Source organism: Parasteatoda tepidariorum, chromosome 6 (assembly GCF_043381705.1).
Source record: "Parasteatoda tepidariorum isolate YZ-2023 chromosome 6, CAS_Ptep_4.0, whole genome shotgun sequence".
NCBI classification, from domain to species: Eukaryota; Metazoa; Arthropoda; class Arachnida; order Araneae; family Theridiidae; genus Parasteatoda; species Parasteatoda tepidariorum.
This window is the reverse complement of record NC_092209.1, coordinates 77,637,669-77,709,757: the sequence shown is the minus strand read 5'-3', so window position 1 is coordinate 77,709,757 and position 72,089 is coordinate 77,637,669. Positions and strand designations below refer to the sequence as shown.

Sequence of the window (72,089 nt, the reverse complement as noted above, 5' to 3'; positions counted from 1 at the left end):
AACGTAATCACGTAATTATGCAGACATAAAATACTTACACCTTTATAAAGTTTACAATATTCTTCTGCTTGATTTTTTCCCTTTTCTTCTAGTTCCTTAGCTTTAGCACGCAAAAGGAACAAAGGATTAAAAGAGGTATTCATATATTCTCCTATCTTCTTAAGCAGATACTGTTTAGCTTCCTATGGAGGAAAATTATTTTCAGTAACAAATGATTAAAGGACACTTAAAATAGATCTAAAAGCACAATATTTACAATTTGCTCTATAAATCTAGATACCTACAGAATTACTAAATAAATGCTGCTTAACGACACCAATACATTGATTAACTAACGAGATCCACCAAGAACTTATTGTTTTCTCCCCTTCCACCTTCTAAAAAAATTTCTCTGGCGAATATCTGGCAGTGGTGTCCTGGGAAAGAGCTGGCTCTTCTTGGTTTCAGTTTGTATTAGGTAGTTTCAATGAGGAAAAGTAAAAAATAGAGGTTTCTCCAATAAAGGAACAAGATTTTTTTTCCTTTTTAAGGGAGTAGAGAGGAGAAGAAGTGTTTTCAGTTTTATTTACTATTATAACAATTAGTTACTTTTGAATTATGCAGTCCACCATTTTCGCCAAACTCGAAATTATCGCCAAAAGGTAGCTTCTGTGCTAAAAACCACAAATTTTATGATATTTACTATGTAATCCTTGAGTCCTTTTGAGTAATTTTTCTTTAGTGTGTTTAAATATACTGTTTTTTTTTTTTTTTACTCTGTTGCAAAATGATTTAAATTTGAGACTGCACAAGGCTGCTTGTTTGTTAGTGCTTTAAAAGCTATGAAGGATTTTTAGTCGCCAAAATGATTTATATAATAATATATATGGTCAGATTTAAAAATAATTTAATGTCTAATAATAAAAAACAAAGGTTTTTACTTTGTTTTGATTAATTTCATTACACTTTTTTATTACGCATTTTTACACTTACATTTTTTGTTATTATTATTTTATTATTATTATTACTATTTGATAAATTTAATGTGCTTAGAATGCTTATTTTGGAAATTGCTTTTCCTTATGATGATGCCACAGAATTTGAGCATCTTTTCGAGTGTTGACAGGTCGAAAAGATAATCCCAAAGTATCAACAACTACAAGCTATTATAACCATTATCCAGATTTTAAACTCAGTCCCAATCAGCAAAGGCCAATAAAATTATTGTTTCTTTACTAAATTGACTTTAATTGGTATTATTGAATAGAGAGCCAATAAAATATTTGGCTTACTATTCTCTATAATTTAAATTACAATTTACATGGTTCATACCCAAAGACAAGAAGTTTTTTCCCTGACTTTTCTAGGTTTTCACAGTTAGGTTCTCAATTAACAAAAAAATTACAGTTAAAAAAATAATAAAAAAAAGAGCAAATTTTTGAGGAAATTTGTCGCTAAGGATAATGTAAATTATATTTAGTTTAAACTAAATAAATAAATTAAAATAATCTTTATGCAGTTTGGATAACTTTTAAAGGTTATAGACCATTTATTTAAAAAATAAAATGAAACACATATTCAATATGTACCGCAATGTCACTGATTTCAATTAAATCATTAAACATAGTGATTTAAATAGCCTGATTTTCTAAAAAATTAAATAATAGCCAATTTAAGACAAAGTAGAAGTCAATGATTAAGATAATTTATTATGCTTAAAATTTTGAGGGGGAAAAAAAACATTTCTACAGAGTTTTTAAACAATTTTATAAGGCATTTTCAAATATCTAGCAATTACTATAAAAGTGAGATTAAAATGCACAAAAACAGATGTGCAAAAATTCTGGACTCATAAGCTCAGAAAATCTCAGGTTTCCATTTTTCGCGATTTTCTGTATAAAGTGCCACTTCTTAATAAACATCACATTAAATGTCTTTAAATTAATTATAACAATAAAAATGGGGAAAAACTATAATAGTTTAAACTTAAATTTTTTTAAAGAAATAAAATTTAAATAATTCTGAAATTGCAATAATAAAAAAAGCAATAGAATATCTAAAAAAAATATATTTTAATAATTGTAAATATATGTAAAATATGTAAATATGTAAAAAATACAAATCTTGCAAATTTACTATAAGAATTTTAAAAAAATGTCTCTCGAATTTAAAAATCCAACATTTTATTAAAATTAGTAATTGGGTTCAATATTTCCTTAATCAAATAATTAAAAAAAGAAAACTTCAATAATCTTGGGAGGAAAACCACAATTTGAGAGAAACTAAACATTTTTGTCAAAGGTGCTTTAATGTATGGTTCTTCTTCTTCTTTGTCAGTGCAACAGCCCCTTGCAGGCCTTGGCTGCCTCAACAGCTGACAAATGCCAGCCCCTCGTATCCATGGCAACTCCCTTCCACTCTCTAGCTTAATATATGGTTCCTCCTCTCAATTCCTCATGTTGCTAATCATTGAATTCTGAATATAAATTCTTTTTAAACAAAATATTTAAAAAATTAATTAATCCCTTTGAAATGACAAATTCAAATCATCTAATATTTATTATTGCATATGCTTAAAATATTAGATAATTGAAGGATCATTAAATTCTTAATTAAACCACATTCGAGTTATAAATTTTTTTCATTAAATCATCTACATAAATTATATTTGAGAATCACAAATACAATAATATGTGCATTTAGTGGACGGTCCATTGGATTAACTTTGTTAATTTATGATTTTAATTCATCTTAATTTTATTTAATCAAGAAAAGGATATGAAAATTGTGAAAACATGAGGATTTGTTGTTGGCCATCCCAAAGCCAGGTGAAAGAACATGATTGGTAAACGAATTCCAAGTTCAAGCATTGATAATTGCATTATTTAGAGGAAAGCAGTTCTGTAAATGATATTCCATGGGTCTGAGATAACCAAAAAAAAAAAAAGAAGTAACCATGTAAATGGACAGTTTTTAATAGAAGTTGTTGAAATAAAAAGATTTAATATGAGTGCCGACTTCATTCAGTATTTAACTAAAATATCAAAAATATGTTATAATAAAAATCATAAAACTCAACAATTACAAATAAATAATTGAATCTTACATCGGCTGTTAAATGAATCATTTTTTCCCCATCATCTTTATTAGAAGCTCCAGCAGAAATGCGAACTACAAAAAGGGAGATAATTATAGGACACAATTTTAAAAAAAATCTAAATTGAAAGTCTATACTAATATAATAAAATAAAACAGATAACTAAGACAGATAAAAATAAAAAAATCTTTCTTCAAAGCTGTTATTCCAAAAATAAGCAATTTTTAGTTTAATGCATCACAGAAAATCCTACAGTAAACATTAAAATAAGAAAATTAAATATAAACTAAGAATTAATAGAAAATGCATATAAAATTTCACAAAAACATATTTTTTTAACGGTAACATTTACTGACCAATGAACAAACAATACAAACAAACCAAAAATAAATAGAGATAACTTTAATACACTGCACAGGCCAATTTCATCTTATTTTTAAACAAATCCTTTTAGGCGTCACTAATATTAGATTGAAATTCATTTGATTAACAAGACATTAAATGTTAATAAATTTTGAAACCACAGCACTTATCGCTTTATGAATTTCAAATGGAATCTTTTACAATAATTAATACACCTCTTTAAACTTATCGAACCTATTTGAGGGGTAGTATTAATCAATTTTTTGTATTAATCAAAATTCATATTAACATCATCAATTAGGATAATTTTAAAAAACAAATCACTAAGCCAAAGAATTTAAAAGATATCACGTAAAGATATTTCTCTGCAGATAAAAAATAGCAGACTATACCATAGCATTTTTTTGAACCTTGAAATTTAAGCATGCAAAATCATTGACACCAGCTATACATTGCTAATCATTGACAATAGCTACTGCTAAGAACATCACTTTTTTTGAAAAACAGCGCCAGTTGAAATAATGTTCTGGTTCCTAGCTTCTCCAATCATCTTAATAAGTAAGCTGTATAACATTTGTAAAGATTGAAATCTGAAAGTATTTTTTTACAAAAAAAAAATTTTTTTAGAAGAAATTATTTATTTTATTTTATGAAAAGAACATGTAATCTCCCTTAAAAATCAACTCATTTAGCTTGCAATGACTATTCCCAAATTCAATTTTTAGGAACATCACCTTAAGATAATCATAATTATCTTCTCTATTTGCAGCATTCTCATGCGTTTTCTTGTAGGCTCCATTTGATTGATTTCACAAGCCATTTCAATTTATTAATGCTTCTTAATAACAGCCAAAAAAGTTCACGCAATTATTCTGCACTTAACTGCAATTGTTGATTAAAAAAAAAATCATATCACTTATCACTGCATAAAATCTTTTGCTCAGTTTCCAAACAAAGAGGCTTTTTTTACACATATTTTCACAACAAGACTACAAATACAATCTGAATCAAAAACATATAACTGGAAAAAATTTTAAAATCCATCTGAAGAATTTCGCCATTAGTAGGAAAATATGAAATTCTTTCCACACCTAAGTTGGGGTCAATCACATCAAAGATCTACTCCCAGCAAGACTTTACACAAACCAAAATTAAAGTAAATTTTAAAGTTTTATAAATAATACTAAGCTATTTTCTAAACATTAAATATTTGGTTCATTTAAAATATTATTAGTATTCTTATTATTTAGCTGATTTTTGTGATTTTAACAATGTCTACTTAGCTTTATTTTAGCTTTTAAATTTATATTCTATATTTTACTATATATTCTGACTACTGGTATATGAAAATCATTATCAACTAGAAGTTTTAAAATGCTAAATAAGTGTATTACGAAACAAGTCTCACTTATTTCTTTTAGATCAGGCTCAGCGCTTCCACTACTTTCAGAAGAATCTTAAAGAAAAGAAAAAAATAACACAATTCAAATGAAAATATTACTCTTCAACAATTTATAACAAAATGAATATTACTTTTACAAATATAAAACTGGTATTAGTATACAGTATAAAAAGGTCCTTTTTAGGTTTACATTATTCAAAAAAACTAAAATTTAATAATTTTGGCAAAATCTGGTTTAAATTGCAGGAATAGACTAAATTTAAGAAATGAATTGCTAAGATCTTTATGTTCTTCTAATAATTAAGTTCAGCTGTATAACATTTGTAAATATTGAAATCCTAAAATACTTTTTTTACAAAATAAATTTTTAGAATTATTTATTTTATTTTCTAAAAATAACTCACAATCTCCCTTAAAAAGCAACTAATTTAGTTTGCAATGACAATTTCAAAATTCAGTTTTTAAGAATGCCATCTCACTTTCAAAAGAAAAATGAAATGTTTAGAAAAATTCAAATGTTTTATAGTTTCCAACTATTAGAACAGGGAACATAAAATCAAATAAAAAATCCACTCTAAAATTGAATTATTATAAAATTATATTAAACTTACACAGCAAACTTTAAAAATAACACCAAACAACAAATTGAAAGATATTATTTCAATGTGAAAGTAAAATAATAGTAAAAAATGAGGAGTTACCTTCATTTTTTTCATGATTCTGATCATTATGTGAATCTTTGATTTCGGGTGGCTCTTTTACATCCTGTTCTTCTGGCTCAGTTTTAATTTCAATGCCTAATCCTAAAACAAAAATATTAATGCTTATCAAATGAAAACATTGATTAGGAATTTCGATTAGGAACTATGATATATATATATATATATATATATACTCAGATATTGTGCGCCATTGTGGGCCCCCTAATTTGTCAATAATTAATTCCTTTTATATAGTACTATAGTATATTATAATACAATACCTAACCTGATTTGAATATTATAAATTAATATTAAGGAGCGTTACGGGGCGATTTGTACTTACAGCTTTTAAAGTACCGCGCCCCCTTTTTTCTATAATTATTTCGCGCGCTTCCTAATTTGTGTATAATTATATCCTTTGTTATGGTAGTATAGTGCGTTAAAATCTAATAGGCCGAGTTTGAATACTATAGGTTAATGTTAATGAGAGATATAGGGTATATAAGCAACAATTTCATTTTAACTGTATATTACGCACTTAGAAATGTATACATATATTCTTAAATATTGTGTAGCATTGTGATACCGAGATTTTAATTTATATTTAAAAGGAAATTTTTAATCCTCATTTATTTGCTGAAAAAAATATACGTTTAACTTAATCAAAATGTGAGATAATAATCAAACATTCGAATCGGACTTTTTCTCCGTTTCAATTTCTTTTACTTTAATTTTTCTTTTTTATTACTTTTAAAACAATAAAAACTATCTGTACAGAATTTGAAATCTGTCCTTATACATATTTGATAAGTATTAAGTCTTAGAAAAATAAACTAATTGAGATATTTATAAATAAATTTTTAAAAAACTATTGAAAATACACTCCTTATAAATTTCGGAAATATTTTAAACTTCTTTAAAAGTTATTGATAAATAACGCTGAAAATAAACTAAAATAATTAAATTTTTAGAATTCATAAATATTTAGTAAAAGGAAAATTATATATTTATTTTAAATCATAAAATGTATGTCTATTTTAAATAACAAAAAATTAAATCATCAGGAAATTTCAAAAAAAAAAGTTAAAATCAGGTTTCGATAAATAATTCTTTTAAAATAATAATGAAAAATATGGAAATTTTAAATTTAGAAATTTCTTAATTTTTAAAAAGCTAGTAGTACATAATGCTAAACAAAAACTAAACTATGTATTTATCTATTCAAAATAAGTTTTGAAGCATAATATGTACGATTACGTATTAAAAGTACAAATGTAATTACTTGAAAAAAATTAAAAATCTTGGGTAGTATATTTGTAAACGTTTNAATTCAAGAACTAAAAAGAAGAATTTAAAATTTGGCATTTCTTAAATATTAGAAATAAGCTAAACACAACTTTCAAAACTTGTAATTACTAACAAATTCTAAGTCAAGAGTGACTTGACATTCTTCAGTAATGTAATATGCCAAATAAAATTATGCTTGGAAATGTTGAAAATTTTGTTTAGTATCCTAATATTTTGATATAATCATGTTGGGAAAATGCAAGTATCTGTCCTTAAATATCTTTTAACAGCTTTTTTTCTAACTTTATTGCCCAAAAATGAATTAGTTTTAAATTATAAGCAGTTAAACTCAAATGAAAATACAGTTTTACCAAAACTATGGGTTTTTGACAAAGGGGTTTTTGACATGACGGTAAAAACCATGGTATAAACCGGTAAAAACCGTCATGTGTCAAAAACTTGCCAACCCTGTCTAAAATTACTAGCCACATAACCTTCTCTTTTTAAGATTGTAAAGAAAATTCTGAAGTTAGAAACATAATCAGTTTATTAAGAAAAAACCATTGAGAAAAAAATATTCAAGTTAACACAGGACATGAAATTTCCACTCACTGGATAACAGAGACTCTAGGTCTGCAATTGACAAATGACATTTTACTGCTAAAAGGTAATGATAAAAACATGAAGTGATTAAAGTATGATAACATTTCTGATATTTTCCTTTTTTCAATGACTATTATTAATAAGTGGATGATATTGGAACGATTGCAACCTCATTTTAAGATGGTATTATTATTATTATTTTGCAATAAATATGTTTCAATTTTCTACTGTCAACATTCTTTTATGGTTTTGGTTACCAAAAAGTTCTTCCTATGAACTACATTTTGTCACATTTTGAAATTTATCCAATTTTACGTGAAAGCAATGGTGAGCATAAATGGAATTATTGATAGTTTTTTAAGAACTGAAGTTTCATGCCCTATCTATTCAAATCTAAGATGGCAAGGAAAGTATCTTCTTAACTTCTTTCACTATTCACCATTTAAGGATAAAAGTTATGACAAATGATAATAAATATTAATAGTACTAATAAACTATTTTTGAATATTATCAATTACCAGTGTCGGTTAATTGAGAAGTCGCTTTGTTTTCTTTACTAACTTCTGACTCCTCAACTTCCATATTTGTAGACTTATCAGCTTCTATACTAGTAGACTTATCTGTCTCCTTACTTTCTTCATCAACAATTTCCATATTTTTAATTACATTTACATCCTTAATTTCCTTATCAACCTCCATCATTTCAGGTGCTGGGAAAAGTAACAACTAAACATAAAAAATAATGAAGTAGCAAAATTAAAAAGCACTAAAAATGTATTTAAAAACAAAATAAGTATGAAACATAGTTTTTAAAAATTTACTTCTAAACATACTTTTTAAAAAAAATTTTATTTTATTTTAATATCTTACAACAGTGCAAATTTAGAAATTTTAATGCGTTATTGAAGCCTTTCTTCTTTCTTTTTTTTAATTTTTCATAATTAACATGATTTTTAACTATTGTATTTTAGAGAAAGAATAAAACAGAGCATTTTAGATGATTAAATTTAAAATTTGCTAGAAGAATATAAATGAAAATAAAATGTTTCTAAAGCAATTTATTTTCATACATTTTATAAAAAGTTTTAATGAAGTATTTAATGCTTGAATTTAAATAAAATAATTTTGGTCTTTTAAAAAAAAATCTAATCCCTCCTCTTTTACAAGAACAAAAGTAGAAAATTTTAATATGGAAAACAATCTCCATTGTTTTTCATAGAACTAAAAATGAAATATTTTGCTTTTTTCAATATATTATTTTATATAAGGTAAAAATATTATTTGGTAAAATTACATTCCTACAACTACATTCCTACTACTCTATTTATACAAAGCATCAAAATAAGTTAGTTAAAGCAGCCTTCACTAGTCTGGAAAAAATTTTATCGCAATTACACCAATATTGAAATTAAGAATCTTCTCTTGCAAGGATAAGCAAGAAAATAAACAAAGGATGGAGGAAAAAGTTTAGGTTTAAATTTCTCCAGTTTCTTTAATTTACAATTCAAGTAACTAAAGTTCAGGGAAAATTTCCGTACTGGTACTTGGGTGAAAAAAGTCACCAAATTTTGTTAGTAACCAGCAGTCTCATGCTAAAAAATTTTTAAAAAAAACAGAAAGGGACTAATTTGAAAAGGAATCCCTACCACCTGTTTGTAAGCCACAACATATTTTTTATTATTTTCGTAAGAACAAAAACACTTTGACTCCTTTGCAATATGAGTTAATGAAAACAGATGCTGATGTGCAAATATCCCTTTTGGTTTCACAATCAAATTTAGAGTTATTTGAAAAAATTTTAAGTACTCAGAGCATCTAACATAATTTTTGAATAAACAAGAAGTTAGTTTTAAAGATCAGTTCTATATTACAAGTGCGACCTGTTATAATTCCGAATAAAACTTAAAATTGCGAATGGATAAACGAATATGCCAAGTTTATGTAAGCACACAGCATTTTCTATCCTATTCCTAGATTACTTTTACAAAACTCAGATTCACAAATATATTTCATTTTTCTAATCTAATCGTCAACACTGCTGCCCAAATTTATTCAACTAAAATTTTTTTCAAATATGCTTCATTCAACATTATTTTAAGAAAATAATTATTGCAATTTTCAAAATACATTTGTTACTGAAGTGGAGAAATTGAAGATTAATAATCAATTCAACGTATATGATAGATCTTACTTATTAGTTGGAGTGAAGTTTCAATAAACAGAGGATAAAATTTCTAATTTAGACGCTATAGGAAAATAAACACGAACTTACTGCGGTTTACAGTTAAAAACTTTTCGAAATCTCTTACAATGAAATTTCAAGAAATAAATAAGAAACGCTTTGCCTAGTTTCTTCAGCCAAACTTCAGAGATATTTCCACTGAAATCAACTTTTTAGCCAGAGAGCGTAAACCTGATTGGCGAGCTTTTCGATGGGATCAATAATTTCTATTAATTTTTTGTCTTATTCGCATTTAAAAGTGATTTTTAAACAAGCGAGAGGAAAAAAAAACGATTGGTAGGAAATAAATTAACCGCAAAAAACTCGCCAATCTTTCTCTCACGCTCGCAAAAAAATCATTAGTAGTGAGAATGGTTCTTATAGACGACGGACGTCAAGCATATGAGGGTGCGGTTTGGTGGATGACTACTATAAACAACCGGCGAAAGAACCGAGGGTGCGCAGAATCGATTCAGACATCAACTGATGAAAAGAAAATAGCTCAGAGCTAATTTCGAATAATTCAGGGTAACTACTTAAATCAGGTTTCAAATTCAGCAAAAGTATCAATTTCTTATTTAATTTTTTTTAAATATAACTTGAGTAGATGTGAATAAAATATGTTTACCTTGTAGAATATATTTCTTTTAATGACTAAAATATGTATTAAAGTGTTAGGTAGTATCAGAAAATGTACCTACTAGCAAATACAGAGTAAACAAAACAAAAAAATCTTGAATAAGTACTGTTTACTATATTTTCATTGAGCAAAAGGTCTTTTCATTTAGCAACCATGGGAGAATTTCATATAGCATTCTAGTTTGGCAGAGTAATGGAGAAAATTTTAATGCAAGCAAGGTATTGGTAAGTAGATATTTCAACTGTTTTACGATAAACTCCCGTCTAACTAAATTTGGTATGAAGGATAAAATAATTTAAATTATGAAAAATTTCCCTGACTTTTCCAGTATAAAAAAAATCCCGATAATTTCAGATGGGGGGCCACCCTTCATTTAATACTATGTAATTTAATGAGATTCAAAAAGTTTGCAGCTCATTAATTTAATGGAAAGTATTAAAATATTTTGCTTTAATCAATGCACCTTATTCCAGACGACAGTCCTCTGTATCATTAATAGGTGGCAATACAATTAGAAATACTCACATGCTCTGGATCATAAATATAATCTGCTCTGGATAAAAAAGCAGCGATTTACACCAACTAAGATGCTAAGACGTCAGGGGAGTCTTCTGGTTTGATTTTATTTTTTAGGATAATGGGTGAATAAGCAAATAAGTTTCATGCTTATGTTAGTTACATGCACGTATAAATAGATAGATAAAAATCTGACACTTCTGCGGAGCGAGAAAAATTATGCATGCTTCCCCTTCCAAATGTAGCTTCACAATTTATTTTAACAAAATTACTTAATAGCTCAACTGTACCTCAGAAATTTAAACAAAAAAGCATGAACGATTTTTGTTCAAAAAATGCACCATCTTCTGAGTTGAGGTTCAATAAAAAAAAAATTAAGACTCTTTTATAATTGCTCGCTTTCTACTTTCCATTTCTGCTAAACTCATTCGATTGTTTCATATTTCCATTGTGTATGTATGATGCTAACGTAATTTTTATATTTGTTTTTGTTGCCAATAAGAAAAAAATTCACTCGTTTTCAAGAATATAAGCATTGGTGTTATATATCGACGTTTCAGATGGTACTATATAAAAACTGAATATGGATATCTTTAGTAGGCAGTTTCTTCAGATGCATATTTGTTTTGTAATAAGCCGGTAATTTAAGCAGCATAAAAATGTAAATGCAATTAAAAAAGTTTGTTTACTTAAGAAAAACTATTTCATCAAAGACTGGGATGTTAAATACTTTAAGTCGTTCACATTTTCACTCTTGTATCTTAAAAAAAAAATTTTTACATTAAAAAATTCCAAATATATAATATAATTTTATTATATTTAAATGTTACAAATAAAAAATATTCATAGCTATATCTATTAAATAATTTACTACTTTATCTCAATTATATTAAAAAATTAAACTAATAAAATTTTTTAAGGAACTAAAATCCATTCAGGTCTTCATGGTCAAGCACCCACTATAACCATGTTTTATCAATAGTAATATTTTCAAATTCTCAAAAAATACCTTCACTAGTGCATATCCACCCTGTTCAGTTTATTATAAAATAAGGGGTGGCTTGTAACAATCTTTAGACCACAGAGGGTATCGTTTGTTCTATTTCAACTATTAGATGTCAGTATTATCGCCAGTTGAATGAGTAAAAGAAACAAAAAAGTGCAAAGAAAAAAACAGGAATTTTTTTATATATACACGACTAATTGGAATATAGGATGCTTTTCTACCGCTATGTAAATATTTAGGATTCATTGAAAATATAGTAGTTCTACACCTGCATTTACAATAAAAAACATTTAAATGCTATGAAACTATCACTCAATTTTTAGTTTGAAAAAATACAGCAGTGTCAACCTAGATCATTCTACGCTTTAAAGATCAATAGAGATACAACAAATAATTATTTGAAATTTTACTTTATTGCAAGATGGAAGAAATTAACTTGCTTATATGAGCCAAATTAATATTCCCCAGAAATGAGTGGAATGCTCAAATCATACTTTCCCTAACTGCAATAATCTTAAACGACCATTAAGAAAATTTTTTGGCAGATTTTGTAAACTTTGTCAAACATTTAATCTCCATATATTTACGAAACACCACAAGAATCAATGTGAGAAAAAGCAAAAGTAAGCAATGAAATCATGAAATTAATCTTAAGATAGAATGTACTTCCAGTTTTTAAATAACTTCTTTTTTTATTGAACAAATTATTAATTAGTAATGAGTTAACCCCCAAGAAAAAAAAAGAACCCTCACAATAACACTGCCACAAATATTATATATTCAAACAAGAAATAAAGCACAAAAAACACATTCAAATTTCAACTTTAATGAAAAAATCTTTACTATACATTGTAGCCATAGGATCGAAGAATTTGTTTTTGTGGTTCAATGGTTTTAGCTACTTTTTCCATTGCAACTTTCCTCAGTTTCTAAAAATACAAAAAGAAAGAAAATTCTTAATAACAATAAAGTTCAATACAAATTTAAACGAATGTAATAACAAAATACCAAAGAACAATAAAACACTTGAAATATCAATCATTTAAAAACTGCAAGTTTAACTGTCTTGAGTAAATTTAAACAAAAATTTCCTTGACAAGATCTATTAATTATTTGATATAAAACAATTCTTGTCATTAACATAGTCTTGTATTAACCAGGAGTCAATTGTAAATGAATAAACTGAGATGGAATTAAATTATAATAATATAGAAATAGCAAGGCGTTCCAAATGTGCCAGCAGATTCAGCACACAGGTACCGAAAACACCCATTTCAGCAAAAAACATTGAATTCAGTAAAAATACAGAGAAAAAAAATCACAGAAGAAGAGGTTAGAAGAGAAACAAGGATTTTTGAACAAAATTTCTTAGGCATTTTTAAATATCATAATTTTAAGTAAGAAAGACTTGAAAATAAAAAATATGCAGACAATTTTACCACATAAAAATTAAACTAGAAACTAATTTTTAAAAAAAAAGCATTGATTGTTCTACCTCAATGAAGCAGAAACCAATTGTGTAATAACAATACCATATTTTTTAACCGTGTACAATTACTTAGATACTGATATGATTCACTTAGCATAGCAATGCTTCAGAAGGTAGTGCATGTTTATTTCATCAACTTTAATATGCTTTAATAACTTTCATCAAAAGCAATCAGTAATTAAGAATAAAACAGCTATCAAAAACTTTACTTCAGAAGGTAGTGCATGTTTATTTCATCAAATAACATTATGCTTTTTTTAAGTATCATCACAGAGTAAAATTTTTTGAAATAAAAAAGTAAACTTTGAAAAAATGTACATGCAGATATCAAAGAAAAATTCAATATAGGCAATAAATAATGCTAACTATTAAAAAATAAAACTTGATCTCAGAAGGTAGTGCATGTTTATTTCATCAAAAAACATTATGCTAACTATAGTATCATCACAGGATTTATCTTATTTTATTTTGGTATCTAAGCAGTAATTGAACAAAAGAAAAACAAAAATGCTTAGATATCTCTAACTATTAAAATTGAAAAAGCCCACATTAACAAATTCCAGAAAGCAAAATATCCTCACTCAAAAGACAATTAACATTATCTACTCAAAAAGAAATTTCAGACTTGACTGTATGCAAAATTTCAGTTTTTTTCCCTTTTTTTTTAAATTCAACCAATTTTATATTTAATTAAAAATTAAACTAGAATCATAAATAAAATCCTAATTCTAAGAAAGCAGTAATAAATTATTTTTATTAAAAAAAAATGCAGTGATTCAAATTATGCCAGCTCTGATTAGAAATAAATTATCAGTACTATAAATGTGACTGAGAGGCAAACTAAGTCTAAGGGAATTTATTTAGCAATAAAAAAAAAATAAAAAAAATTTGGACAAACATCAAGTTATTGTAAAATAAGCATTCATACGACTACATAAAATATTGTCTTCTTTTAATAACAAACGCTTGATTAAATGTATGCCAGTAATAATATTATAAAAGAAAAATTCTTATTAATAAAAGCAGGAGATTTTTATTGAAAACAGATGCAATTCCACATCAGGTGAAATTTGGCAATGACACCACATCCGAGGAATTTATTCAATTAAAAGGTACTGTTTTTATAACAGATAACAAATAAACATAGCAGAAGATAGCAAAAACTTTATTCGTAATAATTAAATGCATTTTCTTAAATTATAAATTACTTTTTGCCTAACTCCCGATTTTGCTGGTACCATGTATCTCTAATGTTCCCACAAACAAGGAGACAATATTAAAGTATAATTAAATATTGTCACAATTAAATATATACACCGCAAAGTATTGACAATAACTTTTCGCTTGAATAAAATATTTGGGTATACTACAACACAATTAAAAAATTGTCAAAAAATTATGTTGAAGCAGGTACCAACATTGCTTAAGAAATAAATTTACATAGATTTATCAAAAAATTGTCTAAAATCAAGTATGCAAAAAAGTAATTACTTGAATATGAAAAATGTATCCTGAATATTACTGTAAAATAATAAATTATATGGTAAATTTAACCTTAACTAAATAAATTTAGGTGTTTAGAATTCAAATGATGCGGTGCTTAATATAATTATGTACAATAATCAGGGGTCTGTCAAGGTTTTTCTGAGGTACCTATTTTGAGAAAATTTAGCATAATTTCTGAATACTTAAAAATCATCTTATTTTTAATTTTCACAAATTATCAATTTCAAAAAATCAACACAAAAATAAAAACACACAATGGTAAAAATATGGATTTACTGTTTCTTATGAGGCACAAAAAATAAAATTTTAAGAAAAATTATTTTGTGAAACTACTGTTTTTCCTAAACTTGAATTTGTGAAGGTACCACTAAACGGTAGTAAATTTGGCTTGGACAGACACCTGATAATTGACATGCAACAATTGCAATATGGACATAAATTGTAATTGTACAGCTAAAACTTTTTACTTAAGCCTATCTACTATAGTGGACTACCAAATTTTAACCTTATGCTATAGAACAAAAAACCAGACCAAATAAAAGATTATTACGGTAGGAAAAAAATGTAAATGAAGATACAATACAATTCATACAAGATTCCATGAAAAATGCATAAAATTTCTACATGAAAATGTCTTAGAGACGATTATTCCAGTTTATTTTTAAAGCGAAGATATGCCTCAGAAGGTAGTGCATGTTTATTTCAGCATCTCAATTATGAAATAAAAATTATCATCAAAAGCATATCCACAGGAGAGAATATAAAAATTAATAAATCTAAACAAGTAGGTTTACCTTATACATTAGAAGGCACAATGATACACAATATGGAAAAAATAGCATCATTATCATAGCAACTAACTGCAATTTTAATACAACCGCAACATATGTTTCAAATATAAATCTTAAATTTAATTTAAACTTTGAATTGCCTTCAGAGATCTTAACTAAATAACTAATTCACTTATACGTGATATAAATGAAATAGCAATATAAAAAAGTATTAATGTTACCTCATCCCTCCTCTTTTTTCCATAGTATGCAGCAGATTTAGCTTTTCTTTTAGCTTCTAGTGTCTCTATAACAGTTTGGTATTTCCAGCCAACTTCATGGGATAGGCGGCTTAAACTGCAGTACTAAAAAAAACACAAAAGCATTGCATTTTTCTGATGCATAATAAATGCAGTAGACAAAAACAGTAATTATTCACACATGTTAAACCTTACTAATGGAATAAATTTAAATTACAGTTGAACCTTTATTTAACGAAGTTGCTAAATCCCGATAATAAGTTAGTTATATGGGAAATTTGTTAAATAGAAAATCGCATTTTTCAAATACTTAAACACAGAAAAGGTTTTAAATTCATTAACACTAGACATAATTAAAACAATAATGGATACACCTTTTTCTTGAAAACTAGTATCTACTATTTATTTTATAAATCTTAGCCATAAAGAAATCGACATAAAAACCAAGAAAAGAGCAAAAACATTATCCAGTGTTACACTACCATGCTACATACATTTTCAACTAAAAATAGCTAAATTTATTTGCTACATAAAATTATATCTGCAAAGTAATTTTAAATAGGAAAAAAGGATCTAAAAATTTTTTTTCTCCGTTAAATAGAAAATTCACTTCGCTATTTGGAAGTTATTTAATGAAGAAATTTCCAAAATGTCCTTGGTTCCTCAATAAAGTTCTCAAAATTGAAGCTCGTTAAATAGAAGTCCGACTGTGTATATCTTTAGAAATCATAGGTCAAACTTTTAACAATTTATAAAAACTATATTCAACTAAGTTAAATATTTTTAAGCCATTAAATTATACAATAATATAATCATTAAAATTTCAACTTTAGTAATCGAAATATCATACTTTTCTTCTTGGGTGCAATTTGAGTACTCTTAAAGCAGATGGAACGACCATTCTTTTCTTTTTGTCATATGGTGGTGGGATGCCTTCAAATACCTTCAAACGTTCCAATGCTGCATCACCTCGCTTTGTTTTGTGGGGTACCATACCCCTAACTGTTCTCCAGAATATTTTGCCAGGAGCACGATAATGGAAAGGTCCTCTTGATGGTTTGATATTACATCTTTTACGCAAGAATGAAAGATATTTCACTAAAAAAGAAATAATGTCTTACTCTTTACCTTCTTAATTACAAAATTAGAATTAGATTACAAAGAAAACGAAATTATCTAGTAATCCTACAGGGTTAAAATAATAAACTACACATAGGTGCAAGTGACCTTCATCAAAAACAAAATTAAACTTCTAAAAAAAAATGAAGCTGCTAATTATTAAGAAATTTGATGATTTCAAGCGACATATCTACAAACTTATCTAAGAGCATAATTTGTTTAAAAATAATTTATACATATTTTAAATTATAGGTATTCATCAACTAGTTGTAGTTCATAAGAAAACACTTATCAAAGTTCATTCTAAGGTGGACTAAGGTAATACAATGTTATTACACCTTTCAAAAATTACAATTAGGGTTATCTCCATTTGATTCGTGACAATTTTATATATTCTTTTATGTTTGCTGATTTTTTAAGTAAGTTATTCATCATTTTCTTGGTCCCTTGTATAGGGTTGTTTAAATTCCGATATGTTTAGTACTATATTACACAATGTTCGAAATTCAAATTTGAGTGTTCGATCCGTAACAATTTCACTGTAATTTTATGTCGTTCAATGATTATTTCTCACAATCTGTCATTCTTCGGCTTTTCTGATAGGTTTATCAACTGTTATTTACCACTTTATAGGCCTCTTTCACATTTTTAAAATTATGATATTTTTAATCTGATGCTATTTCCATTACCATAAAATTATTATAGAATACCATAATATTAATAAAATAATGCTTAAGACTTAACTTTATTAAAATAAAAAGAAATTCATTTATTTTGAAAAATACTCACATTTACTTCTAAAGAAACTTCCGGAAATATTTATTCCTTCACACCTAACAATAACCACACTTTGACCTGAAATGAAAATGTTCCATTATTAAAAAAATCAGAGAAACAATCTCGATATGACAATTTCAACCCTTAAATTCGAACTCATATAAAAGAATAAGTACGATTCACTTATAAAATATATGCATTTTTTAAAATAGATAACACTTTTAAAGCAGTTCTCAAAGCTTTTACACTAAAATTTAATGTGGGAAATAAAAAAAAATATTAAAGTTAGAATAAAGTTTACTTAGTTAAGATAATTATTACTTATTTAATAATAATCACTTATTCAATAAGGTAAATTATTTTCAATAGATATCAGAAAAGTTAAATATTTTAAAATGACAAAATGCATGTATTTAAACTTAAATAAAATTTTAAACCATGTTAAATCTAATTTTAAATTTTGCTTACAAAGCATTTTTTAATCAAATTTTTTTATCTAAATAAATTCTAACAAAGGCAGAAATAATTTAGAATTAAAAAAATTTACAGCATGTTTAAGTAAACATGCTGTAACCGCCCTGCCTGTCCTTTGAACCTTATGCCCTATAAATAAACCTTTTGCATCAATGAAAAAAACTTCTTTTATATTGCATGTTAAAAAACATTAATTTATTGTTCAAATTATTACACTCCCGCAAAACTATCTGTGCTTATGGGTTTCATTCTGATTACTATTACAAATATTTACTTAGTTAGAATTACTCAACTGGCTAAATTGTTATGACTATCTTTTTATGGAGAAATCATAATACATTTCAATTTTAAATATTAAAACAATTTTTTTAAGAAATACTTTATGAAAAATTTACCTTTATATGTTCATTATTCTTTAGCTAACATTCACAGTGATTGCCTTTCAGCAGTTAGTCTTTGAAATACACACATAAATGAATTATTGGTAATTTAAAAATTTGCTAGGTTATTAAAAATGAGCTATTTTTAATCCTTGCCTTGCCCTTTTCTATTCCTTGATAGAATTCTGCAATCCATTTTATAAAATCAAACGTTTAAAATAGGAGTGGTTTTAATGAACACTGCAATATGAATAAAACATCAGATAGCCAAAATTACTAAAATCCAAAAGTTACGTTAGTTAGTACCAAAAAGCTTTTTAACTTTCTGAAATTTGAAAATATAGGCAGAAGTTTTCTCGGGAGGTAGCTATAAATTATACCAACAATTATTTCGTCTGGGGTTTATATAAAAAATAAGTCAGATCCTTTGGCAATGTAAAAGGAGAAAACAAAGTCACCAATTTTAAGCCACTAAAAGACTTAAAAAGTATTGAACAAGAAAAACATAGCAACCACACTTTTAAATATACTAAAATCAATCCCTCACTAAATGTCATTCCTTTACAATGAGAAAATAAGCATTTGCTTCTGAAGTTTATTCTTATTAATAAAAAAATTACTGCCTATCACCAAAAAAAATGGAAATCTTAACACTTATCTAATTTGCTAATTCAGTGTTTACACACTGAAAAACTCTAATTAGAATTACAACCCAAATAATACTAATCCAAAACAATATATTCTCCCATTTAGAAACTAAACATTTACATATTAAACTGAAATTTATGAGAAAGTAGTTTGAAGGTGTATATTTAAATTAGACATGTTAAAAATGGTAAAATTTAAAATCATAATAAGAATCATTAATATACATTCTCCCTCAACTAAAAGAATATCGCTCTGGCAGAATATCATGTGAATTTAGAAAACTCTTAATAAAATATAGAAATGCAATTAAAAAATTTAAACAACTAAATAAATCAGCAGTGGACTTTTCATTGAAACAGGTAGTATAAATAATAAAAATGCAGTGATTTGGGGGGACTGTGGCTTGTTAGGTAAGGTGGGAGTATGTGTATGAGAATCAAAGCAACCTTTTAAAAAAAAACTTTGGGAAAACACTGGTTTCTTTACATTTTTAAAAAAAAATCTTCTCCCAACACAGCACAAGAGATATTATTTGTCATGTCACACTGTTATAGAATAAAAGTTTAAATTTACCAGTCCATTATAAGTCATAAAAGACCCATGGTCTAACTATTTTACAAACAACTTTCTGTACATAACCTTGTTTTCTTAAGAACAAAATATAATACTACATTGACATAATCTTAAGGACAATAAATCTACAATACACTAGCTGTAATGGGAATTTACTGTAACTGTCTAGGGGAAATTATAGGAAACAAGAACAAAATCATGCAATTTATTTAATTGGATAATTATCTTACCGTTAAGCAGAGTTTTAGCAGTTAAGGCAGCTAATCTACCAAGAAGATGGCCTTTACCATCGATTATAATGGGCTGTGGAAGAAAAAATTAAGACATTAGTGATATCGCAATATAGCGATAAAAAACATCGAAAGAAACAAAATGTACATCCATAAAGTGTGATAGCATTGTCAAAATCAAATACTACTTTAGAGTTAAGAGGTGTTTAACTATGTTTTCTTTAGAGAAAAAAAAATCATTTCAATATCGAAATCGCTCTTCAAATGGCTGTGGTAGTTTAGGCCTAAACATTCGACAACACAACGCCGATAGTACTTAATAAAACAATAACGTAACAAATCAGCTTCTCTAAGAAATAAGTGAATAATTTTTGCCATTTATTTAGAATAAATTAAACACACTAACACAATTTTATAAATAATGAAATAGTCAACCACGTGAAACGATTCGCTCACCTATATTGAAACTAATAACAAATACATTGAAATATTTAACATTATGTAGGTTTTATTTTAACAACAAAACAAAGTTATTGTCATTTAAATAAAATAGTTTAACTTACTTTTTCAGTGAAACCCGTCATTTTTATTAAATAAAAATTATGATGGTGGACAGACCCTCAGAGCCCTGAATTTACCACGCGAGCAAGAATTTAGACTTAGTGTTGCCAAAGTTGAAATATTGTGGTGACGAAAAGCTGAACTAGATCAAGCATATCAAAGAAGGTTGCAGCTTACAAATAACCAGTTCACTGGGATCATTTTCACTGTGAATGGCATTAGTCGCGCGTGGAAATGAGAATCTGCATTGGAAAATCGGGACCATTCTCACTGCATACAATTTACGAGAAAAAGTAATTCTGATTGGTGTGTTCTTCTGTTGTTGTTGTTATTGTTAATCTACGTCGCACTAGAGCTGCACAATGGGCTATTGGCGACGGTCTGGGAAACATCCCGGAGGATGATCCGAAGACATGCCATCACAATTTTGATCCTCTGCGGAGGGGATAGCACCCCCGCTTCGGTAGCCCGACGACCTGCGCGTGAATTCGAGCACATTACGGTAGCACAGTTTAACGAGGACCAATACCGCATACCCTCGGTCCCTACGCAGACTGATCCAAGTGGTCACCCACCCGCACACTGACCGTAGCCAGTGATGCTTGACCTCGGTGTTCTGCTGGGAACCGTGTCTAAACGATCAGCCCACTGCGGGACTGGTGGTGTGTTCTTCAGAAGAGAGCATAATTTACCATTAAGATTGTCCTTCTCTTACACGGCGCTGAGAGGGGCATTGTCCATTCCCACTGCATCCAATTGTCCTAGACACGCATGAGACTGCGACGAAATCTCGTGTGAATGAGAACCCGATTCGCAATTTTTGCGAGTTACCTAATCTTACCTTCATTTGAAGGTAATTTTTCATATCCTACAATGTAGCAAGCAGCAGAATAATGAATAAAGAGTGATGAGTAATTATTAAAAATCTTCCTGAATAATGAATAAGGATCTATTCATTAGTCTGAAATATTTTGAATAAATCATTCATTATTCCTTTTTCAATATGTTACTTGATGTTATATTCATTAATCTATTTCATAAACATAAAAAAATCTATGTTTCGTAAATCCATAGCTTTCTAGAGCGGAATTCATTCAAATTTTTGCAATTACAACGGACAAATTTCGCCAATCAAAAGCCTTATTTTTTTTACGTATCGCAAAATTTGATATGTTTGCAGAAATGTTAGCTTCAGATTGGCTTAATTGAGCCATCGTATTTGCGAAATTTATCTGAATTCCACCCTACTGTCAGCAGAAAATCAATAAAATGGACAGAACGCTATTTCGTCGTCTATTCTTCATTACTGAAATAGTGACGCTGAGGGGGCCCCAATTATGCAAAGTCGGGCCCTGGTGATTGTTTAATTGCAAGAGGAGTACAAAGATGAATTTTCTTACGTTAACAGTACAATACGCTACTAACTGCTGCGCATCCTAATGCAAACGCATAATAATACCCCTCCCGTATAAATCTTGCTTTCTATATCTGCGAAGCGTGGTTTTTGTTGTGGTGAAAGAAAGGCAACCACAAGAAAAACCTGACCTAGAAGCAATTAGCACTCATCGGTGGCTAGCTGCTAGATGGGGGAGCATGGTATGGTTAAGTGTGCCATTATCGTCTTAACGTTATTAAATCATACAAATAAATATGCTGAATTCACTTGCGTGTCCAGGATTCTCTTCACTGAAATTTGGTAACCTTACGTTGTGGTAGCACTGTTATTGTTGTTGTTGTTAATTTACGTCGCACTAGAGCTAATGGCGACGGTCTGGGAAACATCCCGGAGGATGATCCGAAGACATGCCATCACAATTTTGATCCTCTGCGGAGGGGATAGCACCCCCGCTTCGGTACCCGACGACCTGCGTGCGAATTCGAGCACATTACGGTAGCACAGTTTAACGAGGACCAATACCGCACATCCTCGATCCCTACGCAAACTGATCCAAGTGGTCATCCACCCGCACACTGACCGTAGCCAGTAATGCTTAACTTCGGTGATCTGCTGGGAACCGTGTCTTAACGATCAGTCCACTGCGGGACGTAGCACTGTTAGAAACGAAACAAAATTACCTTATCCTTCAATATCATTTTTATATATTTCGAGATATATATCAGCTACCCCAACAATCAATTAATTAATACAGATATCTCTCTATGATTAAACATATCCCTTGTTGACTGAGTTTTTTAACCTTCAAAATATTACGTATGACACAATTTGAAAAATATTCTCACTCTAATTTAATTTTGCTATAAGTCCAGGTTTGTTTCTTTATAATCATTCGGAAAGAAAATGCCCTTACGCATACAAATTACTCAAATGTGATTTTATACTAGTATATTTTTATATTCATTGAGAAATTTTTGAGAAAGTGCCAGTTGCTCTAACCTTCTTTTTAAAAGGGTGTACAATGAATGCTTAAACCACACTTTAGAAAAGGTTGTCCACTGTGTTTCTTCTATAGTGATCAGTGCATCCGACAACACTACTTTATCCCGCGTCTCGCCTCGACAGTGCAAGCAACTCACTGAAACTCCAACGAGACTGGCGCAACCATAGTTTGACGAAATGGATATTAAAAAAACTGGTGTGGCCTTCTCAAACACCCAATCTAAGTAGCATAAAACCCCTTTGATCCAATTAAAAAACAAATTACATGACCAGTCATTTTCAGTTGTTACGGAAGTCATTTCCTACGGCCCATTTCTTAAAAAACCGATAGAAAATTTTCGGAGACGTGTATACGTTAAAAAGAACAAACATATTAATATATGCCTTAGGACTTTTTTAGTTCATATAACTGACTATCCTGATACTTTAGCTAGATAGTGTGTATGCGTATGGTTATAATTTACAATGAATACCAAAATTATCTATTTTAATTTCTAATTCGGGTAACTTGCATTTGAAATTATTTTTTGTTTACATCTTTGGAAAAAATTTAATATTTTTCGAAAGGAAAATTTATTTTATGAATCGATTAGCTGCTCTCCCTTTTGCCCAGCAATGTAGGTTCAACTTTCTGAAAAAGAAGAATTTTTTTTATTTTTATTTATGCTAAACTATTATATCTCTCTTCTAAATGAATATTTTATGAAATTATTGGCATTCATTTAAAAGGAGCTGATTTTTTTTTTCATTTCCTTTATAATAATCTAAGGAATTTATTGTTCGAGTTAAGAAGTTCATTCCCCGAAAATAAAAATTTGAATTCATTGACTATAAATTTTAATTAAATATATTTTCAGTTTTTATACTCACTCTAGAATGATTGAATTCAAAGTCAAATCCGGTTTGATACTGGAATTCCTAAGATTTAGAAACATAGTTATTTTTTATTGGAAAAGTAAAACCTCTTAACAATTAGTAATTGAAAATTGATCTAACACGGAAGCTTTAAACCTAAAACAACCATTTCTAATTAAAAGTTTTTACTCTTTTTTTTTAAAAAAAATTATTATTTTTTGAAAAAAAGAAAGAAAGGTATATACAATTTAAGAGCACGTAATCAAGAATAGTGCTTCATTTTTAGCATTCTAGACTATTTAACTCCAGGACACATCTTTTGTTCAAGCTCATAGAGAAATTACCAATTTACGTATAAATTAATCAGCTACCAGCAAATTAAGGATTATATATATAATACAGCTAATAGAAAAGTTGTAATAGATGCTTTTATTAAAATAAGGCTATTAACTACTCCTTTAAGGGTACCTAAGAATAAAGCAAAATGTATTAAGTCTCAATAAAACATTATCAGAGCATTTCTAGTTATGTTCATTTAATAAAATTCTAACACACATTACGCTTCATTCAATTATACCAAACACAAAAATTTGAAACAGAATCTGTCTATAACAACCTGAGATATTTGCGTTAAAATTTATTTAGGCTTGACAAGAGTGGCAAAAAACAAAATTAACAATATATGTAGTCTTCTTAGGAAATTATCAGGGGAAAAGAAACTACATATAACTTACAGAAAAATTGAAATAAAATAAAATACTAGAAATACAATAAGTGTACCTCTTTTATTAAAAAAAAAAATACAGCCAACAATATAACATCTAAAACTGCATAATATTTTACCGAATTTAAACTCAATATGTTCTATTACAAAAATAAAATACATGAAAAATAAAGCATAAAATTTCATATTTTGCATATACATAATTTAATTAGACATGACTAGTAACATAAGGTACTATATACTTATGCACAGAACATAAGAAAAAAAAATGTATGATTCATGTTTTAAAACAAACATTTCACATACCTCACATTAGTGAAATACCTTGCAATAGCAAAATTCTTACCTATAAGGAAGATGCAATAGAGAGAAGTTTTTTCTCTTCACATTTAAACTCTCAGCTTTATAGAAAATTTAAAAATGTGCTTTATCCCCTTCAGATTTGATGTTTTTAGTAACATATAAGCAAAGCAAACAAAGCAGCAGATCAAAATTTTTAGAAAAAAATGAAAGAATACCTCAACCCAACAATGGATTGGTAAATCCACTCTATCCCCTTTAAATCTGATATCCATTATAATACATAGCAAATTACAAAAAAGAATCAGGAGTGAATTAGAATGAAAGATCAGTAGATCAAAGTTTTTAGAAAAGTATGAAGTCTTGTAGAAGGCGATTATTGGTGAGGTGGTAGAAAAAAAAAATTTTTTTCACCATAGATAGTAATAAAATAATTTAATTTATGATAAGTCACTAGTACTTCTTAAGTACTGTGGTGAAAACAAATTTAAACAAGAATGCTAAACTATGTATGAACAAAATAATAAGAAACAAACTGCATGGTCACTACTAGTTGAACCAAGGATGTGATCTGTTTTGTTAAGATAGGAATCATTCCTTTGATTGGTATCGCCAATCAAAGGAAAAATGCTTAGCTTAAAAAAAAAAAAAATAATAAAAATAACAGTTAATTAATAAATTTTTTAAACTTAAAAAAAAAAAAAAGACAAAAATAATTTACCTTTTTTTTACGGGAATTTCTTTTTATATCAAAGTTGTCAACATATCAGTGATAATTTTTTAAAACATTGGAGATAGTAAATTGAAACAAGAATCAAAGAAAAAAAAGAAAAGGTAACTTTTGCTTATTCCTGGCTGTTACCAAATGAACAAATGTTGAAGTCGTTTTATACTTTAATACCATCAATGTCAATTGAATTAAGAGTTTTATGAAGGGAAGACAACATACTTTTATTTATAACCATGACCACTGCTAGTCAAACGGAGGTTGTGATCTAATGTAAATAGTAGTAGAGTTTAACAATTTCAAAGCAATAGCAATGAGCTTCAGATCAAAAGAAGACTTTGATACAGGAAGAAATAAATTATTATTTGCATGTAGTTTCAGATAGTGTTATGTAAAATTAATATAATATTCCTGCTGTAATAGTATATATTGTGAACATTTATATAATCGAACTGTTAAAAATAAAAGACTAAGTTTACAAATTTTTCAATCAACTAAAAAATGTTTTTGTAATGAATCCTTATCAGGTGTGACTTTCATGATCTTATTATAAGGAAATATTAATTATTTCCTCATTTGACTAAAATTATATAATAACCAAAATAAAAAACTAAACACTCAAAATCATTGTCTAAATATTTTACTAGTCAACTGAATCTGAATCATTATCAATCAAGATCAACCCTTACAATTAAACACTTGATTCAATTCATTAATTAAATACCAGTTTTACATAAAACAACTTCTTAATTCACTGTTAAGGTAAAGTTGATTAATGTCATATTAGTTACATAAGGTAAAAGGAAGACCGCGGAAAGGTAGAGTTTGATTCAAAGTAATTGGTTATTGACACCTCTTTTTAAAGTATTTTTGGCACCATTTATTTAATTTCTTTCTTTTAATTTAACTCTAAGTTCTCAGTTCATTCCTTAAAACCTTCTGGATAAGGTAATTATTGTTACCAAAAACATCAAAATTAGATCTGAAAGGGTCAACATTAATCAATTCTATAACAATCTCAGTCTAATTTTCATACAACTAATGAGAATATAATGATATAAAAATTAAGAATTTATACCGAGAAAAAAAAAGAGAGATAAAAATGTTACTATTTATATCACCTAAATAAAATAGCTTATGCAAATATGACCAGTAACAAACTAGAACAATCCTGAATAAAAATAAATACAAATACTGTGCTTTTGAGCAACATCTAACAATCCGTAATCTCTTTCCATCTCACATAAAACTAAGAAAAAACTGAGATGACAAAAATAAATGAATTATATATATATATATATATACATATACATATACAGTACAGAACCCGTTATCCGGAAATCAGAAAACCTGAAAACCCAAAAACCGGAACGAAATTCGATAAATTTTCTCATTTTTTAAAAAATTTTTTTTTCTCCTCATAAGATTTTACGATTTTTCTTTCTTTGATGATAAGTNATATATATTATATAAATAAAAATATAGTAATTTAATTTTGAAGACTTTTTGCATTATTTATTTAAAAAATTTAAAGGCCAAAATAAAATTAAAACAAATAATAATAAGTAAAAAATTTACAGTTTAAGAACCTATATAAAACAAAATTATAAAACCTACAAAAATGAAATATTTTTGGAAAAAAAAAAAAGAAATATATAAATACACATAAAATATCAAACTAATGTTCTTTAAATTATCTCAATTTTACAATTTCTCCTTCACATAACAATTCTCTAATACTTTCGCTCAATCTTTTCACTCAACAATTTTAATAAGAAACATTCTTCACTTTTAAAGCAAATTTCAATACAGTTCTAATCACATTTCTTGCATGATTTAAGACAAATATATACATATAAAAATACTGATAATAGTAGAACATTAAACATACAAATAAAAGTGAAAGAAATTTTTATGATATTCAGACAATATACTACAATAAGAGTATAAAAAGAGGAAGGTTGTCTTCGTAATAAAATAATGTGGAATACAATAGAAAGAGTAAAAGAATAAAAAATTGAAGACTGGTATTTTGAAACTGTAACCAAATTTTATCATCAGCACTGAAATACAGATTACATAATCATAATTTTCTTTTTATAGGGTTATAAGTGCATTTAAAACATTTTCATCTTTAAACATGAAATTTATTTTTTCTTACTTAGAGATTTCCATAACCTGGAATTTAATGCTCATCATTATTTACTTTTATTCAATTAAAAAAACAAACTTATTAAGTATAAAAGTCATTTTTATTAGAAAAAATATTTATGTGTCAAATGTCAGTATGTTTAAAGGGCTTGTACTTTCAAAAAGTGTTAAAAGAATGTTTCTTTACTGTTATAAGAAACAAAATGTGAATAAACATTATTAATAAAAAAAACACCTCCCTCTCTTGAAAACATCTCAGTTTCAGTATAAATTAAAGAATATAACAGATAATAAATTGAAGAGTTGAGTTCTTCCTTTGAAAAAAAACCAAAACTGATTTTAAATTTTTTCTTTTTAAATTCATGCATAAATCAGAAGGCATCATTCAAATTTAAAACTAAGCAAAAAAAAATGTGTAATGATGCAGATATTTAACTTTTATGGATAATTTTTTGTATAACATTGAAAATTTGTCAACTAAAATATTTTTTTGAAAAAGTCAATGTTTAAAATGTTTCCCATTAGAAACAAGCAAAATTATTACTATTAATAAAATTATTTTTCAAAAGTCTGAAAACAACTCGAACTCGTCATATAGCACAGCCATCTAAGATCTAATTGCAAAAAATAATTTTAGCTGCTTATTTTAATCAGCAAACAGTGAAATATAATAAAGCCCGTAAATTTTTGGCATTTAAAAAAAAAGTAACAATGTCAAAACAAAGCAAATTTTTTTTTTGCAGCTAAGCTTTATAATTTTATGCAAAATTCCTAAATTAAAAAATATATACTAACATATGTAGAATTATATATCTATCACATTTTTTAAAGCCCAAAAAATGTAAAAATTTCACCAACAATAAACAATTTGAAAATTATAGCATAAAATACATTTTAACAAGAATTTTTAAGCAAACACTGCCAATAACAATCAAGAGGTTACAGAAAAAGTAGCAAACATTAAAAACTTAACATAGAAAAAAAAAGTTTTCATTGTAATTTTGAAACAAACTAAAAAATCAGGGCAAAATTTAGAAATTTTTTTATAGAATTGGTTTTGAAGTGTACAGAGCAGCTAATTTTTTACATCAATATTCAATATTTTAAACATTTGGACTTATTTTCACATTATCAAATGCAAATATAATCATTTACTGAAACTTAGATATAAAAATAAGAGAATAAAGAGTAATGATAACCAGACATTTATTGTTTTAATGCTTGCCTTTTTTTAAATGCTAAGGAGTCCACTGAGAGGAAAGTAGAGTGTAAAAAAAATTTTTGCATAAGCATTTTAATAGTAATAAAAAAAAAAAACAATTTCACATAATGCATTATCCCTGTACGAAATGCACTTCGACAAAGCGAAATAAGATCATAAAGAAATGCTATTATTTTAGAAGAAATTTGGGTCCATAAACTAACCCTTCACATAATATTCTACTGCAAAAACAGATCCTTCACAAATTACATCATAAAAATAGGTCCTTAACTATTGATTTTATTTTAAAAACAAACCATTCAAAATTTGCTTTGAAAAATTTAATAAATGCTTATATAATTTCAAAATTATATTTTCTTGAAAAACGTACCTCCCCACAAAAAGTACCTTATTTTTAGACATTTACAAAAAAGGACCCAGGCAGGCAGAAAGAAACCTATTCGACAGCAATTTTAGATTTAGAAGAATCTATCAGTAGATATTTCACAAATTTACAAAGTCAGAAGAGACTGTTGGTTTTTATGATTATTTATGAAACTCAAAAACAGTTCTTTATTTTCATAAAAACATGAGATTTTTCTCAATTTCAGAAGAAATCTGGAGTAACCCCTGATTATTTTACTTAAATCAAATATAAGAACAAGAACAGCAGAACAGTTTATTTATAAATACATAACCTATTCTATCACTATATTAACTTAATATAAAAGCTCATTGTCTTGAACAAACGAAGGAAAAGAACCCTAAATATACTGGCTTAATAAATTAGCCAGAACTTAGTAATTTAAATGGTCCTAAAAAAACATATTTCCTTGAAAGTATAACGTCATATTTGATAAAATTTAATGACATTAATAACAAAACTTTGGAAGTAAATTTTACAATAGAGTTTATGTACACAATCATTTTTCCACGTGAGCATGAGAAATATAGTGATTCAGTCAAAGCTCTTATTCAACTAATGCTAAAGACATTTCCTGTCTCAGGTAATCAACCAGTTCAGTAACAACTCGATTTCTCAACAGACAGTCACCACTAATCATAGTGGCTAAAAGAGCAATATCAGAGACATTAAAGTTTTGCATTATGCGTTCAATCTTAGAAGCCAAGCGATCTCTATGGACTTGTGACATTGTGGCAATAACTTGTGAAGCTGGAAAAAACGAGTAGCGCATGGTCGCTGCTGCAAACACTCCTCCCACGGCTCCTCCTGAAATAATATTTAAAACATTTACAAAAAAAAAAAAAATTTAAAAAAACACTAAAACCAGTACAAGATTCTTTTGATGTAAAATTTAAAGAGAAACTTCTGCATCAGTAAACATTTTTTAAATAGACAAGCTCAAGTAATTTTCTTTTATCAAACCATGAATGTATCTTTATAAGATTCATATGCAGAAAATCTTGTTTAATTTATAATATTCATAAATTGTACAGTTTAATGATTCAAAAATTCATAGGAAACAACACATTGTTCAAGCTCTCTCATGGTAAAACTTTAAATGTTCACAAAAACTACCTAAAAATCTGAAAGTCATTATATGGAATTATATTATATGAACTCATTTTATGTGAAATATTATATTATATGAACTGTTTACTACTATATTAAATATTTTGCATGAAAGGTAGTAGTTGGCAGCCTTACTAAGATATTAATAGACTCAGAAAAGATTAAAAAAAAGAAAACAACAACAACAAATATATACTATAACTAATTTATCTTTCCTTTTTTTATTATTATTATTGAAGGAATCTGTTTTATAACAGTGAAGTATACTACTTCAAAAATTTCCTAGAATTCAGATTTTTAGCCACGATCTATTTTTTTCCTTAAGACTTGCGTATACTTTTTTCTCTCTAATGATTTTACATGTTTTGAAAAGAAAATCGGCAATTTGAGAAAACTTCTGAACAAAAATTTTTCTAAAAACTGTTAGGTTAATATTGTGAAAATAGGGGATAAAACTCAGGCAAATATATAAGTTATTTAAACGTTAAAATATATTAAATGGATTTTTATCACATGTAACACTTAATACAAATACATATTCAGAAATCCTGTAAATAGGGAAGTTATTAAAATGGACACATCAGATGTAACATAAGATAATAATAATAAAATTAACCTTTTCATTTGTGTGTTGAATGAAGCCCTATGTATAATATAATCAATAATTGTGGGATGATTTTAGCTAATATATTTAAAACTTCAAGATCAGATTTATTCAGATCAAATCTGCCTTCGGCACTGAGATTAATCATCATCACTATTATTATCATATACTATTAATTCTGGATTTCATTATAAAATATTTATTCATAACACCAACTATAATGAAAATAACAATTATTAACTTTTTACCAGAATTCTAAATATACAATGTAGAAACAATATGCACACTACATGCTCATAACTTAGTTATTTACTTTTAAATTAATATTATTTTCTGATATTAACAATATATAGCTCAAGGAGGAAATTGTTTCCGATATAATTTCGGTTAGAAAAATGGCAAATAGAGAAAATTTAATATTACAAAGCATGCTAACTAGAAATTATTTCTAATAAAAAATCAAAATATTAAGCCAAAGAACAACTCAAACAAAAGTATGCTCTCATTCAAAGCTGAGATATTTTTTTTCTAGACGTTTAACATATCTTTTCACTCAAGCGTAGGCAGTCACGAAATTTTTTTAATTCTCTCGTTTATTTTCTCAAATAAAAAGCATAAGGTATTAAAATCCTTAATCATTATACATACCTATAGCAAGTCCAATAGGACCTAAAATATAACTACCAATGGCTGCAGCGCAACCAACAACAAGGCCACCTTTCAGAGACTGTCGAACCGTGCATTTCATCCGTTCTTCTTCAGAAAGCGTACACAAAAAATCTACAACATCGGATGTATCTAATGGCATACTTCCTGTTAGTTCAGATACCTTAGCAGAAAGTGAAAAAATGCCATAATTAGTTCTTAAACAAACCATCACACTGCTGAACAATTAATTAAAAAAAATATATTAAAAAAATAAGAAAATTTTCAAAGATAAGAAAATATTTTTTTAAAAAATAAATTGCTTATAGGACTGAAAAATTCAGTTTTCTTTTTCCATATACATTCTACATAGGGCAGGTATGGTATTTACCATATGAGGTTTTTACTACCTTGGCAAAAAACGTATTCTCTCCTATTAGAGATGCCTTAAAAGTATAAATAACATTGTGATAATATTGCTTTAAAGATTGAAGTACCTCTGATCATTTTAACAGTTTTTTTTAATAATATTTTGGCATGATAATTGATCTTTTTTATTATACTTTCAAAAAGCGTTAAAAGAATGTTTCTTTACTGCTAAAGGAAACAAAATGTGAAAAAACATTATTAAAAAAAAACCCTATCCTTTATGAATACATCACAGTTTCAGAATATAACACATTATAAATTGAAGAGTTAAAGCACTTCCCTTGAAAAAAGAAAAGAAAAACTGATTTTAAATTTCCTCTAGTGGGGGATATTTCCATATTGTGATCTGTTTTGAAAACTACTATCAACAAGACACCAAATAGGTTTAAAACTATAATTAAAAAAAAACATGTAGGAGTTTTCCTGGAGGCGGTTACGAGAGTTTGAGAGTTTTCTTCGAGTCTGTTCCTTGATGGGATGTTCTAAGTTTCTGGAGGGTTCCTGCCTTGAAGTTGCCAAGACTTTATTATTTTGCCACATATCAAGCTACAGAAATCTTCCCTTTTCAGAAATAAATAGAAATACTTACTGCAGAAACATTTATATTTAGAAAATTAAACTGAAGAAATTATTCTATAATGAATTTATTTTACTTGAGGAAATAATTAATTCTGAAATAATTTGACCCTGAAGTATATGTTCAAGGCAGGGTTCTCGAAAAAACAGTATTTTAAGAAAAACCACAGCCCATGTTTTTTTTTTTTTTTTAATAAAAAAAACCTGAATATTGCCTGGGGATAAATAAGTTTAATTAGGTTTTTTCATGAAAAGTAAAAACATAATTAAAATGATTTTTTCAAGTCCATTAAAACATTATACACTAAATATAACCATTAGAAATATTACACAAAGAAAAAATATTGTTTGATTATAACCAAAGGGATTAACAAACGAATAATAGAGAAATTGTCATAAGAATAACTATTCCAGTCATTTTTTTTTTTGCTCTTCTAAATAGTATATAATAAATTACATAATGAAGCTATTGAAATGATTCATTAAAAAATATAAAGCATAAGCAGTTATGAGATTAGTTTAAAATTATAAATAAACACAAAATTTACAATAAAGTTAATGAATGGAATTTCTAGAAACATTGTAAACATTCGTAAAAATCACTCGTCATTTTAGTGAACATGATATGTTCATTTGTATTTTCAATGTATGAATATTTGATGCATTACAATGTACAAATAATTATCAACTTTAATCTTTAATATACATTTTGCATCTGAAATGAAAGGGGGAAAAATTACATATTTGTCTTCTAAACATTCCAAGCAGTAGGGTGACCTGGGGTAATTCCTGATCATTTAAACACATTGAAACACATTTTGATAATCCTAAAAACTTAATGCAAATAAAATAACACATTTTTAAACTCAATAAAATAATTTTCAATTCTCATATAAGGAAACAATTTTCAAAACAAAATAATTAAAAAAAAGAAGGAATAATACCCAATAATCAGAAGAAAAAAACCCATTTAAAAAAAAAAGAACATAAAAACCTCAAATCTCTAAAAAGCTTTTAACTTCATCAATAAATATAAGAAATCACATATACTAAACTATTTTTAATTTATAAAATGAGTCTGGAAGCATTTTTTTCAGAGAATCCAAAAATTTTTTTAGAAGTGTCCATCATTTTGTCCAACCCTTGTAGTATGCGTTTTTACCAAACACGAAAGGTTCACAATTCAAATAAATTATGCCATAAGTAGTATGTCTATGCATATTACACATACTTTGTTTTACAGATAAGTAATATGTTATAATTTAACAATATGTTTTATTAATCATGTACTTTATTTTTTCATGTGTTTAGCTCATTTGTTCTCGACAATTTTGTTTAAAGAATTCAGTTTACGGAAATATGATTTGATCCATGTAGTTTTATATAAAAAGTTACAAAGTTTAATTTATAAAACAATAAGTTGACAATTTTCAATAACAATTTTATTTGATAATTGAAAAGAAAATTTATTGGAAATAAGAAATTGTAAAAAAAAGCCCACATACTGGATAGAAAGATGGGTTTTTTAGGCCCATTCTGAAAAAATCTACTGGGTTTTCTGTATCGTGATCTGTGGCAGAATAACCGCCAAGTCTTGGAAACTTCCGGGCAGTGGCCGGCGAGAAACTAATAAAAACATCACAGAAATGAACCAATTCGAAAGGTATAACTCGTAGTCACCCCCGGGCAAACATCTACTTGTTTTTAAAAACATTTGCAAGTTTTAAAATCTATTTGGCATCTTGGCGATTGTAGTCGGCGCAACAGATCATGATACGGAAATATCCCCGCGATCCTTTTAAGTTACAACACACCCATAGGATGAGGTTGAAGATAAAGTTTGCATATTAAAGGTAATAGTGAGCATATTTTGAAAATATTCCGGGGATATTATCATAACTACGGCAAGTTGGCGAAGAGTCGCCGAGGAAGGAAGATAACGATAATCATCCCAATATTCCAATGATGTATTTTGATCTATTGGGTATTTCTTGAGATAGTTGACTGTTTTTACACATTTTAGACATCGTAATACTATAGCATTATAAGTTCATACTATATAAAAATATCTTTGATAAAAATAAATAATTTTCTGAAAAATAAAGTGTTTTAAGTCAGGTTTAAAATGTCATAGAAAATCTCTCATGAACAGATGTGTGTAAATTAATTTTCTAAAGGACCTAATCGTTTATAAATATTCAAAACATTAAGTAGCTTTGTTGAGATAAATCTAAAAATTATTTTTGTGAATGCATAGTTGCTGCATATACCAACACAGTTGTAATAAATTTAAGGTATCATTGATATATTGAAGTGAAATAAATTTTATAAATGATTAAAATTAATTGTTGCTGGATCACTTCGAAAATCTATAACATGTATCATTTTAAGTATGTAACCTAATCACACACAGACGAAGCCAGATTTTGCGACTTCTGAAGAACTAAACCATATTACTTTATTATAATCGTAAAAAAAAAACCCACAAATGTTTATAATCAAGAGACATAGAACTGTTTCTATGCTATAAATAAAGGAGGAAAATGTGGTAAAGTTATATATTCCTTAATGTGTCGTATCAAACGTTATTTATAGTAACCTAAAAATTGTGTCCCGGCGGGCATCACAATTATTGAAATAAAACATCAGATTTAATTTTAAGAAAAACTATTTAGGATACACACAACAAGTTACATTTTAACAGATAAATTCGCGTCGGTTTTGTATTTAACTATTGTAAAAAATGATACCGCATTAATTAAATATTTATGCAGCATCAATAAAATAAAAAAATTTTTTAAAAAAGAACAAAAACCAGGAGAAAATTAATTTATATAAACTCTTAGGATCCGAGAGAGAAAATAATATTTAATAATAGCAATCAATCTTTAAAACGAGAGATATGAAATCGCATAATTTACTTACTCAATTAAATGTACAATAAGTTTTACACTTCATAAATGTTTCTTTGTGCTAGATCCAAATAATTAAAGCCCCATACGTTGTGCATAACTAATTTCAAACAATATTATGTAAATCTGTAAATTTCATTTCTGTTCAAAAAATGACACTCCACCATGTCATGCCATCGGCGTGAGGAGGCGGGGAAACGCAAAACTGAACATGTGTTGCAACACGTGATCATGCTCACCCCATGCAAAAAGATGATTTCATTGGATAATATTTTTTGTATTCAATTTTCTAGAAAAAAGGTGACCATCACATTCAACTGGTTTGTAGCTTGAACTCAGAGGAAATGATATTTTACGTAAAATACATGATGACCAGCAGAATTCGCAGTTAACAGATTTGAAAAGAATCGCTAGTAACACTTGTTGCTGGTGACACACAAATAATTTAAAATAGAGATTAATAAAATGATCAACAATTATAAAAACAAAAGCACAATTTCCTTTTTTTCCAATTAATTTATAAGTTATTTATTGTTTGTAAAACAAATAACTTGATGCACATACACATTGCATCTATTACACACGCATGCGCGAACCGGATCAGCATTCCACCGCAATATGGAAATGCCCCCGTACACAAACATTTATCATCGATTATCTTTAATCGATAATCTTTTAAAACGATTATCAACAAATAAACACATACCTGAGCCTGACGTCACTTGTCAAAAAATCTGACGCACAAAAGGAGCTCTATAAAGAAGTAAGTTTCTATGAAATTGTAAACAAGTGTTGTTAATCAATTACGTTATTTGCGTTTTAATTTTTATTGTGATTTGGTTAGTAATTCAAGCCTCTTTTGCAATTGTTTTGCTTTCATTTAAAAATTCGAAAGTATTCCTTCATTCTCCTGTCATTATGTTCGTGTTAATACTTGTCAACAGCTGTACATTTTGACGTTTTAAAGAATTTATAGTTAATTTAGTTCCTGAATTCTTTTGCTTAGCATTAATATTATGATTATGTAATCATTTACTATTTGTTCTGCTGCAATCTCTCTTAAGTTCAAGAAATATTAATATTATTTTACACTCAGTGTTCTAAGGTATTTTTGTTGCAAGTAAGATAAAGTTTCATTTCAATATATGTTTTTATTTATTTATTTTTAATAATTGATATTGTTGAAAATAGTTTGATGCTAGACTATATTTTTTAATTGAATTTTCTATTTGTATGTATTTTGTATAAGGAGATGAAGTATTAACTATCTCGTTTTCCTATTGCGCAAACATTGAAACCAATCGGAAAAATTTATTTTTCATTCATAGTTTATTTTCGATTACCCAAGCGCATGGAAATTCAACTTTTTTTTAAATTTAATTTTATTACTTTTATGTTATTTAGTTTTTATGTGTTTTTAGAAATAAAGTTAAAAAAAATGTTGAGGATGCTCCACATATTTTGTTGACATCATTAGTTTTGCATTTTATTAGTTTTTTATAATTAGAGCTAGAAACATTCACTCCTTAAATATTTTGTCAGATGCCTAAATATGTTTCCTTTTTAATTGTTACATTACTTTTTGTGATAAATTTTACACCTACATTAATGACACTAATAAATTAAGATGCTAATAAGGTAGCCTTTGTATTAGTTGATGCCTTTGTATTCTATGTCTTCTGTACCTAGCTAATTTTTACAGATCAGTTATTATTTAGTATAGGATTGATTTTGTGTACTTTATATGTATGTATAATTTTTATAAGGTATAGTATTCAATAATGTATATAAGATGTAATTATATATAGTAATATGTATAATAATAAAATATGTAATAAAATATATTTTAGATTTACGTAAACATGTGGGGCAGTTTCAAATCATTTTTTGTCCAAGAAAATGCTGAGGCAACTGATGCTGTAAAAATAAGTGAACCTGATGACATAGAAGGCTGGGTATTAGTGGATATTGATGGTAAGCATCAGAATATAGTTCAATTTCATAAACTTGTTAGTGATATCCCTTTATTATTCCTTTAGCAAATAAGAAAAAAACAAAATACTATATCTTAGGTTTTAAGGGGTATATTTCCATATCATGATCTGTCACGCCAACTACAATCTCAAAGGTGCCAATTTTTTTTTTTAAAAAAAGAAGCAAAAAAACTTGTAGATGTTTGCCCATCGGTAACTACGACCTTTCAAATTTGTCCCTTTCTGTGATTTTCTTTTTTTTTAGTTTCTCACAGGCCGCTGTTCGGAAGTTGCTAAGACATGGCTATTATTCTGCCACTGATCATGATATGGAAAAGGTTTAAATTTGATATTTTATAGTCTTTTAATGTTCTTCTAATGCTTGTATATGACTAATAATAAATAGTAAATAACCAAATTATTTAAATGAAATGGCATTACCTGTTATTACAGATAACAAATTGTCTTTATGTAGTAGCTTCTGCTGTTTATTTTTTTTTTTTTCATTTATTGCAAATTTAATTATAAGTATTAGGTGTATAAAGCTTTAATTTAATTAGCTAAAAATTATTGAATAAGTTTTTTTAATGGTTTTTAATTTTCAAAGTAGATTACAAAAAGATTTTTTATCCATTATTTCTTTTTTTTAAATTTATTACCATTTTTAATTTTTTGCTATATTAGTGATATTTTGGCACTTAGAAAATATTGCCACTCACTGATTGTTTTTAAGTTATTGAAAAATTATTGATTTTTGTTCTTTTTATTAATAAAATAATTGTTACCAAAGTTACAAAGCCTATCTTTCCCTTTTTTTTCTTTAATTTTACACTGTCATGTTTAAAAATGCTTTTTCTGTTCACTTAATTGCTTGTTATCTATCAATTATCAATTTATTTCTAATTCAATTATCAATTAATTCTTATCAATTTATTTCCATTATTATTAGATCAAGTTGTTTTTTCAAAATAGATTTTTAGCTTCGACTATTTATTTATTATCATTATTTCATTCTTTCTTTATTTTTATTTATAGTTGAAGTTGGGTACTAATTAATTTCCATTGTAATCGCGATAACCTGCCAAATCATGTAAGAAAAAACAGCCAAAGGTAGCTAAACTAAGAGTAGCCATACACACTTTCACTTTCAGTTCCATTAAGGCTTTGCATTTAAAACATGTGATGAAGTAACTTTTTTTTTTTCCATTTATAACATTGAAAAAATTTTTTTTGACCATTTTTAATTTATCGAGGAGTGAGAAAGATGCTGTTTTGTTTTTCCATGGTAAAACTATACTATCAAGTACACCTAAATGGATGTGAAACGAGACTCTATATAATTGTAGGTTTGTGGAGGTTCAATGTGAAAAGTTGTCAAGAAAAAAAAAAGCACTTTTTATGTTATGAACTAAAGGCAAAGAGGAACGGCTCATTATCTTCTACAATATTATCTTGCAGAGTTCATGTAGCGAAAATCCTATTGGAAAGACAATAGATGTAGTGTTTTCAAAAAGTACTTAAAGTGCTTATTTTTGAGTTATGTTTTTTAAATGCCCTTAAAGGTGCTTTTTTTTATTCAAGGTTTGTAAAAAGTGCTTAATTTTCTATCTTTTAAAAAGAGAGCTTTTCTTTGTCCAATCATTGTTGTTCTAAATTACAAAAAATGCGTGATTGTCACAATTTTCTCTGTAATATTTATCAGGAACTAGTTATTTTATCATGATTATGTAAAGTCTCTGAAAATATTTCTAAATTTTATTGATTTTTATGTTTATAAATTAAGAACTTTAAATGATAGGAAAAAATAATTTTTATTACTGTACAGATCCTAATTATGATTTTTTTTTGGAAAGTAATTAAAAATATTTTTTAAATGCTTAAAAGGTGCTTTTTTTTTTTTTTTTTAAATATCTGGCTACGCACCTTGAACAAGCCTTTTGATTTAATATTAAAAGCAATCTCAGAGATATGGAACCCACGACTTAAGTGTGAATAATTCTAGCTTGGCGTTGTTATAACAGCGGTTGCCGGGGAAATCATGTAGTACCTCCAGTTGTCTGTTTTCTGAAAACAAATTTTTATTTCTCATTTCTAAATGATGTTTTAAAGAAACAATTTTTTAAAAAAAAATTTCTTTGCATTTTCTTAAGGAAATGAAATACGAGAAGATGCCTCTGTTCCTGTAAAAAATTTGAAACCTGAATCTCACCTAAGTCCTTTGCCTCTTTTGGACATAAGTAACACAAACACTCCCCAAAGCTCTCCTCAACTTAGCCCAACAAAAATCGAAGAAGGTTGGTTTGTTGCTCCCCCACCATGTTTCTTGGTGAATTGTCCCAACCAGCTGGAGGTTTCACCGTTGGAGAACTTGTTGATCGAACACCCCAGCATGAGCGTCTACGGTCGATTTCCTGGTTACCTGAAAGACAAAAAGACCGAAAAGAGCTCCCAAGAGAATTTAAAGGCAAGTGGTGTCGGCAACTCAAATCCTGGCAACAAACCTTTTGAACGCACAACTGAGCTTCCTGGTTGGGAGGTTGAAAAAGTTTCTGCTAACTCTCCTACTTCGAATGATGTACAAAAACCTCGCAAGATTGATCTCAAAAGTATACTTATATTTATATTCTTCTTTATTTATTATCAAGTAATTTTTTGTAGTTTTGTAGGAATGAATTTTTCATTCTCACTATCTTATTTTAATATGTTTATGTAGTTGTTGAAGTTTGTATTAGAAATTCTGTTTTTTTAAATTTTTTTTTTTATCCCTGTTGATAGAAAAAAGAGTTTACTTTTTTTTTCAATCTTTTTCTTATATTTTAAAATTTCATGTAGAATAATTAGGATTGTGAGGTTATAATAAGTTCATTTTAAGTTTTAGGCATTATATACAATTCTTTGCAAGTAACTGTTATTGAGACAATATTAATAGGAGTTCTAGGTCATTTAAAACAATTTTTCATTAACATTAGTCATAATTCATTTACATTGCATAAAAATATATATATTAAAAGAAACTAATTATTAGTGTCAAAACATTTGTTATAAATTTGGCATACTTGTTATCTTGTAAATTAAATATTAAAAAAAAGTTTTTAAATTTGTTGAAATAGTGAAAAAAAATTCCTTTGGAGTGAAAAGTATTCATACAATTCTATCTTATTGTATATCGAAGAAGCAAGTAATAAGAACATTCTTTACCTGAACTATCTATATAAGGGTAATTATATCAAAATTTAATTTGAGGAATTATTCAAATTGGAGGAATTATTCACTTTCAATGAATAATTCCTCCAATTTGGGGTTAAAATGCTAATGTTTAAAACTCAGCAATGCAGTCAAAGGCATCTGGTGCCAATGCAGACTGAGACTCTTTTTCGTGCTTTAAATATGTTTCTTTTGTCGATTAATAAATAGAAAGTTATAAATGTGCATCTTAATAGATGAGTGACATGGAAAATTTTATCTGCAAAATGTCACAGAGGTTTTTTTTTAAATATATATTTTAGTGATTTGTGCTTGTTAGCAATAAAAGCTTTCATAGTTCTTTTATATTGTTTATGAAAATATAATTTTTTTCTAAATAGCATTGATTGTTAATCTGAAATAATCTTAAAACAACAGAATGTTATTTACTCATTTTTATATTTTCCTATATATCATATTCTATTCTCAATGATAGTGGTTTTTATCCTTCCTTACCGAAATATTATTTTAACTGATCAAATCAGCATTATATTTATATGAAAATATACATATAATGCACATACGTGCATTTGAAAAAGTTCGTTGCATCTCATATTAGCTTCAGAAAGTGTCAACTGATATAAAAATTTTGGTTTTAATTATTTTTCCTTCAAATTACTGCTAAATCAATCGCTAATTGCCTTTTTATTTTTTTCTAGTCTTGGTTTAATTTATCCTACAACAGCAAACTTAACATGTGCTAGTTTTGCCTTTTTCTTATCCATAATATGAAAATATAAATCTTTGAGAAAAGGAATTAATAATTTTAAATTGAGACCCACTTTATGTAAAAATGGACCCAGAAGTTTACCAGTGTCTGATACCTGTACTTTCCTAAGTCTGGCTAAATCACTGTCTCTCATAATTTTGTATATATAAAAAAAAAAGAACCATTCCTTTTTTCTTTTTTTTTTTGTTCAGGTTATTAGCAAAGCCCCCTATTTTTTTTTCAAGATTTGGTCATAGAATCTAAAAAAATTTATTTTATTTATTTTTTTATAACTTTATTCAAAAATATTTAGATTTTATCTTCAGGGTATCCGCGCACCTGAAAAGTCATGAAAACTCATGGAAAGTCATGAATTTCGGTATTGAACAGAATTTGTCATGAAATGTCATGATTTTAACTATTTTTTAAAGAAAAGTTATGGAAAGTGGTGAATTTAGATCGCCGAAAAATCTAATTATTAAACTGGAATTTACTCCTCCCCCAATTTCTTGGTGTTCCGAATATCTGAATTTGTAACAAATATAAAATGTTTTTATCATATTCTTTAAAAATTGTGTTCTTTCAAAAAATGGAGAGAAAAAAACGTCATTTCTAGAGCAAATTATCTTTTAAACTTCTGTGATTTCAGAATTTTTATTATTTATTTTTTTATTTTATCAATTTAAAATTCTAGCAGAAGCAAGCCAGTGATTGGCGAATTTGTTTTATTCCGAAATGAGAACAGAAAAATCAGAAGTATTTATTTTCTTTCCCTCGAACAAGAAAAGTATCTTTAGAATGTAATTCTGCGGAATAAAAGAAAAAAAGTTTTTTTTGTATTTTTTCAGTTATTTTATTGCTTCAAATCTTTATTTACGCTGTTTTTTAAATTAAAAATCTGTAAATATGAAGATGCAGAGTATAACAGTTTTGGTTACACCTATAATTTCAATTAATGTTATTATGATGCTTTTTTAAATTTACTATTGTGTTTCTGTCGGAGAAAATAGTAACTTCGTAAAGTCCTGAAAAGTTCTTGGAATTAGTCATGAAAAGTCATGAATTTGAAAATCTAAAATGTAGCAGATACCCTGTATCTTGCTATGTTCACAAATTTTTTAATTTAAAAAGTAAACATTTGTAATATTTCCCTTGCCTATCATTTTTAACTAATCATTTTTAGTTGATCTGATGATGTTTTTGTTATTTTTAGGTTTAATTGTTCAAACAGAAAACACTAAGCCCACTCATTATACTAAGTGGGAGGGTGAGCAGTACAAACTTTGTCCTTCGTATATCAATCGGCAAAATAGAGTCCACCGCTACCAGTCAAGGAAACACCACAATCAAAAAAAGAAGAGTTTGGCTAAGCCTTTTGCAGAAAAAGGCAGCAAGCATACTTTTTGATGTATTTATTAATAGCTTAACACCCATTTCTTGCTTTACTGTGTGTAAGTGTAAAAATTATTTTACTTTTGAGTTGAATTCGCTTAGTTTAGTTTCGATCATATATAAGTGATTCAACTCCTATAATTTATTGTATATGTGTAGTGTATATAGATTTTTAAAACTTCTTGTGCGTGCATTTTTTTCTTTATAGCTGTGATTTTTAAGTTTAGTGTCTTTTAATTGCTATGTGCTTGTATCTTTTATCTATAGTCCTCTGCATCTGCAGTCTGCCATTAATATATATTTTTATAATCCATGTTAGAAATGTGTGGACAAACTATCACGAGCTACTGAAAATCATTAATGAGACTAGGCCAGGTGGAAAACATCAAACTAACTTTATAGTTCATTCCACCTTCCACATTAGCAATTCGTTAGATTTTAATAGTATTTCATTACTTAACTATTTTTTGCTACATTTTTGACACTGATTGTGAAACTGTATGTTAATGGCAATCAGTACGGAACACCCTGTACAAATATGTTATCAACTTTCATTTTAAACTAGTTTAATTAAACATTTAAGACTGTGTGTGGCTATTTTAAAGATCTATGTCTGATTTTTTTTTCTTGTTTTGCTCATTTATTTTAATGTGTTATTTAAATTGTATTTCTCTGTGTGTTTATATTCTAATGATAGTTTAAATATAATTTAATTTATTAACATTATCTAATAATTATTTACCGTTTGTAGATATAGTACGTCCCTTTTTTTTTTGTAAAAGTCTACCATAAACTTGGATCTTTAAATCTGTAAATTTATTGAAATCTTTATTTTGCTCCTTGTTATTATCAAAAAACCATTCTAACATGTTTTGAACAGTAAAAATTTAATTCAAATTCCATTTTAGAGAAAAAGTAGATGGAGTTTTAAATATTATCAAAATTAGACTGTTAAGCTGGTATAAATATAAATATGATTGGTATGTAAATTTGTGATAGGGTATTTATACATATATTATATGTAATCTATTCTAAAATGAACATAGGTATTATATATTTAGCAAGTCTGCACATAGTCGCCACTTAACACGTTTTTCTTTCATTATTTATAACTAATGACTTCACATTTTTAAGGAAAATACAAATGTACAATTTGTAGTTTTTTAACCTATCAATTTTAGGTGAAGGAAGTTGTAAAATATTGTCTATAAATTAGTGTTAGTTTGTGGTATGACAACCTTTTCACTTGTACTTTAAAACCTGTTTGTCAATATTCATTTACAAAATTTTGAGTTTTTTTTTTATCAATTATTATTACAAAATTGTAATTTTGCATTTTAAGAATTTAAGTCTGCATTTTAAAAATTTCTAAATACCAGATTTAATTTCCAGATATTGTTTAGTTTAAGAGTTTAAAAAAAAAGAAGAAATATAATTCATTTAAAGACATTTTAAAAATTTAATTTATATTTATTTCAATAAGAAAAACCTTTTTTTTCGTTGCAAAATCAAATGTAACACATTTTTAAAAAGTGCTTAAAGGTGCTTATTTTTGATTTGCATTTTTTAAAAGCTCTTAAAGGTGCTTTTTTTAATTCGGGGTTTGTAAAAAGTGCTTAATTACAAAAAATGCATGATTGTCACAATTTTCTCTGTAATATTTATCAGGAACTAGTTATTTTATCATGATTATGTAAAGTCTCTGAAAATTTTTCGAAATTTTATTGATTTTATGCTTATAAATTAAGAACTTTAAAAGATAGGAAAAAATAATTTTCATTACTGTACAGATCCTAATTATGATTTTTTTTGGAAAGTAATTAAAAATATTTTTTGAGTGCTTAAAAAGTACTTGAAAGGTGCTTATTTTTTGTTTAAAAATCTGACTATGCACCCTGGACACTATTTTTAATAATAAAAAAATCTGATACATGTTTTTTTTTTAATGCAGATTCTACCGATGTTATTGGTCTGATGAATGAAATTGTACAATCTAAGTTCAGGTTTTAATATCTGTTGTGCAAAATCTACAGTAAGCGTAACAATTTGCTTGATTTATGTTGTAAAATAGTTATTTTTGAGCCAAAGATTTGAACAAAAGTATTGATTTAATGAATAATGTGCCATTTAAGATTTTAGTTCACTTTGGCCATATTCAGTTCTTACTTTGATTGTAAATAATTGTAATTATATATTGCAAAGCACAATTCACATTTTCTTGTACCAAAAATTATTAAAAGATTGGTTGGAATCTGTGACTAACATGAAATAACATAATTGTAATTCGCATATAAAATTTACCTAGCTGAAAAAAAAATGTTTTTTTTTTGAATTGTGATTTTAATTATAAATCTTTTTTTTAGCTTTTTTGTCTCAAATTTTTTGTAAATAAACACACAGCGTAAGTGTTAACACTATCCATAAAAGAGTATGAATAAACTATCATCTTCATGTAAATAATAAAGTTATACATTTATTTGCCAAATTCTAGACTGACATTTATGAAAAGTCTTACACAAAGAATTTTCTTAGCATCCATCCTTAGCAATAAATGAAATGTAATGAACATCAATTTGTAATATTTTATTGCTTTCCAAACATTTTAAGTTATTGGAGCATAATTGTCTTAGAATTTAAACAAACTTTTCAGAAAAGTTGTGTGTTAGCCATTAGATAATTTTTAATTCATTTATTTTGTTTGAATAGTAAAGACTAATATAACTATGATCCATACACAAATAGTAGAAAGTGAATTAGTATGTATTGTTTTCAATCAGCCTAAGGTTTCTAAAATTGTTATTTTACTTTTATTTAAAGCATATTTAAAATGGTTTGTTAGGTTTGAACAGCTGTGTAAATGATGATTCAAAACCAAAGATAGCCATAATTTCTATTTTGCTCTCATTTAAAAACATTACAGAAGTATGTAATGAATTGTTTCTAAGTGATATTTTGTGTAAATTATCTCAACGCATGGTGGACTGGTGATTTTTCATGCCCAAGCGTTGTTTGTTAGCTTGTCACCAACAACGTTTGAGCATGAAATCAATATTAAGAATGTTTTACTTCTGTATTTAATTATAAAATAATAGCCTTTGGCGTGTTATAGTGTTTGTGAAAAATTGCTAGTCTACAAAGTGTTTAAAGTTTATGTGTAATAGGAAATATAGATTATTTGTAGTCTTTATATTTTGTTTGCAAACTTTCAATTTGTGAAATCCCTGACATTTATTTAAACTGTTAACATTCTAAGCTTTTTAATTTGCCATCAAGACAGGTTTTTGATAATTACGAGATAATGGTTTGTTGCCAAATGTACTTGGAACCTTCTTCCACTCCTAGCAGCATTTAAAGATTGTCTCTTAGTATTTTTTATCCACTGGTATTTGTAAATTTTAGCTGACTTGGAAAAATTAAATTAACGTTCTATAGTTAAAAAAACTGAAATAAGATTTTTCAAAAATTTCACTTAGAAGCTTTACTTACTAAGTTTTTTAAGTTCTAATTTTACTTTTGCTGTGTATGGATCTTAATTATGAATGAGTAACATTAGTTCCCATTAAAAAACAATTTCATGTTTAGAATATTTTAAATTATATTGAAATTTCTTTGAAGTTTAATTCTTATATGCTTTTAAAATAGTTCAATTTTAGAATTAGTTTAGTGTTTAAGTGTGTGTATCGAGGAATATATATATGTTTTCCATGTGCTATTAATAAATTGTAAATAACATCATCAAATGTTTCATAAATTTGCGAGTAGTATAAACCTTTGTTTTCTCATTAGTGTTTATATTTCATTATATAATTTAATTATAAAGTGTTTTAATTGCATTTAGTATATCAAAAACTTGTTTCATTTTTTTTCTCTCTTACATTTCATAAAGTTATATTTTTAGAGTATTATAAGTTTGTTAAATATTATTTTAATGTTGTGTAAGTAAACTAATTTTGTAAATAATTTAATATTTTATTTCATTAAGTGTGGCTGGAACCAATATTTTGTCTGCTGTTTTAAGTTAATTTGCAATGTTTAAAACTGGTCTGTAAATAGCATGCATGGATTTGTGAAAAATGTAAAGTATTTTCATTTTGTTAGGTTTTGTTATTTAATGCTGTCACAAAGGTAAACAAATTTCTTTTTACTATGAGACACATAATTCATAATGCAAAATAGTATTTTTTTTTTGCTTCACAGTAAAATGGCCTTGTTTGTCTTAAACGGCTCTCTTTGTTCTGAAAATTTAGTGATCATTAGATTTGATTTCATGATAAATTTTCTGGAAATACTTCCTCAAAATATCGTTGTTGTGATGGTTAAATAATACTGGCATTTCGTGATGTATACCTCAGAACTGGCAATCATTTTAGTAGAAACTGAAATCGTGAGGATTTGTCCCAGAAATTTAATTTTTTTGTTGATTACCACATTGGTTATTAACATTATAGACAGGTATGTGTTTGTACACATATATGTTCTAAATTAGCATGTCTAATTAACTCCTTGACATATCATTGGAACTCTAAACTGTGCGGAATTGTAAATTTCTGGATATAGAAATGATCTTTGATTGCACTGTGAACACCAACTCGCAACGGAATGTCAACTGCTCCGGACACGCCAAAATAATTTTTAAAGAAACGGTAAATGACTACAAACTAAATTTTGCAAATATTTGTCTATTTTTGCTTGCTTTTTAAAAGGTATAGCATGGCATAACTACTATGAAGTGGTGAATTATATAAGCCTACAAATTATTTCGAAATAGTGGTGGATAAAAATCTACTAAATTGAATTTATTAAACCAAGAATTACAATTGATGAACTACCACTTTCAAATATTTATTTGCTGTCCGGAGCAAGTTACCTCTCTGTGTTGAAGACTTCTGAGACACGTCAATTATTGTTTTGACGTACGAAACAAATGACGTCTTCGTACGTCAAGGGGTTAATGATCTAACATGCTGACCATAAACTAGCCAGTTTATCGCAATCGAGACATCTTTCATCATTGAGTGATCGAACTTTCCGTTTTTCGCTACTTTTTGCTGTAAAATGTGTGAACATTATTATTGATATGCACAAGTTAAACTGTCAGTTAGTTGCTCTCAAGAGGTTTTGGTTACGACTTGGCTAATGTTAGTCTTGTTAACGTTAACAACATCTAACGTTAATCTATACATATAATAATGTTAATCTATATAATCTAATAAAAGTAACCAAACTTGCTATTTGTCTCTACATTTTCTGCCAACTGCATAAGTCACCTGATTTTAGATTAGTTGATGAATTATCAGTCTACCAAGTCACTTGGTGATAATTGATGACATTCTGCACAGTTCATATGTGTCTCATGTCACCTATCTGTAGATGTCACTATGAATTATTTTCTGCTGACTGCACATGTCACCTGATTTTAGATTAGCTAATGAATTATCAGTCGACCAAGTCACTTGGTGATAATTTATGACATTCTGCACGGTTCGTATGTGTCTCATGTCACCTATCTGTAGATGTCGCTATAAATCATCAGTAGAAGCCTAATGATGCTTCATTATAAATGATGTTAACCTTTGAGACTATCAAAATATAAAGCTATTGTATAATTTGCTACTTTTTGTTTATCATGTTTTGTGTCTGAAAAAAAAATCCATATGGCCAGTCTGTGAAGCTTGTTCATTGAAATGTATACTTAAACATTTGTTCGAAATATTGTAGATATTGTTCGGAATTCTTCTGTGTATATTGCATTAACTTTTAAGGAAATTACTACACTAAGCTGCATTCTCAACCATATATATCCACAATCACACCCACTGTTCAAATATTGTGATATTATACAAAAAAAAGGATATTTTAAGAAATTTTACTTCATAGAACTTGTGTTTTTGTGTGAGAGTATTTATTGTGTGATGATTAAATGTTATATAATACAGCTTATAGGATGTGTACATTTAAGTATAAAGTAATGTTTGTGTGTTAGTTGGCAGTGTGTTAAATAGATTGAATTTATTAAGATACGGATTTGTTTGCTTAATGATGTAAATTAAGATGAACTAGTAATGTGCAAATATGTTAAGTGTGCAATGTTATTTAAAAAATAATGTTGTTAAATGTGTAATAAGAGATGTCAAACCTTTTTTGAATGGGCGTTACATTTGTTACTTGTAATATAAGTGCCTTTTTGTGTAAGGAAAGCGTACATTTTGTTTATGAGCGTTTAGTTGTAAATGCGCATAACTTTTGAGTAAAGAATTATCAAATACTGAAGTCAATATCATCCAAACATTCCATACCAAATTTTGAAATATTCGAGTGATTATAACATTGATGTTTGCAATGAGGGAACACTGTACTTTTTCTTTTTCAAAATAAAAAGTAAAAATAAAAAAATTTAAAAATATTTTGTGTACTTTTATTGAAAGTTTTTTTTATGAAATGAACTCTGCACATGGGCAACATTCGATAACCTTGTATTAATGAGCGTACCTTTTCTGGAGAATTAAATTCTATTGAATACATAAATAAAAATCAACTTAGTAGATTATGATTGTTTTTAATAATATTTGCAGGATTCTAAAATAAATAAAGAGAACAAATAAGAAGTGTTTTCAACTGATTTTTCTTTTAACTTTATAGTATACATGCAGGACATTTCTTAATGACCACTCTTAATACATTTCTTTTAAAATCCTTAAGACAAAACTATACATTATATAGAGAAAGTTATTCATTTATTTGTCGAACGCTAAAAAATAAAAAAAACTACTATATATACTGAGTGTTTCTTAATGACTGACGATAATATATTTAATAACCGTCGTTGACCAACGGACTCCGTAGCTTTGTAATTTTGAACCCAATCCAGAAGACAAGGGAACTCTCGGATCAAGTATTGGGAGAAATTTGCTTTCGTGGAGGACTTTTCGATGGAACTAACCAGCATTTGCGTTACATGGAGAGGAAGACCTCGAGAACCTCCCACGGTTAGCCTGACGGCAAGAGAACTCTAACCCATGATTCGTCTACCTTTGAGGATATTTCACGTTTGCACTGTGGTCGGTGCAAGCAGATGCGGAATTCATATCGACCAGCAATCCCCGGGATCGAACCCTGGTTCACCTCATTGGAAGGCGAACGCTCTATCCCCTGAGCCATTGCGGCTCTAATATGTTTATTTGAATCCTTGACAAGAGTAAACTCGTAACTTATAGATTGTAAAAAGTAATGTAAAATATTCAGATGATGTTTCGTTTCGGCATTACTATATTTAGAATCGTTGTCTGGAATAAGATAAAGAAAAAAAGTGCTCGTAAGAGGTGAGGCAGAGAGAAAAATGATATTAAAACATGGCTAAATATTGAGGAGTTTGAAGCTTAAAAATTGAAATATGTTTGATTGTCTGAAAAAATTCAAAAGAGGTGAAGGCGATATCCTACTCTTCAACACCATCAAATTTCATCAGATTAACAAACCGGTTTTCATATTTTAATCCCTCTTTCCTCAATAGTGTTTGTTGCTCGCTTAAATGTTAATTTAAGACTCTGACTAAGCACACTTTTTTCGATACTTTTAAAAATTTAGGAGGCATTTCATAATCCATTGCTGCTAATAAATATTTTAGTCTTTGTCTAAAATATCTGAAAAATTTACAAATTAAGGGGTGAAAATTAACATTGAAGGGAGAAAAAAAAAGATTAAAATATCAAAATCTATCAATTCTATTAAGAAAAAGGTGAGATAGACAGTTATTCTTAATATCAAGTTTCCAACAGCTATGAAACTGGTTTTTGATGATTTTAACCTTGCTCTCCTTAAAATAGAGTCTAAGAGATTATAATAACGATTTTCCTCGAGCACAATAAAATAACTTTTTTAACGCTTTTTTAATCGAAATATTAATTAAATCGTAAAAATCTATATTTTAAGAAAACGAAAGTTAATTTTGTTATATTTAAGAATATGAGGTGATATAAACAGTTATTCTTCGTATCAAGTTTCTAACTGCAATCAAACTGGTTTTTGATGTTTTTAAACCTGCTCTCCTCAAAATAGAATCTGATAGATCATAATACCGATTTTCCTCGCGTACAATGAAAGAATTTTTTAATTGAAATATTAATTAAATCGTAAAAATCTGTATTTTAATAAAACGAAAATTATTTTATTTTATTATATTTAAGAACATGATGTGAGATAAACAGTTATTCTTCATATCAAGTTTCTAACAGCAATCAAACTGGTTTCTGATGTTTTTAATCCTGCTCTCCCTAAAATAGAGTCTAATGGATTATAATACCGATTTTCCTCGAGTACAAGAACTTTTTTAATCGAAATACTAATTAAATCGTAACAATCTGTATTTTAATAAAAACAAAAGTTAATTTTGTTTTATTTTATTTATTTTTGGAAATCTCAGATTTGATGAAATTGAAAAGCCTCTATCTCCTCAGCTTTTGATAAAAGTTAAAATCTAAAAAAGAATAAAATTGAGTGTTTCTGTGTTTTTATATTAATTCTAATTAACGCTCCAACTTATCTGAGATACAAATAAGATATATAAAATAGAGTCACACATAAATATAACATATTTATATATTTGCTTATACGTTGCTTATGTTATATTTATAACTTATTATGTTATAAATATAACATATTTATGTGTGTCTGTGCATAAGGGCAAAACATTGCTCACCCGACTCATATCAGAGGAATAAATATTTCCCTCAAATATTTTTAATTATAAGTATTCTTAATTAAATTTTATTTATAAAAACTTTATAATTAAAAGCAAATAAAGGTTTTTTTTAAACTAAGATTTGAATTATAGTATTGAGACATTTCTTTTTGCTTTATCACTTAAAATACATATTTTTTAATGTTATTTTCCAGATAGACAAAGCAGTTCAAATTTATAAAAAACAGCACTTCAAATTATCAACAAAAAAAAACATGTTTGTGTGACAGCACATTATGTTTAGTTTTAACGCTGATAAACATTAAATATTTAAGCAACGTAAACAGCATATTTTGCGCCAAATATAGGTTGCAGATAAGGTTCTTCTGTTTGAAGTTCCACCTAAATAAACAAATTTCTTTACAACTTGAAAACACAAACATCAGTCAACCTTTATCCAAATGATTAGCCGAAGAGAGTTAGAAATAAAGAACATGAAATAATTTCACACAAAACTATAAACTGATAAGATTTTTACCTTTAATCTCTTCCAAAGTACTAAAAAAATATTAACTGATTAGACCTTTACATGTGTCTCTTTCAAAGTACTAACATGTACGGTACTTCTACATCTACGATACACATAGACGTTGCTAGAAAGAAATTGATGGGGGGGGGAGGTAATTTTTTTTCTTAGAAGATGGTTTGCTTTATTTTATATGTATATATAAAGTTAAAAATATGGAGAAAACATGGAAAATATATAAAGATTTTTTAAAAGAGAAAAATATTAATTATTGAAGTGAAATATTTTTAAAAAAGTATGAAGAAAAAAGTAGACCGGAAAACGAAATAGGGAAAAGATACAATCTTGTCATCAGCTCACACTAATGTATCTGCAAAAAAGTGCTTTCTAATAAAACATAGCCAGAGCAAAATATATCAATACAATAGTGTGAGGAGCACCAAAAATTTGAAATTAAAATAGAACGAAAGGAAAAATAAAATATATCAAGCAATAAAAGGAAAATAAAAATTCAAGAAAATACAGAATAAAACGCGAATTGTAATATATAAAGCGAGTTGCGAATTCATATGCACTTACACTACGATCTTTCACGATAAAATGTTCACAATTAAAAATATTTTTTCACAGTTGAACCGACTCTTTCAATAACTGTCAGCCAAATCGAATAATTTTAACTTTGTTAGTACAATTTTTCAAAATCCAGTATAATTTGAGTAGTAGTTTGGTTACCTATTTCGACTAAGTTTCTAAGTATATTTTACAACCCACGCATTTCTGGGTTTACGGCTATCAATGTTTATCTCTAGAACTTGTAATTTTAAACCCACCCCAGAAGACAAAGGAACTCCTGGATCAAGCTTTGGGACATTCAAGCCTTTGTGAAACTGTAATGATGGAACTAAACCGCGTTTTCGTTATGTGAAGAGGAAAACCACGAAATCATCTCGTGGTTGTCTCAACGGCAAGGTGATTCTAGCTAGTGCTCCGTCTACCATTGAGGATACATTTTAGATCAGCATTGTGATCGGTGAGCGTCTGGAGTTAATTTCGAATCGGTCAGGAATAGCTGGAATTCGAATCTGGGTCAGTAAATTATGGAGGCAAGACAGTAATTTATTTTTTAAGTCTTCACGTGCCATTATTAAAGCGCTACTTTGTCACGATCTTCCTTGTGCTAGGTTATGGGTTAGCCATCTGTGGCCGAGCACAAGAAAGTTCGTGGGAGAATTGAGAATTAGGACGGTCAATAGCGACGATTCAGGAAATTGTTTGGAGAGATTTGATGAAATGATTTTGTTCTAGTTTAAAAAAAAAAAAAAAATAGAAAATTGACAAGGCAGACGCGATATTCGAAGCTGTAATTGAAAACCTAGATAAATTATATTTATTTCTGCTTTTAACTTCAACAAAAATTTAGAAAATACAAATATTTCAGGATATTTATTGAAATGTTTAATAATTAAGGACAGGACACTTTCTTTCTTTAAGGAATTTAATGACAACTTTGAGCCCTGCGATATCTATCGTTGTCCAAAATCGTAATTTTACTTGTCAACTGCTGTACATTTTGACGAATTAAAGAATTTATAGTTATCTGAATTCTTATGCATAGCATTTATATTATGATTTTGTAATCATTAACTATTTGCTCTGCTGCAATATCGCTTAAGTTCAAGAAATATTTTTATTTTTTAACACTCAGTGTTCTAAGGCATTTTTGTTGCAAGTAAGATAACAAAGTTTCATTTCTAAATACGTTTATTTTATTATTTCTTTTAAATTGAGAGTGTGGAAAAAAGTTTGACGTTAAAGTATAATCAATTTAATTTTCTATTTGTATGTATTTTGATTAAGAAGATGAAGTATAAACTATCTCGTTTTCCTATTGCAAAAACATTGAAACTTTAAAAAAGATTACAATGTTAGCAATCGAAAAAAAAATTTTTTTTTTTCATAGAGTTTATTTTTGATTAATCAAGCTCAAAGAAACTTTTTTTTAAATCTTACTTGGACGTTTATTGATTAATAATTAATTTTTAATAATCAATGACATTTAAAGCCACTTTCTTTTTTTAAGGAAATAAAGGACAACTTTGAACCTTGTTATATATATCGTTGCCCAAAATCGTGATATTATGATATCCGATAAACATAATTATCAAAAGTGTTCGATATCATCATATTCAATATTTTTTCTCTGACTTAACATTCATGCTGTTTAGTAAGAAGGCTTTTTAAAATATTTTTTATGGAATGTCTAAATAATTAATTAATATATTTAGGGATATCCAGCCCAGTTGTACTGTGCAATACATATTTTCTTACCTGTTATTCAACACAATAATGGCCACATTATTCACCAGAATTTAAGACAACCAACTTTTTAATTTGATCCATCTTGGAAACCAGTATTTTTGCAAAATTTCCTGAGACTTTAGTAAGCCTAAAATGTTTAGTATGTGACTTTACAATACAATATGAGTAGTTATGGGTGTAAGAGAAAAAAAAATTGATTTATGTATTTATTGGGAAAGAAACAACCAAGATTTAAACCCAATAAAAAATTCTGGAATCAACAGCATCTTGTACACATTTATTATAAACTTTATTTTAGTACAGTACAAATCTTTGTTTGATACAAACAAAACTTTGTTTGATACAAACAATACAGATTACTAGTAATTATTGGTAGGTAATAAGTAGTACTAGTAATTTTCATCAATTTAAAATTTTACACAAAAATATTAACTTTAAACCCTTTGAGTTTACATAATCAAATATATATCTAAAAAAAGGTTATTTATAGTTGATTTATAAAAATATGTATAAATATATATTTCATAAGAAAAATTCTAATGAAATATTAAAAATAAAATTACTTAAATTTTTCGTTCATAAAAGTATAAAACTGTAGATTACAGGTATTTTCAAACAAATAATACATCAAAACTTTTAAACTGTTCTTTTGTAACTTTTGACAAATGACTAGGTAATAAAATTTTTAATTTCTCACCCCTCAAACTAGTTTCTTAGAGATTTCCCAAGAGGGAATTCTTATTTTATATCGGTCGTTGAACAGCCAACCCTATTTTGGGTTTAAGACTACAAATATTCAACTCCATAGCCTTGTAATTTTGAACCAATCCAGAAGACAATAGAACTCCTGGATCAGTACCCCCAGAGGTATGATTTGTTATGGGAACATGGAGAACTTAGTGACTCACCAGATTTAACATGCATCAGTCACCATTTTCTAAACGGGGAATTTTCGGTCAGCGGGGGTCAAACCCACGAACTCTTGGACATGGGCCTAGTGCCCTTACAACCAGGTTATCCCAGCCTCCAAGAGGAAGTTCATAGAAAAAAATAGGATGATTACGGCATATATATATTAATATGACCTTCACAACCAAATGAATATATAAAATAGATGAAAGAAAATATAAAACACATGAAAGAAAATATGCTTAATATTTCATTATTAAATAACAATTAGAATTATCAAAAAAATCAATAATTTAATGGTTAGGAAGAGAATTCACGAGTTTTAGGTGCAATTCAAGAAATGTGAAAGACGAACAAGTAACCTAAAAAAACGCCAAAACTTCAAAGTTGTCTAAATTTCCTTTGGGATTGCTAATGTCTCAAAACATTTCTAAAGTTCATCTCTATATAAAAGGCAATTGCTGTTTAGCAGAATAAACAATGTGATTTTTTATGCCAGCTGGCTTTATTACATGCCATCATTCAGGATAATTGTCCCTCTCATTTATTGTATCAGAATTATTTCAACTGTATCTAGGTGAACTTTCTTCTTTACTTTGAAATCACTGACAACATATTATGGTTTAAAACGCTTTCAACATTCCTATTTTTAAAAAAATATCTATAAAAATTAGATAAATATATGTATAAATCTATAAAGCATGTCTACATAAGATAAATGTGCTTCAAAAAGTACCTTAAAATGTTAAAAATAATAACTCCAAACAGTAAATCAGAAAGCAATTCCAAAAAGCTATTTATATAAGGTTTCTTTAAAAAATTTTAATAATGTAAGCAACTTAAAAGTACTTCATATTCTAAAATTAAAATTAAAAAAAATATAGAAACAGAGTAATTAATGCAATCTTTCAAGAAAACAATTCATTAAATTATAGCTTTTTAAAATCTATTTCTAAAATTAAGTTGAAAATTAGAAATTTTTTTAATTAAATTTGAAGAAAAAAAAAAGAATCCAAAATTCACGGAACTATTTAAACGAATATTATCAGACTTTATTACAGAATAAAATTAAGGCACCTTAAAATAATAAATAGTCTTTGGATTATAATTCTTTTAAGATAGTAATATTAAATAATTTATTGAGTGAAATATGAATATAGGGTCTTCTTATACTGTTTACCTCAGATGACAATAATATTGGATGACAGAAAACAATAAAATTTGACACATTTAGTGATAATTAATTGTAACACATTTATGTTGGATATTTCAATCAGATAATAACTGTTTCTATTGTTTTATCTAAAAAGATTTACTTTTTCCATAAATTTTAGCACTTTATTTGAATCTAGATCTCCCATCCAATGACCATTTCTTTTAAAATGAGAACCAACAATAAGGGCATCAGCCGTGGAATAGTTCTTTAAATTTGCTTCTGTAACTCCTGATCCAATCAACACTGGTATTTTTACTGCCTCCTTAAGGGCTAAAATCAAATAAAATGTTATTATAAGTCAAATATAGTAGAAGCATTACAATTAAAATGTGTAGAGAGGAGGAATAAAAACATTTGTAAAAATAACTATTTAAAGAAATTTTGATGGGAAAAAAATCATTCCAACTTCAAAATATCACTTCCATATGTTATTACGTCAATCAATCTATAATAAATTGCATTCATAGTTTAGTTTATATTTTATCTTATAACCGGTGATGAACAGCTGACAAAATTCTGAGTTTACAATTATCAATGTTTAACTCCATAGCCTTGTAATTTTAAACCCAATCCAGAAGACAAGGGAACTCTTGGACCAAGTATTGGGTGAAATTTGCTTTTGTGGAAGGCTTTTTGATGGAGTTAACCTGGATTTGCTTTACATGGACAGGAAAACTACGAAAACCTCCAATGGTTAGTCTGACGGCAAGGGGACTCTAACCCATGATCCTAATCATGTTTAAATAAATAAAAAAATTTATCAAAGAATGCTAATACTTGAATTAGGAAATATTCTAATTATAAAAATAAATGAATAAAATTCTAGTATGGTGAATAATAATGAACAAATGTATAAAGTTTAAGTAACAAAAAGTATAACGTAAAAGAGATCACTTTAAAATATTAAAAAAAAATCATACACTCCTGATTGCTCTTATTCTTTATTTATTATAGATTTAAAGATCAATAGAAAAAATTATAACTACATATTTGCTAAAACTAATAGACATTTAATGATTTTCCCGAAGTTTCAGTAATGTTTTTAGTAAAACAATTTTTCTACTACATGGGTCAAATTTCAATAAATAAAATCATTATTAGCAAACTGTTTAAATAACAACAATGAACATCTGATGCATTGAAAATAATATACACATTCTATAACAAAAAAAACGACGCACCAAGAAGGAGTTGTCCGATTGAAACAAAAATTGGTGGATAGAAAGACAATGCACAGAATAGTAAATGATTAAAATTTCAGAACAATTGAGTATTTTATTGCAGAGTTACAGTAACAAGTTCAATAAGGTGTTGACCCGCCTCTAGCCTGGATACAAGCTGCCACACGGCGTGGCATAGACCGATAAAGCTCCGGGATGGTCTCTTGTGGTATTTCCTGCTAAATTCGATCCAACTGTCGAACGAGGTCATCAACATTCCGTGCCAGATGCAATCGCCTTCCCATCATATCCCAGACATGCTCGATGGGAGAGAGATCTGGTGATTTGGCAGGCCAAGGAAATGTTTGACAAGCTTGCAGACAGCTCATAGCAACACGTGCCGTATGTGGTCAGGCATTGTCCTGCTGAAAAACCAGCTCAGGGCGCTGCAAAAGGAACGGTAGCAAAACAGGTCTTAGGATGTCGTCGACGTACCGCTGTCCAGTAAGTGTACCTCTAATGACGACCAAAGCGGTCCAGCTGTCAAGGGAAATGGTACCCCAGATTATAATGCTTTGTTGAGGGCCGGTGTGGCGTGTAATAGTGAAGGCAGGATCCCCCTTCTGCCCTGTGCGTCTCCAAACACGTCTTCAATGATCGTCAGGACACAGTTGGAAGAGGGATTCGTCGCTAACGACTATACGTCCCCAGTCAGCATCAATCCAGCCATATCTGTTCAAAACATTCAAGTATACGAAATTTCAAAGCAATCGAATGATTGCTTCTTGGTGCGTCGATTTNGTTTTTTATGATTTATTAACAATTTAACAATAGCATTTAAATAAGTATATTTTATTTTGCCAAATTTTATGCTTACATTTAAATTTCAGGGTGGTAAGTATTCTTCCCCTCAAACCACTTATATTAAATAGTTACTGGTACAAAATTATATAAAATAAGAAAATATTATTACAATAAAAGCAGTGTTTTACTCATATTAGCAGTAAAGTTGTTGAACAGTGCAAATGTTACATCAAAATAGGAGTCTCAGCAGAGCAAATTTTACACATCCTAACTTTCAAAACAAGTGTGTTAATTCTATTCAAAGGATTAAACAATAGATGGCAGTTTAAATGTGAGCGCTAAAATTAGTGTTCCCATTGTTATAATGGCAAGGCTAATATATTGTAATAGTTTTTGGGTTCTTCACAGGTGCATTTTCAAGATCACATAGGTGAAGTAATTTTCCCAAGGCTCATAAAAAGGTTTAATTATTTAATTAACTAGAGGGAAAGCTACAACTTTTCCCCATTTTCAACAGTGGCACATACAGCACTAACAGCAATTTATAAAGAAAATATTAGAAGAAAAAAAATAATAGTTTAACAGGTGACATGGTAAATGGAATAAGAACATTCTATGTTCTTCCTGTATAACTCCCTTTTTTTAAATTTTATTTATTTATTTATTTTGTTGAAATAGTTGGGTTTTTTTATTGACTGATAAATCAACCAAAATTACAATTTTGTATGGCAATTACAAGATTATACCAGATTAAATAAAAATTAAAGGTTTTTAACAAAATGATCTTTGCTATATTTTAAATGTTATTCTTTTCAACATCTGGAAACAGAGCTATAGATAAGATAAAACTAGTTCTAAGTATCATAAATACTTTGAATCAATTTTATCATAAGTATTTTTAATCAATGATGGAACAATTGAAACTCACAAATGTAAGAGAGACCAACATAATTTTGATTTAAACAATATGTCAAAACTATAAATTATCATTTTATATATAACTTAAAATTGTTCCAATATAAATTCTTATTATGTTAAAAAGAGTTTGTCGATTCCTATTACAAGAACAAGAAATTTGTGTATTTAAGACATATTTTTTTTAAAATCAAATTATCTTAATTTTTAACTGCTTTCCTCTAAGGCCTAATTTTTAGAATATCCTAGTCCTTGCTTAATTTTAGTTCCGCTAAGATTCCATAATTTCATAAAACAAATGAAACAATGAAAAAATTTAAAAAATTGAATAAACATGACAACCAAAGCTGACGTCTTCAAAAGGCACCAGCTGCGGAAGTCATAAAAGCAAAACCTTTTCCATCAGGGGGCCAAGACAAAAGTCTAAAATTGCCCTCTCTGTACCCCAAAGGTTTTGCTAAAGTCCAGGAATATATAATATACAATATAAAATACAGAAGAATACAATATAAAATACAGAAGAATACAATATAAAATGCAATATAAATTACAGAAGCAAATACAAAAGAATACATAAGAATGATACGAACAAAAGCTTACTTAAAAATAAAAATCCAATAACTAGATAACACAACTGACTGCAAGACACAACTAAAATAAAATAAACATAAAAACAACGCCCCTAATCTGTGCAGTTTAAAAGAAAAAGGACGGAAGTTAAGGAAGCAGTGACATCATCAAAAGAAAGCAAAATTAAAATAAAAATTTTGATTGATTTTATATTTTTTTGCCAAAACAATATTCCAAACGATGTTCTTAAATTATTTTTTTTTCCTCAAAAATCTGTTCATTAAGGTGTTAAAAGATTAAGTTTTTATTAAAATCCCATTTTTGCAAATTTTTTTTTAGTTACATATATATTACAATAAAATTTATTTCTCTTTTTGAAAAAAAATAAATCATGGTAGGTGTGAAAGACGTAAGTTCAGGGAATGTATGGGTAGTCTATTTTTCTTTATATGCAACAGTTAGAAAATTTTTTTTAAAAAATAGTATAAAAAATAATAATAGACACATTTACCTCCTGAAAACATTATTGTATTTTTATTTTAAATAACTCACAGAAAAATTCATAAGAATAGTAAATTATAATAAAAAAAAGAAATACACAGTATAATAATTACATATTTATTTTAATTAAAAATACTAACCTTTGAGTTCATCAATTTTTGGAGGATCACCCGTTTCTGTACCAGTTAAAATAACACCATCACTTAGAAAGAATTCAGCTGCCTTAGCTGTCTGGCAAATATCCACATCTTGAGTAATAGCATGAGAACTAAAACAAATATAAAAGATTTTTATAATTGATTTAGCATAGTGTTATAAATTATTTATTGTAGTTATAAACAAAAATACAATAGGATATTGATGTTTTTTAAAAAATTTGAAGCAATATTGAGATACAATTTTAGTTTTGGGTGAACAGTAACTGTTAATACTTTCAAAGTAATTTGGAGTAAGTAGTTTTAAAGATTTTTAGAGCATTCATTTTATTTCATACTGAATTGTATTAAAAAATGCAGAATAAATAATTTAGAAATAAAAAAAAAATTTATCTGAAAAATTATCATTTTGTCATTTTAGAATGAGAGGAATTAAAATTGGAAATATGTATCTATATACTTGTTACAATAGCAAATAAACATAAATGCAACAGCAAAGAAAAAGACACAAGAGATTGTTTTAACTAACCATTTTTTCTTAATATATATAAACATTTGACTGAGGATATCAATTATGAAATAGATTTATTTCATGGGTTAAGAGAAAGCTCTTTTTAAAATAGTTTTAAAAAAAACATTGGGCATTGTTATGTACACATAAGATTCAAGAAAAACCGGAATACATTTTTTTTATTCAGGGTGCAGATCCAACACCTATAATTTTACAAGAAAATGCTTTGAAATAAAATATTCTGTGATGATGTTTTTTAAAAAAATGTGGAATCAAGCCTTTATTCTGTAAAAAGTGTTGAGTAATATTAAGACTTTGTTTTACTTAAATGCAAAATGAACACTCAACATTATTTAATGTAATTAGTTTTTGATATAAAAAATAAACTTTTAAAATCAGAAAAAAACATAAATACATCATTATTACCAATGTTTTTTCTTTACATCTGTAAAATACAAAACATCAGCACCAATGTTTTTAGCATATCTTAACAATGGACCAGCACATGCTTCCATTAACCCTTCATCAGCAACATGAGCAAAGACATAGCTCTCTGCACGGACAAATTGTAGACCTACAATATAAAAGACAAAAATGTACATAAAATTGTAAAGGAATAATATCTTAACTTAAATTGACATATAATCAATAAAATATCGTAAGCATAGTAACATAATAAGTAAAAAATAAAAAGGTTTTAAGAATGAAATCTGCCAGACATAAAAGATCAAGTCACCATCCCTCTCTCAACATATATTTATATAAGTTAATAAAACTTAATTTTCTTTGCCTTTTCTTTCTTTTCTTTTAGTCTTTATTATGTTATATATAGTTTATAAAACAGAAATTCTATAAGAGGATCAAATAGTATTGTGGGTCAAAATGTGAAAAAAGTAGGAAATTTATTTTATAATTTTTTACAAAGAGTAAAGAACAAAAAAATATTAATTTCTTTTGTTGTAAATTTTTGCTTCATAAATTTCTACAATGAATATTTAGAAACATTTTTCAATAAAAAGATAATTATTAAAAACAATTTCTTGATTTCTATGTACTAAGAGATAAAATATTATTATTATTATAACTAATTTAATCAGTATTTTTTATAAATAATTCATATTTTAAATCATTGATATTGTTAATAGCAATTTATTTTTATGCACTATTTGTACAACTGATACTAAAGGACTTGCAAAAAAAATCAAAAATCTGCAGTATGAAAAACGAGCTTGAAATAGCATATATATACTAAAAATGCATCAAAATCCTTGCTAAACCTTTTTGTAGGCCATTGATTTTTGTGAAACTCTCCCAGTTTCTTATGATTTATTAACAATTTAACAATAGCATTTAAATAAATATTTTTTATTTTGCCAAATTTCANATAAAATTGGAGTTACTGGTACAAAATTATACAAATTAAGAAAATATTATTACAATAAAAGCAGTGTTTTACTCATATTAGCAGTAAAGTTGTTGAACAGTGCAAATTTTACATCAAAATAGGAATCTTAGCAGAGCAAATTTTACACAAGACATTCTAAATCTCAAAACAAGTTTGCTAATTCCATTCAAAGGATTGAACAATAGATGGCAGCTTAAAAGTGAGTGCTAAAATTAGTGTTCCCATTGTTATAATGGCAAGGCTAATATATTGTAATAGTTTTTGGGTTCTTCACAGGTGCATTTTCAAGATCACATAGGTGAAGTAATTTTCCCAAGGCTCATAAAAAGGTTTAATTATTTAATTAACTAGAGGGAAAGCTACAACTTTTCCCCATTTTCAACAGTGGCACATACAGCACTAACAGCAATTTATAAAGAAAATATTAGAAGAAAAAAAATAATAGTTTAACAGGTGACATGGTAAATGGAATAAGAACATTCTATGTTCTTCCTGTATAACTCCCTTTTTTTAAATTTTATTTATTTATTTATTTTGTTGAAATAGTTGGGTTTTTTTATTGACTGATAAATCAACCAAAATTACAATTTTGTATGGCAATTACAAGATTATACCAGATTAAATAAAAATTAAAGGTTTTTAACAAAATGATCTTTGCTATATTTTAAATGTTATTCTTTTCAACATCTGGAAACAGAGCTATAGATAAGATAAAACTAGTTCTAAGTATCATAAATACTTTGAATCAATTTTATCATAAGTATTTTTAATCAATGATGGAACAATTGAAACTCACAAATGTAAGAGAGACCAACATAATTTTGATTTAAACAATATGTCAAAACTATAAATTATCATTTTATATATAACTTAAAATTGTTCCAATATAAATTCTTATTATGTTAAAAAGAGTTTGTCGATTTCTATTACAAGAACAAGAAATTTGTGTATTTGTTTACTTATGGGAGATTTAGTATTTCTCTGTCTACAGTCATGGCAGTAGCAGTTTTTAACAATAACTCATTTTTCTCATGATAAATTATAGCTAAAATACACGCTGAAACAATGTACAAGAAATTTAATTACAATTGATGCTTTACCACGACATTTTGAAGACATAATAATGACAATTTTACAGAGTTTTAAATAATCCTTTTCATTTTTTAGAAGTCACTGCTTTATTGCATGATATAATTTGAATTATTACTAAAATTTTGGCTAACTGAAAAATATGTTTATGATATTGATCTATAATAATTAGTACAGTCGAACTCGTTTATAACGAGCTCAGATTTAACGAGAACTCGGATTTACAGAGGGAAATGAGAATATTTGGTTGGATCAATGCTAAGTCCATGGAACAGAAGTCGCTTTTAACGAGCAAGACCCAGTTTTAGCGAGCAATAGTTTTATGTCTTGCAACTTTTTTTCTCATCTTTCTGTCTTATCTTTTTTTCAAAATGATAAGAAATGAGCTTGAAATAAAAAAAAACACAAAAAAAAATTTTTTTTAAGTATGTAGATTAATGAAAAAAAAAAAAAAAATGTTTTGGTAAGAATCATTTCCTTTATTTTTCCTTCCGTTTATTGTTTCTTTTCTTTAAAACTGTAGCGCAACTAAAAATTTTTTGCTGGTTGGGGGGGGGAGGTTAGTTGTCATTAAATTAAGAAAAGTATTTGATTAAATTAAATTAAAGTAAGTAAGTATTAATTAAATTTTAAGTAAACTCAATCATTTGACCNATACAGGATTAAATAAAAATTAAAGGTTTTTAACAAAATGATCTCAGCTATATTTTAAATGTTATTCTTTTCAACATCTGGAAACAGAGCTATAGATAAGATAAAATTAGTTCTAAGTATCATAAATACTTTAAATCAATTTTATCATAAGTATTTTTAATCAATGATGGAACTATTGAAACTCACAAATCTAAGAGAGACCAACATAATTTTGATTTAAAAAATATGTCAAAACTATAAATTATTATTTTATATATAACTTGAAATTGTTCCAATAAAAATTCGTATTATGGTAAAAAAGAGTTTGTCAATTTCTATTACAAGAACAAGAAATTTGTTTATTTATGGGAGATTTAGTATTTCTCTGTCTACAGTCATGGCAGTTTTTAACAATAGCAGTTTTCAACAATTTTTAACAAGCAGTTTTTAACAATAGCAAAAACAGTAGCAGTTTTTAACAATAACTCATTTTTCTCACGATAAATGATAGCTAAAATACATGCTGAAACAATGTACAAGAAATTTAATTACAATTGAGGCTTTACCACAACATTTTGAAGACATAATAATGACAATTTTACAGAGTTTCAAATAATCCTTTTCATTTTTTAGAAGTCATTACTTTATTACATGATATAATTTGAATTATTATTAAAATTTTGGCTAAATGAAAAATATGTTTATGATATTGGTCTATAATAATTAGTATATTAAAATGGAAAAGCAATTAAAGCCATATTTAAGGTAAATGATCACTACTGCAAATTGTTGTTCCATAATTCACATAAGGGTAATATCAAAAGTTCCCACAGAAAACAAAAATTATAAAAATTTAACTTTTTCTGTCAATCTTTAAAATGAGATGTAAAAATATAAGGCAAAAATATATTAGCTGTGAAAAATCAAGAGAAAAAAATATAAAACAAACCTGCAGCAAATGCTACAGCAGTCGCACAAAAATTATTTCCTGATAATACTTGAACCCCACAAGGTATTTTCCCCATGACATTTTTCACTTCTGAACAAACTCTTGTCATGACTGATGTTACTTCAGGACCGACTTGCTTTCCCATTACATATGGAACATCAAACATGTTTTCCACTATAATTCCATCCTGAAGAAAAGATTTACAAGAGACTTAAACTATCAAAATGATTTCAATGGTAAAGCAAAAGTGTTTTTTGATCAAATTTTTTCTTTAACTTGCTTATGGATGATATATTGAATGTAAACAATAAAAAGCTTCCTAGAACAGGAAGAGAAACTTCCGATGTATCTCTCCGCTTATGTTATGCTTACGAGGCAATGTGTGAATGGACTTAATATTCTAGGAAGTTTTATTAGTGTGATTTATGTTTAAATTTGCATAACCACTCTTAAAAGTTTCCTGTAATTTATAAATTCTAACTGGTTGCGAGTCTAAAACAAATTTTAAAGAAAATTAATATCAAAACATAGATTAAGTGTGCCATGTTTTGAGTGTTACCCCTTATTTGGCTATATTTGTGTAAAATATCACAGTTTGTTATTTTTTGGGTAACATCATAGCAAAGTCTTCCTAATTCATTTTTGGTTTGTTTCGGTGAAAGTTAGATTGAAACAACATGTTATATTGAAAAACTGAAAATATAATAATATTGGATGGTACGTTTTTTCAAGCTTAGGCATAAAAATCAGCAGTAGTAACCTGGAAGTCTTAGGACAAATTTTAACCCCTAGCGCAATCTATGCTTAGCTTTACACGGCCAACCATTAATAGAAATAATAACACAAAATGTCAGTTATGTTCATTCTATACTAGATATGGCAGGACAGGATTTCAATGTAAAACAGAAAAAAAAATTCAATACAAACAATTTGAATAGAAATAATTTTAGAGCCATCAAACAAAACTTAGTTTTACTAGACAGAGCTGCCAATTTTAATTACAGTAAAAGCTTGATATAACAAGAAGCCTGTCATTTTGAAAAGAGTAATATTAAAGATACTAAAATTGTTTATAATGAGTAAAAAGTTACTAGTTTTCTGTGACAGTAGAGGAAGATACATTTTTCTGCTTTATGAAAAAGTGTGAAAAAGAAAATGTTTCTATATGTTTTTATTTATGTCTAGCACCAATACAGAAAAGTGAGAAACAAACATTTCACCTTATTTTTTTTTTATCTTTCAATCTCAATCCTTTATGTTAATAAAGCAAACATACATAAGCAACCACTCGCCACATTGTCTTATTTTTTACAAAAGAAACAACCTTTTGCTACTTTTAGAAATCCTACTGCACACTTTAAATGGATGAACCTTTTGCATACCTCATATCTAGCTATACAATCGTATTTACTTTCTTGACAGCCTACTGTTGAAATCAACATTCAGTGTTATCAATTGTGCGAAAAACTATTATAGACTATTACACTACACTTATCTTTATTATTGTATATTATCATTAAATATGAGTGGTTGCTTAAAGTGACCAGTTAGCTATGACAAATCCAACTACTATTATGGATTATTGTTAGAATGGACTTTTATTGTACTTATAATTTTCACTTTGAATGTAAAATAACTTATATACAGTTAAGAACAAATGATTAAAATGTATATATATAATAATTAATTATTGTACAAAAAGACAAACAGTACAATGAAGCATAAAAAGTGTAAATAAGTTATTAACACACCTAAATTTCAATACTTTTTTCAAGTAAAAATAAATAAATAAAATGAAGGTGACCTTACTATTTTACATTTCTTGTAGATGAGAGCTTCTTCACAAGCACTATCAATAAGCTGTTGTACAGATAAGCAAGATTTTGGAGTACCTATATACAACAAACAAATCTATATTTTAATAAAGCTTAAAAACACAAATTAATTGCATTTTATGGAATGAATACACAAAATTTAAAAAACATGTACGCATCATACATTTAAATAATATACAACCTCTGGAGTATCTTTTAAAGAGAAGAATCAAAAACTAATTTAACAATTTGAAACATTGTATGCATTGACATAAAAGTCTGAAATCACTTTAATTCTTGTTAATTTTTAGTTAAACCAATATCTAATTAAGACTTGAGAACATGTTTGAACTTTATTAAAATCTCTCATTTCCAAGCATAAAATTGGAAAAAAGGAGAAAAAACATGAAAAATTAAAAAGAAAAATCTGTTTGGAAAAAAGAATCCTTTTATAAAGAAGTATCAAATCAAATATTTAATGAAAAGAGAATTTCAAAAAAAGAGAATATTTAATAAAAAGAGAATTTCAAAATTTTAAATAGAGAATTTATACACAGGGTGTCTAAAATATATGGAAACAATTAAATAACTCAACAAATAAACATGAGGGGGGGGGGAATAATACTAGTAAAAAATTTTAAAATATGTGAAATTATCTTTCAAAATCTTGAATAGAAACAAAGAAACCCCAATTCTTTACTGCAAATTTATACTTCTTTAAAAAAAAAAAAATAATAATTAAACAGTCTTTTAAGAATCTCAATTTGTTTCAAAAATGTCACTTACAATCTTGCTTTACTAAACTCTTTACTCACAAAAGAATTCAAATTTTGTCACATTTATAATTAAACAAAAGAAGCTGAGACCAAATCACATATATTTAATGTATACTAAGGTATCAGCTTCTGAATTTGGCAATCATATATTCCATATGACAATTCACTGATTTGATTTGTCAGATGATAAAAGTAGGAGAAAATACTTACCTGGCAATGCTTTTACATGAATCATTCCTATGACTGCACATTTGGTAGATTTAAAAAGACCATGGAAACGGGACATTTCGTTCTTACTTGTTAAGTTTTCAAAAAAGGAAGTTCAAATAATGTAAATTTATTTCAATGACAAATTAATATATAAAAAACACATTTGATATCCTATATTTTTGGATGTAAATAGACTTTATGTCCAAAATTTGTGAAGTCTAAAATTGTTTTTCATCACAATAATTATGCTATAACATATAAGTTTGGAATCAGTTAACTTGTTCTATGGTATGCAACTTTGACGCCTGTATTTTGGTTCAATAGGTAATTTCAGTTCATATGTTAAAAGGCTGCAAATGTTTATTTTTCTTACAATATATTTGTTATTTATATTTATTTAAATGCATAATATGAATTTGAAAACATTGAAATTGCACTAGGACATGCAACTTTAATGCCTATATTTCTGTACAATAAGTAATTTTTTATCTTCTTTTTTCCAAACAATTAGTTATTCTATAAGATTTTTAAGATTATAATAAGATTTTTTAAATTGAAATAAATTTCAATACAATTTTCAATTTGTACAAAATATATATAAAATATTCAAGTTTCGTTCTTTTTCCTGCATCCCCAAAAAAAACAGATATATTTACATATCAGATATATATGATTTACAAAATTGCATCTGGAATTCACAATAATTCAATTTTATAAAAATATTAAGGAATGGATAAATAGTATTTGAATAAATTGAGCAACAGATGCTCAAAAATTGTTCAGAGGAATTTATTTGAATAGAATTTGGAATAGAAGTCACTAAGAGAGAAGTTAGATGCTCCAAAGCTTGAAAATAAGTTTGTTTGTGTTTTCATTGATTGATTGATGTAACCTAGAACGTTTTTAGTCATCTATTTCTGCTTTTAAAAGTTTTTAGGGTTTTAAGCATTTTAATATCCTATTTGGACGACAAAAGTTTAACCAAGTAATCTGTTTCTTAATAAAGTCACTAGATGTCGCTACTAAAGCATACAATAATGAATTGACATGAATGAATTCCCAACTCCCCCAAATTTCCTCCAATTCTGCAACTCAGAATGATCCTTATTAACAGTCTCTTATTAAATGTCTTAAACAATTAACATATGGAAATTGAAATGAAAAATAACAATATGAGAATGAAAAATAATATTCAATAATATGTTGAATGAGGGAATTCATTCAACTGTTCATTCATGTCAATTCATATCAAATGTTTGATTGTACCTGAAAATCATAAAAAAAGTTACTTAAGATTTAATCAATAAGGAAAAATCTAAAAATGTTAAAAAATCTAATAATTAAAGTTTTTATGTTCATCTTAAGTAGATTTGCTAATACATAGCGCATATTTATATATAATAGATATACTTGTATTGTACGTTAACAATGTCAGATATTGTTTATTAAACGATTTTAAGTCAAAGTGAATGAAAATAACTGAACTAAAGTCATTATTTTCAAGGCTCAAGGCCAAGGCTCAAAGTCACCCCATCCAGGGCTGAGTTTGTGCATTCGACTAATTGATTGTTTACAAATAATAAATAATTCAAATCAGCTTTTAGCTATGTGCAATTACTTCCCAGATGGCTAACAACAAATTTTAGATCAGATGTTGTACAATTCAGCATCTTTTAACTACTTTTTTATTAGGTGAAAGTTGGAAAACTGAAAATTCCTGCACAAAGTCACCCCATCTGATGGTACTTTGAAATTTGCTGAATTTTATTAAAAAATAAATTTAAAAATAAATATTGATCATAGTTTAAGCGTTGTTCACTACGGTCTGAACGAAATTCATATTAATTGGTTCACTATTTTGTTGACATCTTAGAAACCAATTTAAAAATGTTACTGTATTTTACTATCTATTATAAAAAAGTTTGATAATTATAAAAAAAATTAGAACTAAAAAATTGTTTTATGCGATGATCATAAGAAGAATATAATTAATACGAATTAATATTGCCAAAAAAATTAAATAAATAAAATTGCTCAAGTTTTATTTTTTTACAATAAATCATTCTAATTTAACAGTTTATAAAAGTCTATGTATTATAATGTTCGGTGTTGAGTGTTTAAAATTTTAAGCAAGTATTATTTTGCACACGGTGATGATGGCCATCTCTGGTATCTGGTATCATCTTTTAAATTTGAATAATATTTTTGACAAAAATATTTTTCGGAACTAAAGTGTACACAGTTTTTAAATTTACAATTTTTTAAAGTATAGATAATGGAAAGAGAGTTTTCAGATCCAGTAAAGAGTCCTTTACTAGAACAATTAGGTTCCTAATAGCATTCAACACTTAGAAAAATGTTTCGCATAATTTCATAAAAAAAATATCCGTGTACCCTTTTCATTGTTCGTCCCTCTTCTTTTGAGAATCAGATAAATCATTTCAGGGTGAATGCCAGAAATTGCTGCAAGCAAGACTAGTTGTCTCACTAAATTTGCTGATACCTTTATAAGCAAAAACATATGCAAATTAATTCTTATAACATTTTAGATAAACTTTATTTTGATATCTATTTAAAATAGTCGTTTAAGGAAATACTGGTAAGACTTATCTCCACACACTTTAGAGAGATTTTACAAAGGATTACAGCAAAATTATTATTCATCTATAATAGCTTCCTTTAACTCTAATGTTATTTTAGCTATTCAAAGCTTCATCAAAAATTTTCCGAAAAAAAATGGTTGTCGCGATGGTAAATGCAAGATAAACGGTATGCAAAATCTCTCTATTTTCTAATTACGGTCTTTATACTTCTTTCCTCAATTTTTATTCCAATTCACCCACAAACTTAATAAGATATTTACTATTAGTACTAGTATTATCGTTCTTATTGCATGTAGATGTTTTGTTCCTAAGAAAATGGCGACATATTGAATAAAAATTCTTTTAAATACTCGTTTATCATTTAACTAACCACACATTGTGAGAGCGATCAAAAAGAACCTACATGTAGCTAGTGGGGGGCTTGAGGTAACATCCTTTCCTGGGAGCAGCCTTTGAAGAGGGCAAAATTTATTTAAAAGAAATAAATAAATAATAAATAAATTCCAGAATAAACTGTTTCTCTTCATTATATATCACCATCTTCATTCCAAATTACGGACACCATAACTTCCTTAACCTTTTATCCGATTTACCTATAAATTGAACAAAATAAAATGTGTTTGATTTATTCAAAAACCTACGTGTTAAGCAAACTGCAATAATGTCTATTACTATCACTGTAGTTTGCTTTACACTAAGGTTTTTTTAAATAAATTATTTATAACAAATTGACAACGTATTGAATGAAAATTGCCTTTATGGAATAAACGCTTATCATTCCATCAAACACAGTAAACGCGATCAAAATCATCCACTTAGAATAAAGAAATACTATTAAATTTTAACAATAGTACGATTGAATTTTAAATTAAATCGAAAATTAAGTTATAAAGTTACATTGTCTTAAAAAATATTTTATTTTAAGTTAAGTGAAATTTAACAATCTACTATTTAATTTAATTTAATTTAATTTAATTTAATTTAATTTAATTTAATTTAATTTAATAACCGTTGATGAACAGCCGACCCATTTCTCGATTTACGACTACCAAAGTTCAACTCCGGAATCCTTGTAATTTTGATCCTAACCCAGAAGACAAGGGAGCTTCAGGATCTACCCCCAAAGGTATTGATTTGTTATGGGAACTGGGAGGAATTTGTAAAATTTTTATCTTATAACTGTCGTTGAATTTCCGACCCAATTTTGGGGTTACGACTACTAATGTTCAACTCCGTAGCCTTGTAATTTTTACATAAATATTTTAATGTGGTCCAAAAAAAAGACCCCTATAAGTCTCACACCAAAATGAAAGGAGGCGTAAAAACTGAGTTTGTCCCCTGGCTCTGCAAATCCTACCAACGCCTCTCTGTG

At 27.4% G+C, this 72,089-nt stretch overlaps 5 protein-coding genes across 7 annotated transcripts in view; 1 reads left to right on the top strand and 4 right to left on the bottom strand.

Moving 5' to 3' along the window:
- Positions 1–9,722, bottom strand: part of LOC107455293 (myb-like protein X) — a 24,881-nt gene extending 15,159 nt beyond the window's left edge. Inside the window, exons 1-6 of the mRNA XM_043051073.2 lie at positions 9,705–9,722; positions 7,951–8,142; positions 5,543–5,644; positions 4,848–4,895; positions 3,086–3,150; positions 39–182 (exon numbers count right to left, since the gene is read on the bottom strand). Coding sequence (XP_042907007.1) covers positions 39–182; positions 3,086–3,150; positions 4,848–4,895; positions 5,543–5,644; positions 7,951–8,134 — 543 coding nt within the window. The 5' untranslated portion in view covers positions 8,135–8,142; positions 9,705–9,722. The remainder of the gene's footprint in view (positions 1–38; positions 183–3,085; positions 3,151–4,847; positions 4,896–5,542; positions 5,645–7,950; positions 8,143–9,704) is intronic.
- A 2,899-nt stretch (positions 9,723–12,621) lies between these two features.
- Positions 12,622–20,816, bottom strand: LOC107455298 (ribosomal protein L13A). Its single transcript, XM_016072809.3, has 6 exons — positions 20,605–20,816; positions 20,042–20,114; positions 17,749–17,814; positions 16,691–16,938; positions 15,823–15,945; positions 12,622–12,744 (listed from the first exon to the last, which is right to left on the bottom strand). The coding sequence occupies exons 1-6, from the start codon at positions 20,623–20,625 to the stop codon at positions 12,658–12,660; spliced, it is 618 nt and encodes a 205-aa protein (XP_015928295.1). The 5' UTR covers positions 20,626–20,816; the 3' UTR covers positions 12,622–12,657.
- Positions 20,817–27,752: 6,936 nt separating this feature from the next.
- Positions 27,753–36,004, bottom strand: LOC107455297 (protein C19orf12 homolog). Its single transcript, XM_016072808.4, has 3 exons — positions 35,672–36,004; positions 31,745–31,925; positions 27,753–30,189 (listed from the first exon to the last, which is right to left on the bottom strand). Exons 2-3 carry the CDS (start codon positions 31,902–31,904, stop codon positions 29,930–29,932), a joined length of 420 nt encoding a protein of 139 aa, XP_015928294.1. The 5' UTR covers positions 31,905–31,925; positions 35,672–36,004; the 3' UTR covers positions 27,753–29,929.
- Positions 36,005–36,142: 138 nt separating this feature from the next.
- On the top strand, positions 36,143–44,405 carry TP53IN (Tumor protein p53 inducible nuclear protein). 3 transcript variants are annotated; one of them, XM_043051070.2, is made up of 4 exons: positions 36,143–36,421; positions 37,509–37,632; positions 39,782–40,237; positions 42,797–44,405. In XM_043051070.2, exons 2-4 carry the CDS (start codon positions 37,521–37,523, stop codon positions 42,988–42,990), a joined length of 762 nt encoding a protein of 253 aa, XP_042907004.1. In that variant the 5' UTR covers positions 36,143–36,421; positions 37,509–37,520; the 3' UTR covers positions 42,991–44,405. The 3 variants fall into 3 exon arrangements, with proteins under 3 accessions (XP_042907004.1, XP_042907006.1, XP_042907005.1); XM_043051072.2 differs by having other exon boundaries at positions 36,393–36,497; XM_043051071.2 differs by having other exon boundaries at positions 36,398–36,778.
- Positions 44,406–56,484: 12,079 nt separating this feature from the next.
- On the bottom strand, positions 56,485–68,979 carry LOC107455299 (uncharacterized protein F13E9.13, mitochondrial). The gene is made up of 6 exons (XM_016072811.3): positions 68,115–68,979; positions 67,124–67,206; positions 65,315–65,501; positions 61,665–61,812; positions 60,713–60,840; positions 56,485–56,892 (listed from the first exon to the last, which is right to left on the bottom strand). Exons 1-6 carry the CDS (start codon positions 68,188–68,190, stop codon positions 56,705–56,707), a joined length of 810 nt encoding a protein of 269 aa, XP_015928297.2. The 5' UTR covers positions 68,191–68,979; the 3' UTR covers positions 56,485–56,704.
- Between the last annotated feature and the right edge of the window lie 3,110 nt (positions 68,980–72,089).

Coding starts and splice junctions, on each gene's coding strand:
- LOC107455299 (XM_016072811.3), bottom strand. CDS start 68,190: ATGTCCCGTTTCCATGGTCTTTTTAAATCTACCAAATGTGCAGTCATA. Junction 67,207..68,114: donor TCATGTAAAAGCATTGCCAG/GTAAGTATTTTC, acceptor TGTTGTATATAG/GTACTCCAAAATCTTGCTTA. Junction 60,841..61,664: donor GATGTAAAGAAAAAACATTG/GTAATAATGATG, acceptor TATTTGTTTTAG/TTCTCATGCTATTACTCAAG.
- TP53IN (XM_043051070.2), top strand. CDS start 37,521: ATGTGGGGCAGTTTCAAATCATTTTTTGTCCAAGAAAATGCTGAGGCA. Junction 37,633..39,781: donor GGTATTAGTGGATATTGATG/GTAAGCATCAGA, acceptor CATTTTCTTAAG/GAAATGAAATACGAGAAGAT. Junction 40,238..42,796: donor TCGCAAGATTGATCTCAAAA/GTATACTTATAT, acceptor TGTTATTTTTAG/GTTTAATTGTTCAAACAGAA.
- LOC107455298 (XM_016072809.3), bottom strand. CDS start 20,625: ATGACGGGTTTCACTGAAAAA. Junction 20,115..20,604: donor TGACGGGTTTCACTGAAAAA/GTAAGTTAAACT, acceptor TTTCTTCCACAG/CCCATTATAATCGATGGTAA. Junction 17,815..20,041: donor TGCTAAAACTCTGCTTAACG/GTAAGATAATTA, acceptor TTTTCATTTCAG/GTCAAAGTGTGGTTATTGTT.
- LOC107455297 (XM_016072808.4), bottom strand. CDS start 31,904: ATGCCATTAGATACATCCGATGTTGTAGATTTTTTGTGTACGCTTTCT. Junction 30,190..31,744: donor TCCTATTGGACTTGCTATAG/GTATGTATAATG, acceptor ATATTATTTCAG/GAGGAGCCGTGGGAGGAGTG.